The 60,948-nt window shown below is 40.4% G+C and overlaps 1 protein-coding gene across 1 annotated transcript; it reads left to right on the top strand.

Moving 5' to 3' along the window:
* The first annotated feature begins 329 nt into the window (after positions 1-329).
* On the top strand, positions 330-58,990 carry LOC117528748 (E3 ubiquitin-protein ligase RBBP6-like). The gene is made up of 17 exons (XM_034191380.1): positions 330-593; positions 12,162-12,261; positions 18,629-18,680; positions 28,308-28,381; positions 29,293-29,386; positions 30,510-30,649; positions 32,095-32,270; positions 33,686-33,786; positions 33,998-34,159; positions 34,906-35,006; positions 35,102-35,186; positions 37,272-37,329; positions 37,635-37,686; positions 39,829-39,984; positions 46,424-46,537; positions 48,055-49,498; positions 58,863-58,990. The coding sequence occupies exons 1-17, from the start codon at positions 434-436 to the stop codon at positions 58,923-58,925; spliced, it is 3,132 nt and encodes a 1,043-aa protein (XP_034047271.1). The 5' UTR covers positions 330-433; the 3' UTR covers positions 58,926-58,990.
* Positions 58,991-60,948: the final 1,958 nt, after the last annotated feature.

The following is a 60,948-nucleotide window of genomic DNA, read 5'->3' as shown; positions in this document are numbered from 1 at the left end:
GAAGCTAATTACAATTTTTTTTATTGTTTTTATTGCAACTAAACTTTTACAAAGCATACCTGAAATTGGTGAAAAGTTTTTTTTAAGAAGACGACATGAAGTTATTTTATTTTGGCTTGAATATTTGCTTAATATCTTGTTTTATTTATATATTTTAACCTTTTTTTAAGTTGTGATGTCGCCGGTTTTATGGATTTCTTTGTCAAAGCAGCAGCTGCCACCTGTTGCGCTTTGGAGCAGAGTGTGTTTTTTTTTTTTTTGGAGCGGCCGTGAACGCATCGCGTGATGCTGACGAGCTGTTCTGGTTTAAAGCAAACAGCTGGTTAGACACTCGGTACCGATAAACCTCTCAAATCAGACTGCCAGCTGACGGAACGCTACATTTTTACAACTGAATAACTGTCTTTTAAAAAGGGTGAAGAGATTTTTCGGTATGATTCACGTTCATTACAAGTTCTCGTTTAAACGGGACCATGACACGGTGGTTCTGGACCAGCCGAACATCACTCTGAAGGAGCTGAAGAAGCAGATCATGTGTAAGGAGAAGCTGAAGACCGGAGACCTCCAGATCACAGATGCTCAGAACAATCAAGGTAAACTGCACACCCATCATATGACGCTTTATTTAAACTTTGATAGAAAACACGTGGTTGCGTTTGACAGCTGGGGCGTAGGAAAGTCCTGGGGGGGGGATAAATGTCTGGAAATTAAGTGACAGGACATAAGGAGAGATTACACAACTTAAAATATCACGTAAATGCCCCCCCCCCCCCAAAAAAAAACAACCCTATAAAGTCAAGAGAATGACAACCTGCAGGTGTCAAAGGAACGTCTCTCTCCTGAGCAGTGGCGGCTCCAGAGGGGGGTTTGTGGGGTGGGGGGGGACATGACCGTAGCAAATCTCCAAATATGCATTTAAAAGTTCATTTCAGTTGCTTAGCACTGTTGGGCACTGCCTTTATAGAGGGTTTTCAATCATGTGACCAATTTGCTGCAGGACAGGTGCCGTCTCCATTCTGGATTACAAGGAGGCTGGCACGTGATAGAAAACTGGAGAGAATATACAGTTATTATGATGCTTTAAATCCTCAAGATAAATCTAATTATCATGATAGATGTGTAGCAGATGGTTCAGTGGATCCATATTAGGGTTATGACTACAAAACCTTTTTCAAAACTTTAATTTTCCCGATGTTGCATTTGATGAACTTTTACCCATAGATCACTTTTTTTGAAGTTTATTTCGTTGGATCATGAAAAAACCTCCCGCACCTAGCACCGCATCACTTTTAAGAATACATGAGTTTACACAATACTATTTAAAAATAACGTAACAAGAAAAGAATTAGCAAGTATCAAGAAATAACAAGAAAATATATGCAAATAAATATTGCTAAAATATATTAATAAATAATTAAAAGAAATAAAAAAATAAAGGTAAAATAGATAAAATTGATAACAGATCAAATATAACAGTATTCAGATGATCATCTCTGACACAACAACAGTCAATACTGGTCGCAAAAATGGTGTTGTAGCCAGGCTTCAGAGAACATTTTGAGACAAGGGATTCGATGAACCTCAATACATCGGCTGCCAACACCACATTCTTGATCTTGTTCTGCGACATGTGTTGGACTTCTTTTTTCCTATACGGTCACAGTCACCTAATGTTAACTATGAGTTTATTGATGAGATTTTGGAACAGTATGATGATTTGCAAAATGCACACATGGACACGGAAGTGATACCAGAGTATGAGAACCTTGGCTGGAGATATGATTTTAAATTCCCTTTTGAGCTTTGTAAATCATACAAGTTTTACAAAACAGAGGAAAAATGGCCTCGCATCAAATGGCACAAGCTGCCAACACTCACAGTGCCAGGTTGAACTCATGAGGAATTTTTGCACTTACTGCATTTTTCCTTCTTCCAAATTGGCGAGAACAGCTGAGGGTAACTTGTGATTTTCATTGCAACTACATGGTCGCGGGCCTGGTTTTCTAACCAACACTATTCAGAGACGGATTATGAAGACCTGCTGTTAGCAATATCCAAACTTAAGTGTCCCAAAGATGTGAAATGCTTCTCTACTCACTGGAAAAAGGAACTATCAGTGCTTGATGTGCCTCGCTTCAACATAGTAGCTGAGATGGCTATAAAGTTGATGGAGGAGGTTCGTTCTACTTGTAAAACAGATAAATATCTTAACAGCAAATTTATTAACACTAATACACAAATCTGAAACACTATTAAAAATACTACAAATGCTATATGTACTCATTTTCATGTATTCCTCGTGTATTGTATGTAAAAGTGACATGTTTGAGCCGCTAGGTGTTTTAATGTGAAATATGAAACTGTCTTAGGTGCGGGAGGTTTTTTCAAGGTCTGGCAAAACCAAAGTCATTTTTGTGAGTTTTAGTTAAAAGTTCATCATTTATAACCCCAGGCTAATAAATTTGAGATTTGTCATAACCCTAATCCGTATCTTATACCAGATAGTGAATTAAGTGGCGATGTAACAAACTGGCCGACAGTGTCACACTGCGATTTTGTGAACTAGGAAGCTGCCGACCAGGTCAGCCTCACCGGCCTCCTGCAGAGCATCACAGCGGAGCTCTGAAAGCGGAGGTTGTCTTGAAGCCCTGAGCGATTTCTCTCACCAGGCGCTAGAAGGGCAGCTTGTGGATCAGCAGCTCGGTGCTCGAGGACCAGAATGTAAATAAGCATCCGTATTGGAAGCGTTCTTGTGTTATCCTCAGCGGTATTTTTATGTATTCTTACATAATTTTATTGGCAAATAAAATAAAATTCTGGGAGCAGTGGATTTCTGTTAGCGGCGGATCTCTCTCAGCGCTACGGTGCCGTGAGGCTTCTTCACACCGACGTTGAAGCTTCTGCAATTGTTCGCCAAATGCACGTAGCGTATCACAGCGGCCACTGTAATCCAGAATGGGCGCGGGACACAAAATGACGTGACCGATACGTCACATGAAAACCCTCTATTACAGATTTGAAGTGATATTTTATTTTTAATTTTTAAGGCATGTAGCTGTATTCATAAGGTCAGTCATCCGGGCATTTAACCTCTAGAGGTGGTTTTGTCAGTGAAAACATCGCCGAACTCTACAAATACATATAATGTGGTCAGACTCGTCAATAAAGATAATTGAATGTACAGTGGTTCATTTCAGATCAGTTTGGTGTCTAAATCTCACTGTTCCAGGCAGTGAGAGCTATCAGCTGGCTGATAGAAGCAAGTTAGAGACAATAAAAAAAAAAACAGCTGATTTCAACAGAACAGCACACAGACCGAGTATGTTTTCACAAAGCGGCCAGTCGCGGAAGTATGGATTCTTGCCTTCGGATTGGCCACTTTGCCAAAGTGATGGAGCGTCGACCTCGAGAATTCTGTTCGTATGTAGAGTGTTTCTCATTGGTCAATATATGTTACATGATTATGAGGCTACATACTTGTATAGGGTGTCCCAAAAAATATACAACATTTAAAACACTCGGTTTGACCCTTAAATGCTACAAACTTAATCACTTATGTTTCTTTTTTACTTGCAGAGACCCTGAAGTTTATGTTGATGCCAAGCAAGACTCAGGAAAATGCCAAGATTACCCATACTACAGCGACCAAAAAGTATTGAGTTTTGGCACCAGACCAAGAGTGTCAAACAGGTGCAGCGACTTTATGCTAGACTGACAAAATGCAGGGCCAGTATTGACATTGGTATGAAAAACTTCAACCTTTCAGCTTTCTATCCAGCCATACATTTATTTCCTAGACATATGCTTTGACCATTTTCTTTGCTGATAAAATGTTGCATATTTTTTGGGACACCCGATATATGTATGTGATGTTGATATGTAGATCAAGCACCTTGGGGCAACTGTTTGTTCATTGTTTAGGAATGGCTCAGAGACTGCTGCTTTGTTTGATCAAAATTTTTTCAAAACTGTAAGGCACAACTGAGTGGACACCATTCCATAAATTCAGCTGGTTTTCAGTAAAAATTTTAATGGCTGAGAGATTTTGGTCTGGTAGTGTCGCCGTAAGGACGGCCCACGGCGCCTGGCGGCGATCTGCGCTTCGAGGCGGCAGCGTCTCGCCGTTTCAAGTTGAAAACTTCCACATTTCAGGCTCTGTTGACCCAGTAAGTCGTCAGAACAGAGAACTTTCAGAAGAAGTTGGCATGAGGAGTTTATTCGGACATTCCATTGTTAACGGACATTTTGTAATGAAAGAACGTGCGGGCAGAGTCGCATGTCGGGCCGGACCCGACCGCGGGGGGTCGCGACAGGAAAAACACCTCCGTTGGAAACCTTAACGGACAAGTTGGAACATGCCCAAGCTGTTAAACAGTTTCTCAGTTACTCACTTGTTGAAAGCCATCAAAAGCCGCCTGAATTTTACAAATGGTTTTAAACACGGAGGTGTTTTTCCTGTCGCGGCGCACACAGATTCGTCGAGTCGTCACGGAAACGACTCGGCAAATTTGCGCGCATGTCTTTCATTACAAAATGTCCTTAAACAGTGGAATGTCCGCATAAAGTCCTCATGCCGGCCTCTTCTGAATCTTCTCTGTTCTCTCACGACGTCCTGGGTGAATTAAGCCTTAAATTAGGATGTTTTCAGGTCGAAACAGGCCGACGACGGCGCCTGGCGTCCCGGTCTGTGGGAAGTCCTTACACCGACAGAAACACCCTATAATCTCTCATCAGCCGTTAAACTTTTCACCAAAAACCAGCTTAATTTCTCGAATAGTGTCCACTCGGATATTCCTCACAGGTCCAGAAAAAATTTTGGTAAAGCAACGCGCGCCGTCTCGAGCAGCGTGTGAAACAAAGGAATTTAGCCGAGAGGGCTGAACCACATCTCACTCAAGGCCTGTCCACAGGGAAATGATGTCACCAACACGCGTGAAAAAACTCACACATGCGCACAAGGGTTCAAGCATGATTGGTGTAATCGCACGTCATTCAAATCCATATAGTTAAAAAAAAATAAAATAAAAGGGTCGGTTTATTACCTAATAGACCTCGTATATTCAATTTGGTATTTCAAATTGTGCAATATGGAGGGTAGTGGAAATCCGCCAAATAAGCTGAACGCTGAGAGGTGCCACTGTGTGGATGCTTCAGAGTTACAGATGGCGGAAGACGGCACTCATACGCAATGACACAGGTATCTTGCATTATTTCACTTTGAGTTGTTGTAGTTGTTACCCTAACTCTAGTCCCAACACTACTCATTTTGATTATCTGCACTGAGAAAATTAGGAAATACACCCTTGACACTGGACAACAACATTGCGAGTATATTGTAGTATATTGGCCAACTGACTACTGCTAGTTTTACTTAGCTCAGCCCAATCACCGGCCGTATCACTACTTTCCAGTCCTGGGAACCGACTGGTTGTTTGCCTGGGTGGTTTCTAGCCAACACCCAGGGTGGTTCGATTGTGTCGTGACACTTGGTATTGGTGCATCTTTCCAAACCAAATGGCCCCAACACTTACTGCACACGTTATTAATTCACACATACAACACTTAGAACTAACAGCTGCATCTGATTGAGTGAGTGAGTGATTTTTTTCATATAAAATGTCAGCTTGCATAAAATAATGCAAAAATGTATTAACTAAACCCATAAAAACATAAAATACAGGGTAACACCAAAAAAAAGTAAAAAAAAAAAAAAAAAAAAAAAAAAAAAAAAAAATGCTTGTTTCCATTGTGGCCCAACAAATTAATCACAGACAAACATAAAACCCATAACAACTAACATAGTAGAATAAATAATAATTATTAATTTTATATATTTCAATAATAAAACTCATTTGCATCCATTTGACACAACATGTATGCAAATTTGGTAAAAATTTGCAAGCAGAACAAGTATTGAAGCAAAGAACATAATATTTACAGAGGAATCTTTCAAATGGTGAAACAAGCACCAAATTTGGCACAGATACTCCTTAGACATTACTTGTTATAAAAGCACATTAGCCACGGTAGGGGTCAATTGAGGAATTACACAAAGGTCAAAATTTAAAAATGCTCCAGTCATATTGAAAACTATATCATATTATTTGTCTGATCCAAAAGATTCCAAAATGGTATAGTTTGGACTGTCTGTGACTGAATATTATGAAGTTATGGGATAAAACAGCAAGAATGGTGACAAAGTTCAATTTCAGTTTGTACAGGGGTCAAAAGTTAAAGTTGCTCCAGTGTTGGTTAAAAAAAAAAAAGTGGTGCAAATTATTGGTTGTGCTAATGGGATTTAATAAATGGAATGGTTTTGACTGTGTTGATTCTTTGGTTTCCAAAGTAACGGTCAAGCAAGATCAACATCCATTGGATTCTATGACATGTGACATATGTTACCTTGTAACATGATAACTAACCATGACACATAGTGCACTATTCCTTTTTAAAACCCTATTAACTCAACCAATAATTTGCATCACTTTTTACCAAAATTATAGCACCTTTAACTTTTGACTCCTGTACAAACTGCAACCATTCTTGCTGTTTTTACCCCATAACTCCATAACGTTCATTCACAGATAGTCCAAACTACACCTTTTTGGAATGTTCATAATCAGACAAATAATGTGGTATAGTTTTCAATATGATTGGAACACTTTTAAATTTTGACCCCTGTATAATTCTTCATTTGACCCCTACATGGCTGCCTATTCAAAATTCAAGTGGCTAGCGTGCTTTGACAAAAGAGTGATGTCTAAGAAGTATTTGTGCCAAATTGTGCTTGTTTCCACAAATGAACAGTTGTTACAGTAATCTGCTCCACTAAAGAGAAAAACTGCACATCTAACGACTAGATGTTAATAGTTGTTTGCTACCAAACAACTTAATAAAAATTTGGGTTGGGGGGATTTGTTTTATTTGAAGGGTTGTCCATTGCTCAGTGGTGCTTAAGCCCCTGTCACATTGGCGTGTTCGTAGAGCTGCATATTGCAGCGTTGTTTCATTTAAATACGCCCGAAATGCGTGCGTACTCAGCCTTTTTCAGTGTTTGTTCATAGTTGCAGTTGCGTGTGTTTGCTTTTTAATGTGTGAACACAGTTGCGTGTACCATGCCGCTATTTAAGCAGTTCAGTGCTATTTTCTGCCTCTGTGGAAGTGTGATCTGTTCTCTGCTGCAGGTGTGGTGCGGCTCAAAAACAGTGTCATTTAACATTATTATTATTATTATATTTTTTTGTTTGTTTGGTTTTTTTTTGTCTTGGTGGATCACTTTCATTGTGTCCAGATGCTGCTGAGTCTGGCTGTGGTAAAGGCTGCCCTGAATGAAATGCTGTGTGACTTGTTAAACGTTTAAAGCTCTGTTTGCTTCGATCAGGTCTGCTGATTTGATCAGACTGATCGATCAGGTCGTCTGGTGAGCGCACTAACATGCAGCAAGTGCGCATTTATTTTAAAGAGTCACAGCTCTTTTCAGCTTTGATCATACTGATCGACCAGGGCGTTTGATGATCGCACCGACATGCAGTGAGTGTCGATCAGAGAGAGAGAGAGAGCGACCTGCTGTTTCTGTTGTGTTTCTGGATTTCTGAGTTGAGGTTCGATTCCCTGTTCTGAACACACAGGTGCTGTGGGCTGTGTGCTCATGTTCTCCACCTGATGCATTCAGTTTTTGGTTGTGTACAGGAGCGCAGTGTTGCACAGACTTGCATGCAGTAATGCTGTGCTGCGCAGACCTGCTTCAAACTGTGTCCAGCGCTCTACGCCAAAGAAAATTAAACATGTTTAATTTCTTCCTTCCTACCCGCGTAGCCCTCAACATACTGCTGCATATTGAGAAAAAACTCCACATGAAGTGGGCGGAGAGCTGCTCATTGCAGCGTAGACGATACGCTGCAATGAGAAGCTCTACGAATATGCCAATGTGAAAGGGGCTTTAGGTCCAAATTTGAAGTAGCTATTTGAGATGGGCTCCTGGAACATCATTTCTCTCAGCAAGATCTTTCATCTTCCACTGTTGTTGAAGGATCTTAGAAAGCTCTGCGATGAGGCCTGAGTCAACTACGACGACGCTGCATGCTGACACACTCATGACTGCATGCACAGGTGGTTTCATGTTTGCACTCGTGTTTGCTCACTTTTTGACTTCAGCATAGCCACCGTAGGCTACACTACAACTGTATAATATCCTAAATCGTCTCAGCTCTACCAGGGAGATAATCTATATTAGAAGAAACAAGTATGCCTTTTTCATAGTACTGTATACAAATAATGAATGTCTTTCCATTCTTTCAATGGTACGAATATTTCATGAGGTGAAAGATGGAACATATATTCGTTCCGTTGAAAGAATGGAAAAACATTCATCATTTGTTTTATATAATGGTGAAAATAGATCCCTGTCATTTGATATTTTATTTTTATTAACTTATAAACAACAGAAAAGGGACTTACATTTTGGTCCTCACAGTCCAACACGAACTTTAAATCAGAGTCCAAAATTGTTCCCAGTAATCCCTGGTGCCGTCCACTGACTTTGTGTACAGACTGCCATCTGCTTTCCTCACTCCAATGAAAAATCGCGTCATAAATTTGTCCAGCTTTTCATCCTAATTTCATCCTAACAGCTCTTCATGCCTCCAGACAGCTTACAGCGTGGTGGATTTGTTTTTCATGTGTGTGTATGTTAGAAGAATTAGCAGTGTCAATTAGCTCCTTCAAATTGGCCGCCAGCAAAACAAATTCCGCTATGTTTAACTAAACACCGTCCCCAGTAGTGTGAGCATGCGCAGTGGTCGGGCGTGCAATAGCACATTTCATATAGCGCCACAATTGCACGCTAAAAAAGAACTATTGCACAGTCAATGAAACACAACAGCAGATGACATGAATAATGCATGTCACGTGACTTACAACCCGCCAATCAAATGACAAGGATCCACTCAGCCGTTTATATAATATCCAATAAGAAACCACAGTGATTATCACAACATAAACAGGAACATTATGGTACTGAAGCTACAGAAGACACAATTGATGACTTTGTGTGGTATTGTGTCAATAGCAACAGCCTAAAAAAACTTTTACCTTTGTTTCCTGTTTTGTGATATTGGTGTAACACTGAGTTGTTTTGTTTATTTATATAACTTTGCCTATGAAGGCCTTCATATTTAATGTGGGCAGCCAATGAAAGCTCTAAGCTTATTTCTGAAAGGGTCCACGGTACTCATCTCTCCACCTCCCAGCACCTCAGTTCAAAGTTCATACTGCTGGAGACAGTACAACATTCAGTTCTGGAAGTGCCCGTTGGCAACTTGGCTGCAATCAGGAAACAAACCCGGATCGCTGGTGTCGCAGTTGTGTAAACCTTTAGACCACCACCTTCTCTTTCATGTTTACCCATCTTTGTTTTTGCTTGTTTTTGGTTTTTCTCCATCAGCCAAAAGTGATGCTGTTGCGCAACATTTGTAATGAACTCCAGCCTTGAGAGTGGCAACTGTCTCTGAAGTCCCCAAGGCTGTAAGTGTCCGAGTATCCATGGGTGGATGCACCTACTTCTGGTCTACTCACTGCAGTGGTCTGTGTACCAAGACACTCCTTGTGATGTCAACAAGTGTATTATGAGGCTCAGATTTTGGCACTCTTTGGGTGGTTTGGCCACTGTCTTCCAACTTTGTGTCAAAGGTTTACTTAGGGGGACAAGTCAGTCGCAGATCTGGGGACATTTGGTTTGAGGGGGTTTGTTGAAGACCTAGCAACTGGAAGAAGCCCTTCATGTCACATGGTTGTGGCAAATAGATGGCTAATTTCCAGATAGAGGGATGGACTGCCTGGATGGCTGTTAATCAGGATCCGTGGAAGATGCAGTGGTATGTAGTGCAGGTGCGTGCCTCCCAGACCTGATTTATGTGAGTCAGTTGATCCCAGTGCAGTGCATAAGCATTGATTCAGGTGTTGTGCCAACATGAGGCTCGGTTGCAGCAGATTAGTGTACAGTGATGGCAAGAAACTGAGACTGGAAACAAGGATTTTGAATAGCAAATGTCACTAATTTTGCAGCAATACTGAAATTCTTGTGGTTGGGTTTGGGGGGGGGGGGGGGGGGGGGTACTTCTGACTGCAAATGATCACATGATGTGATGAAGTGTGAAGAGGCCAAATCATTTCTTGTGGGAATTAGTTTGTGAAGAGCCTTGAAAGAGTGAACCAAATGTTGTTTTTATGAACGCTGTAATCTCAGTGGTCCAACTTTCTTCTCATCTGAAGGTTGTATTTGTACAAAACTATGTTGAGATGTGTATTCTGCCTCTGTACTGGATTTGGAATAATAATAAAAAAAACTAGCCCTATGCAATAACTGGGTTTGACTGTCCAGCACACTTTACCAAATACACTCAACAAAAATATAAAGGCAACACTTTTGGTTTTGCTCCCATTTTGTATGAGATGAACTCAAAGATCTAAAACTTTTTCCACATACACAATATCACCATTTCCCTCAAATACTGTTCACAAACTAGTCTAAATCTGTGATAGTGAGCACTTCTCCTTTGCTGAGATAATCCATCCCACCTCACAGGTGTGCCATATCAAGATGCTGATTAGACACCATGATTAGTGCACAGGTGTGCCTTAGACTGCCCACAATAAAAGGCCACTCTGAAAGGTTCAGTTTTATCACACAGCACAATGCCACAGATATCGCAAGATTTGAGGGAGCGTGCAATTGGCATGCTGACAGCAGGAATGTCAACCAGAGCTGTTGCTCGTGTATTGAATGTTAATTTCTCTACCATAAGCCGTCTCCAAAGGCATTTTAGAGAATTTGGCAGTACATCCAACCAGCCTCACAACCGCAGACCACGTGTAACCACACCAGCCCAGGACCTCCACATCCAGCATGTTCACCTCCAAGATCAAGATCGTCTGAGACCAGCCACTCAGACAGCTGCTGAAACAATCGGTTTTCATAACCAAAGAATTTCTGCACAAACTGTCAGAAACCATCTCAGGGAAGCTCATCTGCATGCTCGTCGTCCTCATCGGGGTCTCGACCTGACTCCAGTTTGACGTCGTAACCGACTTGAGTGGGCAAATGCTCACATTCGCTGGCGTTTGGCACGTTGGAGAGGTGTTCTCTTCATGGATGAATCCCGGTTCACACTGTTCAGGGCAGATGGCAGACAGCGTGTGTGGCGTCGTGTGGGTGAGCGGTTTTCTGATGTCAATGTTGTGGATCAAGTGGCCCATGGTGGCGGTGGGTTTATGGTATGGGCAGGCGTCTGTTATGGACGAAGAACACAGGTGCATTTTATTGATGGCATTTTGAATGCACAGAGATACCGTGACGAGATCCTGAGGCCCATTGTTGTGCCACATCCAAGAACATCACCTCATGTTGCAGCAGGATAATGCACGGCCCCATGTTGCAAGGATCTGTACACAATTCTTGGAAGCTGAAAATGTCCCAGTTCTTGCATGGCCGGCATACTCACCGGACATGTCACCCATTGAGCATGTTTGGGATGCTCTGGACCGGCGTATATGACAGCGTGTACCAGTTCCTGCCAATATCCAGCAACTTCGCACAGCCATTGAAGAGGAGTGGACCAACATTCCACAGGCTACAACTGACAACCTGATCAACTCTATGCGAAGGAGATGTGTTGCCCTGCATGAGGCAAATGGTGGTCACACCAGATACTGACTGGTATCCCCCCCCCAATAAAACAAAACTGCACCTTTCAGAGTGGCCTTTTATTGTGGACAGTCTAAGGCACACCTGTGCACTAATCATGGTGTCTAATCAGCATCTTGATATGGCACACCTGTGAGGTGGGATGGATTATCTCAGCAAAGGAGAAGTGCTCACTATCACAGATTTAGACTAGTTTGTGAACAGTATTTGAGGGAATGGTGATATTGTGTATGTGGAAAAAGTTTTAGATCTTTGAGTTCATCTCATACAAAATGGGAGCAAAACCAAAAGTGTTGCGTTTATATTTTTGTTGAGTGTATATGGGGGGGGAGCTTTCGGGCATCACTTCACAAATGGTGGAATATAACTGGAATGAACACCATGCAAAATGCTCTACCTGAAGGATGTTTGTGGGCATGTACTGACTCTAAACATTTCTCTATTATCGTCTTTTTTTCAGAGTACACAAATGATGAAGGCCTCATCCCCAAAGGTTCTACTGTTAATGTGAGGAGAATTCCCAGTAGAGTCAAATCATTAGTCAGCAAAAGCAAAACCATGTAAGTATAATTTTAGGCTTACTATAAACATGTTGTTTTTGTTGTGTTTTGGCCCATATCTGTTTGCCATTTTTGTTTTTATCCATTAAATTTGGCTTGTTTCATTTATTTATATAGCGCCAAATCACAACAAAGTTGCCTCAAGGCACTTCACACAAATGTCTAACCTTACCAACCCCTAGAGCAAGCACACAGGTGACAGTGGTAAGAAAAGGTTTAATGATATGATTCCTTCTTTATGTTCTCCAATGCCATATACCAACACAGTACAGAGTAGCTACCTAAACTCTGTGAGTGAGATAGATTATCTCCTCAATAGTTTTACATCCTCATTGAGCACAACTTTGGATGCTGTAGCTCCTCTGAAAAGAGCCTTCAATCAGAAGTGCCTGACTCCTTGCAACTCGCAGCTTAAAGCAGATAACCTGTAAGTTGGAGAGGAAATGGCGTCTCACTAATTTAGAAGATCTTCACTTAGCCTGGAAAAAGAGTCTTTTGCTCTATAAAAAAGCCCTCTGTAAAGCTAGGGCATCTTACTACTCATCACTAATTGAAGAAAATAAGAACAACCCCAGGTTTCTTTTCAGCACTGTAGCCAGGCTGACAAAGAGTCAGAGCTCTATTGAGCTGAGTATTCCTTTAACTTTATCTAGTAATGACTTCATGAGTTTCTTTGCTAATAAAATTTTAACTATTAGAGAAAAAATTACTCATAACCATCCCAAAGACATATCGTTATCTTTGGCTGCTTTCAGTAATGCTGGTATTTGGTTAGACTCTTTCTCTCCGATTGTTCTGAGTTATTTTCATTAGTCAATTCCTCCAAACCATCAACATGTCTATTAGACCCCATTCCTACCAGGCTTCTCAAGGAAGCCCTACCATTAATTAATGCTTCGATCTTAAATATGATCAATCTATCTTTATTAGTTGGCTATGTACCACTGGCTTTTAAGGTGGCAGTAATTAAACCATTACTTAAAAAGCCATCACTTGACCCAGCTATCTTAGCTAATTATAGGCCAATCTCCAACCTTCCTTTTCTCTCAAAAATTCTTGAAAGGGTAGTTGTAAAACAGCTAACTGATCATCTGCAGAGGAATGGTCTATTTGAAGAGTTCAGTCAGGGTTTAGAATTCATCATAGTACAGAAACAGCATTAGTGAAGGTTACAAATGATCTTCTTATGGCCTCAGACAGTGGACTCATCTCTGTGCTTGTTCTGTTAGACCTCAGTGCTGCTTTTGATACTGTTGACCATAAAATTTTATTACAGAGATTAGAGCATGCCATAGGTATTAAAGGCACTGCGCTGCGGTGGTTTGAATCATATTTATCTAATAGATACAATTTGTTCATGTAAATGGGGAGTCTTCTTCACAGACTAAGGTTAATTATGGAGTTCCACAAGGTTCTGTGCTAGGACCAATTTTATTCACTTTATACATGCTTCCCTTAGGCAGTATTATTAGAAAGCATTGCTTAAATTTTCATTGTTACGCAGATGATACCCAGCTTTATCTATCCATGAAGCCAGAGGACACACACCAATTAGTTAAACTGCAGGAATGTCTTACAGACATAAAGACATGGATGACCTCTAATTTCCTGCTTTTAAATTCAGATAAAACTGAAGTTATTGTACTTGGCCCCACAAATCTTAGAAACATGGTGTCTAACCAGATCCTTACTCTGGATGGCATTACCCTGACCTCTAGTAATACTGTGAGAAATCTTGGAGTCATTTTTGATCAGGATATGTCCTTCAATGCGCATATTAAGCAAATATGTAGGACTGCTCTTTTACATTTGCACAATATCTCTAAAATTAGAAAGGTCTTGTCTGAGTGATGCTGAAAAACTAATTCATGCATTTATTTCGTCTAGGCTGAACTATTGTAATTCATTATTATCAGGTTGTCCTAAAAGTTCCCTGAAAAGCCTTCAGTTAATTCAAAATGCTGCAGCTAGAGTACTGACGGGGACTAGAAGGAGAGAGCATATTTCACCCATATTGGCTTCTCTTCATTGGCTTCCTGTTAATTCTAGAATAGAATTTAAAATTCTTCTTCTTACTTATAAGGTTTTGAATAATCAGGTCCCATCTTATCTTAGGGACCTCTTAGTACCATATCACCCCAATAGAGCACTTCGCTCTCAGACTCCAGGCTTACTTGTAGTTCCTAGGGTTTGTAAGAGTAGAATGGGAGGCAGAGCTTTCAGCTTTCAGGCTCCTCTCCTGTGGAACCAGCTCCCAATTCGGATCAGGGAGACAGACACCCTCTCTACTTTTAAGATTAGGCTTAAAACTTTCCTTTTTGCTAAAGCTTATAGTTAGGGCTGGATCAGGTGACCCTGAACCATCCCTTAGTTATGCTGCTATAGACTTAGACTGCTGGGGGGTTCCCATGATGCAGTGTTTCTTTCTCTTTTTGCTCTGTATGCACCACTCTGCATTTAATCATTAGTGATTGATCTCTGCTGTCTTCCACAGCATGTCTTTTTCCTGATTCTCTCCCCTCAGCCCCAACCAGTCCCAGCAGAAGACTGCCCTCCCTGAGCCTGGTTCTGCTGGAGGTTTCTTCCTGTTAAAAGGGAGTTTTTCGTTCCCACTGTCACCAAGTGCTTGCTCATAGGAGGTCGTTTTGACCGTTGGGGTTTTTCTGTAATTATTGTATGGCTTTTGCCTTACAATATAAAGCACCTTGGGGCAACTGTTGTTGTGATTTGGCGCTATATAAATAAAATTGATTTGATTTGAAGAAAAAAAACTCACTCTGATTTGAGGAAGAAACCTCAAGCAGACCAGACTCAAAGGGGTGGCCCTCTGTTTGGGCCATGCTACGACACAATTGACAAAAACGAATGTACAGGAAATTTTGGGTGTCCGTGCTGGTGCACAGGCCAGGAGACTTGCAGAAAAAGACATCAGGCATCAGAAACACAACAAATACAGTATAATTTGTCAGCATTAAGCAACAAAAAAACAGAAGAAATTCTAAGGTGATCGCCGGCCACTAGCCCTAGTGAAGCCCTAAGCTTCACTAAAAGACCCAGACTTTAGATATAGTTGAGGCCGCTGCCCGCTCTGTTTACTAATAAATGAATTTAAAAGGGTAAAAAGCATAGTATCATACTATGTCAGTATGCTAGCTACATGAAAGAGAAAATAAGTGCGTCTTACGTCTGGACTTGAAAATCTCTACAGAATCTGACTGTATTGATGCAGGGAGATCATTCCACAAAGCAGGTGCACGATAAGAGAAAACTCTGTGACTCGCAAACTTTTTATTCACCCTAGGGACACAAAGTAGTCCTGCACCCAGAGAATGCAGAGCCCGGGCCGATACACAGGGTTTAAGCAGGTCATCTCGGTAGGAAGATGCCAGTCCGTGAATAATTTTATAGGTTAATAACAGAACCTTAAAAGAACACATTTGTTTGCACTGGTTTTTGCATCATATTTGCTTTGTGGTCAAAGGCCGCAGCAGCACTGACGTGCACGGGGATTACCCACACATCAATTGGGCTTACACAGGACAGCCAGCAGTGTTGTGGCACAAACACAGTGGTCATGGGATGCCCTGTCAGCATCGTGCAGTGAAGTGCAGAAGAATGATGTCTAAAGAGTGCTGGAAGCTGGCCCACACCGTCGAGTGGAACACAATGAACTCGCCACCTGTACGAGTTCACATCACTCACTCTGTTTCAAACCAGGGAGGGAGGGTGGGGGGTGGGGGGGCAGACTGACAGTTTCCTTCTCTGGGAATAAAAAAGTAGACACATTAAATTTTAAATCTACCTTTTGGTCACATTTAAATCAGCTCTTGATATCTTAGTGTGCTGAAACAGTTGATAGTTGTGCCACAAAATGTGGTCTCTGAATAGTCCATGTTGGTAGGCCCGTCTGACCATCATGTGGCAGCCTTCACAAACACCCTAGATCATACAGTTCCAAAAACAACCTGATCCTTTCTGTACAACTACTGTGCTTGTTGCAGAGTAGCTAGTTGCTACCAGTCTGTTAAAACTATGCAGGTAAGAATATTTCATGAAGTCAAAGATTGAATGAAATTCATTATTTGTTTTATAGAACACCTAAAATAGTTCCTTGTCATTTGATATTAATTTAGAAACAAGAGAAAAGTGACTTACATTTTGGTGTGTGTCACTGGTCCTTTGAGGTCAAGAGGTTCCAAACAGTCCAACATTAACTTTAAATAGCAGTCCAATCCAAAACTGTTCTCAGTCAACTTGCAAGAGCAGTCATTCGTTGTGTCGCAGTTGTGAATCTCGCACTCACGGTCCGTGACTCACCAAGAGGTCAGTTTTAGCCGAGTTCCGGTGTCAGGAGCTCAGCACTCGCAGTGTAAACACACCTCATGAAGTATGGGCGATAAGATGGCATCGGGGCACAGCAGAGGTCCATCACAGGTGCTACATCTCCTCTAGATAACCCTCTCAACTTGGGAGAAAGTGTCATCATCATAAATCACCCGTGAACTCACTGAATCAACGCAGTCCACATCCTCGCTTTGCCATTGTTTACATGCGCTGTGAGACGGCAGAACTCTGCTGGTGCCACGGTGCATTCTAGGAAGTGCAGAGGAGCGCCAGGGGGATTATCGGAAATGTTGGAGTACCGAATAGTTTCAAAACAATCCAATCCGAAATTGTTCATGTACAGACTGCCGTCTGCTTTCTTCAGTCTAGCAAAAAACTTGGGACAGAAATTTGTCACGCGCATCATCCGACAGCGCTTCTACTTCGGCTAGAGACATCCCAACGACTACTGCAAATTCCTCCAGATGGCTTATGGCGTACTGGGTTTGTTTTTTGTGTTACAAGAATGAGCACCATCAATAAGCTTGTTTTAAATTGTCATCTGTCACCAAAACAAACCCCGCCATGTTTGTTTTTAAACTAAGCACATTAACAGTGTTTATACATTACGGTGGTCCTGGCATGCAATGGTACAAAATGTATGGAACCAAAATTGCACGGTAAATGGAGCAAAGTGACAAAGGATCAGTATCATGTGACATACAAACCACCAATCAAATGACAAGGATCTATTTAGGTGTCATTTAATAATAGTTAATGAAGGGAAAAAATTTGTAAAAGCGCTTTTTGTGTATTGACTATTTACATTTGGCTTATACGTACAGTAGTGTTCAGAATAGTAGTAGTGCTATGTGACTAAAAAGATTAATCCAGGTTTTGAGTATATTTCTTATTGTTACATGGGAAACAAGGTACCAGTAGATTCTCACAAATCCAACAACACCAAGCATTCATGATATGCACACTCTTAAGGCTATGAAATTGGGCTATTGATAAAAAAAAAAAAAGTAGAAAAGGGGGTGAGACGACCCCCAAACTCTGAATTCAAGCCACAGTTCACAGTGAAGCATGGTGGTGCAAGCATCATGATATGGGCATGTTTCTCCTACTGTGGTGTTGGGCCTATATATGGCATACCAGGTATCATGGATCAGTTTGGATATGTCAAAATACTTGAAGAGGTCATGTTGCCTTATGCTGAAGAGGACATGCCCTTGAAATGGGTGTTTCAACAAGACAATGACCCCAAGCACACTAGTAAATGAGCAAAATCTTGTTTCCAAACCAACAAAATTAATGCCTCGCAGATGTGAAGAAACCATGAAAAACTGTGGTTACGCAACTAAATACTAGTTTAGTGATTCACAGGATTGCTAAAAAAGCGGTTTGAACATAATAGTTTTGAGTTTGTAGCATCAACTGCAGATGCTACTATTATTGTGAACACCTCCTTTTCTACTTTTTTACTAATAGCCCAATTTCATAGCCTTAAGAGTGTGCATATCATGAATGCTTGGTCTTGTTGGATTTGTGAGAATCTACTGAATCTACTGGTACCTTGTTTCCCATGTAACAATAAGAAATATACTCAAAACCAGGATTAATCTTTTTAGTCACATAGCACTACTACTTGTATTATTCTGAACACTACCGTAGGTCCCCTGCTTAAAAGTGTGTGTGTGTGTGTGTGTGTGTGTGTGTGTGTGTGTGTGTGTGTGTGTGTGTGTGTGTGTGTGTGTGTGTGTGTGTGTGCATAGACACCAAGTGATTTGGGCAAAGATTAAATTAGCAGATCTTCAAGAGGTCAGCTGATTTTCATATGATGACCATCTTAACGTTACTTTACTGAGTAGAGTTCTTCAGAGTTGTGTAATTGTCTTGATTATAATCATAATTTGTACTTTGGGTCATCTTTTTTTTTTCAATGTTGACTGTTTACAAATGGTAAATATTGTGTGTTGTTACAATGTTGAGTAACTCTGGCCCGCCACTGCTCGAAGGTCATTTTGTTTTTGTGTTTCAGTGAACACAGGGATACTCGAACCCACCAGCCTGCCCTTGAAGCCATCAAAGCAGTAAGACACTGAACCAATTAACTATCTAAACCAACCACCTAAACTCTTTACCTGCAGTGCTGCTTATTTCCAAGAATTAGATCTTGAAGTTTTGTTAAATGTGTGGTTGGAAATAGATACAAAAGAACACAGTACATATTGTAGTTATTATACAATGCCTAAATGAATGCTTGTCATTTGATTGGTGGTTTGTATGTCACGTGCTATGGATCATTCCATATCGCCATTTGACATTGTGTTCCATTTATCATGCAATTTTGGTGCTATACATTTTATTCTATTGCATGCTGTGACCACCGCGTGCGCTCACACTGGCGCTGAAGGCGCTTAATTTCAAAACAAACGTGGTGGCGTTTGTTTTCTTGATGGTGCTCATTCTTGTAACACAATAAATCAAATCCAGTACACTGTAAGCAGTCTGGAGGCATTTGCAGTATTCTCTGGGACGTCTTGACCTGAAGTATAAGTGCTGTCAGATTAAGAGCTCTACAAATATCTGTTATGATTTTTCGCTAGACTGAGGAAAACAGACAGCAGTCTGTACACAAAGAAGACATCGTCAGGATTGTTAGGTGTTATACAAAACAAATGTTTTTTTCATTCATACAATGTTAAGAATATTTCTTGAGGTGCAAGATGGAATGTTCGCTCATGGAACATTTAGTCTTTCACATCTGTAAACCCCAAAAATGTGAATCAGCTGCAAATTGTGATTTATCCACAAAACCTAAGTCAGAAAACGTGAATTTCTTCACGAATTGGTGTATGTACTTGGCCAAGGAGCCAGTGGTGCAAACATTTGTGGGATTATGAGTGTGCGCCTCTCACTTTCATTGCATCGTGGGGTTTTCACGCCACCCCTCCACTCGCATCATTACCTTGACATTTGCAAAAGTTTGATCCTCACACTGGCACACATTCTGCCATGCCAATGAGTAAACTGTGTGCCAGTGCACAAAGAAAATTTTGAAATGTTCAAAACGTCTGGCACGCAGGAATTTCGTGTACTAGTTGTGAACATTGCCCAGTTTGAAACTATGTCAATGCGAGCAAGACATCTGAACTTGAAATTGAGATTATAACAAGATGTTACAGCTATAATAAACGTAACTTTACAGATACATTATCTAACTCCTAAGAAGGTCGCCCGCATTGATCCCCACACTGCCATGCAATTTGTTGTGCCAGTGCGTTCCGTTTTATGCCATGCTATATAAAATAATCATTTTGTACCCAATGGTACATTTGCGCTCAGAACTTGGCTGATGAACCATCTCATCGCTCCTAGAAACGCAGAGAAATTGTCTACAGCTGCAGGTTGTCTCGTGCACGTTGTGCGATGGAGAATGCATTTGGAATCTTGTCTCAAAGGTAATTATTTATTAGGGCCCAAATAGGACAAAGTCCTCCAAGGACCCTATTGTAATTGTGTTGTTTATTATTATTATTGTTGCCACTTTTCAAGTGCCAATTTTGGCCCTTTCCCATGCTCAAAAACTCGTTTGGCTGGATCCGAAATTCGATATTTTGGGGGTCGCGCACATGGTCGCAGGGAAATGGCTCCCCTACAAATTTTCAAAAAACTCTCCACGTTTTTGTTTTTTGTCATGGCCTCATGAAATTCGGTACACATGTTTACCATTCTGGGACGCACAAAAAAGTATGTTAATGGCATGGTGAGATGTCGACATGTTGAGGTAATTTTTGCCATTTTTGGCCATTTCCACTACTTACATTTGAACAAACTCATCTTAGGGATTTCATCCAATCATCTTCAAATTTGGTACACATCATAATGACCCCATGCTGATTAAAAGTTATCAAAAGAATTTCTGTAGATCAAAAGGCGTGGCTGCTAGGGTTCATCGATCTTTGGCGAGCGTTTCGGAGCACGCCATATCGAATGGCTGTCACACTCACATACGTCATCGTAGATCCGTCAAACTTGCTGGACATGAGGGCTCCGCCCTGAACATCTGCGTATTAACTTCCCGACCGATGCATGGCGCCCCCCAGTGGTAACAGGAAATGGCCTATTTTTACTTTAACAGGTACTGAAGTCACATAGTTAACCCCGTCGACTTTATTCCACTTCTAAAACATGCAGAGCAAGTTGGTGGGCGTGGGCGATGGTCGCCGTTAAGGTACGAGTGATGGCGTCCGTGTGGCGGCGTGCTGAGTGTCGCCCCTTCACCGTGAAATTATGTTCTTCCTTTTGACAGCTTTCATTTTGTCATATCATCATGAAAATTGATACACAGGTCAAGCACGACAACCTCTTACAATTCATAGGGGTGTCGCCCATGGGCGGGGCAAAATGACTCAATAGCGCCCCTTTGCAACTTTCAAAAACCCCTCCCCATAGAGGTTTTTTTGGAGCAGGGAGATGAAAATTGGTGCACGTGTGACTTGCATAGACGTACAAAAAAGTCTCTTGCACTGTTGGTCTACTCCAAAAAAGAAGTCAACCACTTTGAATTTTCATATTATTTTGGCGTGATTTCCACACATTGTATTTGAACGAACTCCTCCTAGGGATTTTGTCCAATGCACTTCAAATTTGTTTCAGATCATCCAGATACTACACTGATCAAAAGTTATTGAAAGCTTTTCTCTATGTCAAAGGGTGTGGCTGCTATGGCACTGCCATTTTTACACTTCGGCACGGAACATCAAGTCACGATAACTCCTTCATGCTTTGCCTGATTGACTTGAAACTTCACGTGTGATAACAGTTGGCCCCTGAACACACCTGGCCCGTCTCTTTGTGCTGTGAGCACCCCCTAGTGGATGAACCATCAACTTGTCATAACTCCATGCATTAACTGATTGACTTGAAACGTCATATGTGTAATGAGGGTCAGCCCCTTAACAGACCTGGCACCTCTGTTTGTGCACTGAGCGCCCCCTAGTGGATGAACCATCAACTTCTCATAAAGCTTTCATGCATTGACTGATTTGCTTGAAACTTGAACTGTGTGATGATTGTCTGTCCTGTTAGCACCTGGCCCCTCTATTTGTGCTCTGAGCGCCCCCTTGTGGATGACCCATCAACATGTCATTACTCCTTCATGCATTGTCTGATTTGCTTGAAACTTGAACTGTGTGATGAGTGGTTGCCCCTGTATGCACCTGCCCACATCTGGTCACAAGGAGACGTGGTAGCCTGGGGAGGCGGTGGTGCGGACACGAGTGCCCGTATATGACTGCTTGCATTCCTAGTAATATATTGTAATGGATTGGTAAACCAGTTGCATTTTCATTCCTTCTCATGAGTTAGATGATCTATCTGTAAAATTATGTTTTATTATCGATGTAACATCTCGTCCTAATCATTCAGATGTCCTGCGCGCGGTGACACAGTGTTTTCGAATAGGTAGTGTAATGTTCACAAAATGAATGCCAGGAGTTTTCAACATTTCAAAATTTTCTTTGTGCACTGGCACGCATTCACGCACAGTTCACGACGAATTTACTCACTGGCATGCCAGATTGCGTGCCAGTGCGGCGGTCAAGTTCGTGCAAGTGTCAAGGTGCCTTTAGGCTTTCACCAATTCCAAATTTAGGGCCAGGCTTCAAATAAAAGGAAAAAATGGAGGGGGTGGGGGGCTGAACTTGTCATGCAGTAAACTTTCAAAAATCATGTCCTGAAACTTATCCACTCATTAATAGACCTTTTTTATTTTGTTTTGTGCTTCTACTTTTCTCATTCGGTAAGCGTTTCTTGTCATTTATTTTAATTTATGGGTGGACATTTAACCAACTTTCTTCTAAAAAGGGGGGTGGGCTGATCCTCACCTTATGATGAGCGACTACAGTATTTTCTTATGAATACACCTGTGATCCAGGCTGATGTCTTTGTATTTATTATTAGGTTGTACATTGTAGTGTCTGTGTCAGAGTGGACCCTCTGAGTTGTTGTGTGTCCAGTTCTGTGTTTGGGCGGGGCAAACGTTAGCCCACAGGGCGTTAACTCAATCCTGATAATCCCAACTGTTGTCTTCCTGTTGTAATCTTCCATCAGCTGTTTCAACATGTGCTCATTTATCATTTGACCTCTCAGATCACAAAACTATTTATGTGCAGTTAAGATGATGTCAGGTTGTTGAATCACACACTGCTGTTTGACCTTCTTTTTGCAAGGTCAAGGAAAACAAACTAGTTTTGATCATTTATGGAAATTGTTTCAAGCCATTTACATGAACTCAAATAAATTTTGATTTATTCCAGTTTTAAGATTAGCTGCTTTTTTGTAACTGTTTTACACCAACAAAGCTCTGGTTTAAACACATTTGTCAACTATTTCATTCTTCACAGGCTTTAAATAGTTCAAAACAAATGGTAAAATGTTTTAAACTGTGAAATTTCTGTCCTACACCAACAACAAGCTTGTGTAAAGTTACTATTTAACAAAGGTTTGACTCCTGCCGTTTGTCCAGTAATGTGCCTCAACTGTTCCAGTCTTTGAAAAATAGCAATGAGAAAAAAAATAAAATAAATGGGAATGCATGTAAATTTCTTTTTTTTTTTTTTTTTTTTAAAGGGGGATCAACTATCAAGTGATTGATTCATTTAAAGCTGATTTGAAAAGTCATGAAAATTACAGTAGTGTTCAGAATAATAGTAGTGCTATGTGACTAAAAAGATTAATCCAGGTTTTGGGTATATTTCTTATTGTTACATGAGAAACAAGGTACCAGTAGATTCAGTAGATTCTCACAAATCCAACAAGACCAAGCATTCATGATATGCACACTCTTAAGGCTATGAAATTGGGCTATTAGTAAAAAAAAAAGTAGAAAAGGGGGTGTTAACAATAATAGTAGCATCTGCTGTTGACGCTACAAACTCAAAATTATTATGTTCAAACTGCTTTTTTAAGCAATCCTGTGAATCACTAAACTAGTATTTAGTTGCATAACCACAGTTTTTCATGATTTCTTCACATCTGCGAGGCATTAATTTTGTTGGTTTGGAACCAAGATTTTGCTCGTTTATTAGTGTGCTTGGGGTCATTGTCTTCAGCATAAGGCAACATGACCTCTTCAAGTATTTTGACATATCCAAACTGATCCATGATACCTGGTATGCGATATATAGACCCAACACCATAGTAGGAGAAACATGCCCATATCATGATGCTTCACTGTCTTCACTGTGAACTGTGGCTTGAATTCAGAGTTTGGGGGTCGTCTCACAAACTGTCTGCGGCCCTTGGACCCAAAAAGAACAATTTTACTCTAATCAGTGCACAAAATATTCCTCCATTTCTCTTTAGGCCAGTTGATGTGTTCTTTGGCAAATTGTAACCTCTTCTGCACGTCTTTTATTTAACAGAGGGACTTTGTGGGGGATTCTTGTAAATAAATTAGCTTCACACATGCGTCTTCTGTCACAGCACTTATAGGTAACTCCAGACTGTCTTTGATCATCCTGGAGCTGATCAATGGGTGAGCCTTTGCCATTCTGGTTATTCTTCTATCCATTTTGATGGTTGTTTTCCATTTCCTTCCACACGTCTCTGGGTTTTTTTTTTTTGTTTTTTTTTTTGGTCTATTTTAAAGCACTGGAGATCATTGTAGATGAACAGCCTATAATTTTTTGCACCTGCGTATAAGTTTCCCCCTCTCCAATCAACTTTTTAATCAAACTACACTGTTCTTCTGAACAATGTCTTGAACGTCCCATTTTCCTCAGGCTTTCAAAGAGAAAAGCATGTTCAACAGGTGCTGGCTTCATCCTTAAATAGGGGACACCTGATTACACAATATTGACAAACTCACTGACTGAATGCCTACTATTATTGTGAACACCCCCTTTTCTAATTTTTTTTTTTTTTTTTTTTACTAATAGCCCAATTTCATAGCCTTAAGAGTGTGCATATCATGAATGCTTGGTCTTGTTGGATTTGTGAGAATCTACTGAATCTACTGGTACCTTGTTTCCCATGTAACAATAAGAAATATACTCAAAACCTGGATTAATCTTTTTAGTCACATAGCACTACTATTATTCTGAACACTACTGTATACTTTAAAAAAAGATGCCATTTTCCCCATCTTACATTAATCCTTCACAACTCCAAATGGCTTTTCATCATTTCAGGAAAAGATCTTTAAGAGTAGATGTAACAAAAATGAAATATTTACTGATGAAAATGAATGTGAAATTAAAAATGAATCTAACTACTACATAGCTTTCATCATTCACAGTACCCAACTGACATTTGTCATTTACACCGAGTTATTTTTTATTACTTAGGCCCTATCAGGAAAAAACAAACACTCGACATTTTAATGTCTACGTCACACTCCATCCTCGGGGTCGAACAAATGACCTACAGTGGCAACTTTCATGCCAGTTGGAGTGCAGTGCTGCATCTGCAAAATAGGCTTTTGATGAATGATTTCCTTCACTTTGTCACCGCCACAATAAGATAAATGGCTTTTTCACAGGAAGGTTGCAAAATTGTATTTCCTGAACATTGACTGGGGCAGCAGATAAAAAGGCATTTTTACAACTCAAGTGTGCACCGTGTTATCAGAAGATTGTTACAAACTCTCTGAAGGCTCATCACCCAGCACAGTACTCAGGAGAAATGGACCAATACTGGTACTATTATTTTCAGTTAAAATCTGTCCTTTCCTGAACAAGCACATGCAGTGAATGTGAAAACCCTGCATGCACACACACTGACTTTTGATTTGACTTCCACTTGGATGCTTTCTGATCCAGTATGTTTAAACAAATGTCCATTCCTGTATATTTTTAATAACTCAAGTGAGGATTTTTTTTTTTGCCCTCAAGTTCTCAACCAGGCTGCATCTACAAATTATGTTGCATTGCTTTGAACTCAGTGGGGGGGTGGGGGGTTGGACTGCAGGCAGGCCTTCTAGTACCCGCACTCTTTTACTACAAAACCACGCTGTTGTAACATGTGCAGAATGTGGCTTGGCATTGCTTTCCTGAAATAAGCAGGGACATCCCTGAAAAAGACGTTGCTTTGATGGCAGCATGCGTTGCTCCAAAACCGGGATGTACCTTTCTGCAGTGATGGTGCCATCACAGATGTGTAAGCTGCCCATGCCATGGGCACTAACACACCCCCATACCATCACAGATGCTGGCTTTTGAACTTTGCCCTGGTAACAATCGGGATGGTCATTTTCCTGTCCATGATCCATGTCCATGATTTCCAAAAACAATTCGAAATGTAGTCTGAAAGGTCACATACATTCAATGTTTGTTTTCGGCCTTGCCACTTATGTGTAGAAAGTTCTCCAGATTCTCTGAATCTTCTGATAATAATATGGACTGTAGATGATGGAATCCCTAAATTCCTTGGAATTGAATGTTGAGAAACACTATTCTTAAACTGCTGGACTATTTTTTTTTCAGGCAGTTGTTAACAAAGTGGTGATCCTCGCCCCATCTTTGCTTGTGAATGGCTGAGCCTTTTGGGGATGTTCCTTTTATACCCAGTCATGACACTCACCTGTTCCCAATTAGGTGTTCTTTGAGCATTCATCAACTTTTCCAGTCTTTTTTGCCTTGTCCCAACTTTTTTTAAACGTGTTGCAGGCATCCATTTCAAAATGAGCAAATATTTGCACAAAACAAAGTTTATCAGTTTAAACATTAAATATCTTGTCTTTGTGGTGTATTCAATTGAATAGAGGTTGAAGAGGATTTGCAAATCATTGTATTCTGTTTTTATTTACATTTTACACAATGTCCCAACTTCATTGGAATTGGGGTTGTGTGTATATATAGTGTTTGATGGATTTTATGCACTCAGTTTATCTGTTGGACGCCGACTTGAGTTGTGTGTCTTGGTGTTGCTGCCACTACAGCAGTGGGTAACAAGCTCCCAAGATGGTGGATTTAAAAACACTGCTGAAAGGAGTTAAATGTCCCCAGCCATGAGTTGGTGAGGATCATTTGTTTTCCCAAGCAGATGCACTCAAACACTTTTAGATCGGAAGTTTGAAACCAGCTCGGAATTATCAACTTCAAATGTCTAATAGAAGATAGTGTGATGGTACCTTGACACTTGCACGAATTTCATCCGTGCACTGGTACGCAGTTTGCTGTGCCAGAGTGTTAACTCATTGTAAACCATTGTAAACTGTGCACAGCTGCATGGAAGTACGCAAAGAAACTAGACGTTTGTGAACTAGACGTGAACATTGCGCAAACAATTCAGAAGCACTGTCACTTGCGTGAGCACAATGCACCACAGCGCAGCTAATCTGAGCGATTATGACGAGGTGTTAAATCTATCATAAAAATAATTTTAGATACTCATAAGAAGGAATGAAAATGCAACTGATTTACCAAGCTATTACAATATAAATATTACAAATAATTACCTTTTGAGATGATTCCAAATGTGTTCTCCACATCATTGAAGCGCATAAGAACAGCTGCAACTGTAGAAAATTCCTCTGTGGTTCAGGAGCGATTTAGAGGTGGTTTCATCATCCAAATTCTGAGAGCAAATGATTAATCCACTACAAAGTAATTATTTTATATAACGCAGCGTCCAGCGGCACAAAGCGCAGTGTCCAACAGAACATAGTGGTTTGCATTGGCACGATGAATTGTGTTATAGTTAAGGGGTTAAATGTGTGCAAGTGTCAAGGTGCCTTAAGTTGACAGGTGTGTTTTATAATTTGACATTTTGGAAAGGGAGGGCAAAAAAAGCTTGCTGTAAACAATAAATGTCAGTTGGCTGTGAATTCTGAAAGCAGTGTAATTTATTATTTCACAAGCAGTTTCATCACCTCCATTTTGATCACCCCGTATGAAATTACGTAGCAATCAGCACGTCCGTTCATCCATTAGCGCAATATCTAAAAACCAGTTGATCGATTTAATTCATATTTAGCATGAGGGTGTACTTGGGTGATCCCTGACACCAGTCTATTACGGTGATCTTGGGATCAATTTCAAGGTCATAGTGAGGTATTCAAGATATTATCATTGCCACCCTTGTTGGCCAATTTCATATCTAGTAGAAGTGTGTACAGGTGTAACCCGTTAACTCATGTATGTGTAACTCATGATTCGGCTTTACTCACGGTTGATTTGTGAACTTCAAAAATTTAGACTGCTGCATAAAGATTACTGTATGTTTTTTGGACAACCTCATTATCACGAGATTTCAGATAACTCGCAGTTCGATTTTGTGGACCCCAACTTGTGAGAGTTATCAAGGTTCACCTGTACTTGGGTGATCCTCCGACACTTTGTATTGCTGATTTGTGGGGTCTGGGGGGGATATGTCATCTCCTGATGACTCTTGTTAGAGTAGTTGCTCTCCTTATATCTGCCAACCAGCTCCTGGTGGATCATTTGATATTATTTTTATGTAGTATGTTGGCACTTAATGATTGTGTATCTCCTTTTCATTTTGGGACAAACACATGAAGGTCTTGTCATCTCAAGTTGCTCTATTTGAAATGATTTTTAGAGTTGTAGTGGTGATTGCTTCACTGCATAGCCTTTAGTAAACTGTTTTCCTTCACTTTTGCCCAGTTTCAGTTGGCTTCAACATTAAAATGTGTGTGTGTGTGTGTGTGTGTGTGTGTGTGTGTGTGTGTGTGTGTGTGTGTGTTCTTCCAGACGCTTACTGATGACATGTCTGAAGTGGAAAAAATCAAAGCTGTGATTTTTCAGTCCTCTTATGATTCTTCACTGTGAGTTACTTCTGACACATTTCCTCCATGTACAACATCTGCTGTAACACACCTTATGTTCGGTCCCTTAAAAATGTGGTGACTACACACACACACACACCTCCTGATTCCTGTATTAAAAAGATTTTGATACACTGTATCTTCCAGACTTTGAGTTGTACCAGGATTATTAGTTGCATCTGTCGAACATCATGTCACATCATGAAAAGAATGTATAATGAAATAAAATTTATCTTGACAAGCACAACTTACAGTTGTGTTTTTTTCATGTTGTTTCATAGTGTAAATCGCAGTACTTCCCAAACTAGTCACAAAAAATAAAGCAAAAAAATAAATAAATAAATAAAAAAATCCAGCGACTTATAATTCAGAAAATACAGTAATTGTCCTCCAATTAAAGCAGACACTTTGCACTGTGGCTCAGCAGCTTAAGCTTTCAAAACTCTGTCAGGAGTGATGATTCTTCACCTTCTTCATCACACACCTTTCTTTGGGGCCCCTTCACACATAACACGAAGTCTGGTGAAAGAAGCAGAAACCAGCCGATAATCCGTAAACAAAAAACGAAATGGGGAACTGCGAAACATTCCATCTGCTGTCAGGAGGGACACACGGTTGGAGAGTTGTGCACGATACTGCAGCGATGGTTTAGTGCACGCTCGTGTTTGCGAGCGTGAGCAAGTGGAAAGTCACTCACACAGCAGCGGAGCAATTAGATGCTGGACATATGTACATAAACCAACAAAAATGTGCAACACAAATTAATTAGAGCACAGTTTCAGAACATTATAGGAACAATGAATGCTGCTCTGTGTGCCGTTGAGCCTCTTGCCTGGCAGCATGCTGTGTGTGTGGAGAAAGCTACTTGTTTTCTCTTCTTGTCATTACACCTGTTATTTGTCTGTCTCTAGTTATAGGAAGTCCAGTCCTCCTCTTCCAGAACACTACACCTGTTACCGCTGTGGACGTGGTGGTCACCACATTAGGAACTGTCCCACTAATATGGTGAGAACAAAACCAGTACTATAACATGTAGTCATTCAGTTGCGGAAACTAATCAAGTGATTATTTGTGCAAGCCATTTATTAATTCACTTAGTTATCCCGCTGTATTACACAGGAATTCCATTAGTGTAATAATTCTGCAGGAACAAATTTCAACTGTACTCTCTGTTGGTTCACCTTTTATCTGCAGTAACACACAGCAAAATAATTTACTGTTCATAATATTATTTTTAATAACAATAAATGTATTAATGTAGCCCTTTAAGCAAAGAAATTTACAATGTATTTTTAGCGTATTTACAATTATATTATGTACTTACATTGAACTTACTAAATAAAATCACACACTGTTTTAATATGTAGATGATTTACCGCCCCTGCTGGAATGGCATGTGAGTCCAGAATGTAATTATCAACATCAGTTGTTCAGTGTTGTTAGCTAATATCTGTAGTTTCTGCAAAAAATATTAGTCCTGTATCCTATCAACATTCAGTTTTGGCAGCATCCATCCTTTACCAAAAATATATAAGCATACTAAACAGCAAATGTCAGCTGTCCCCAGTTCGTCTGTGATTGAAGTTATACACACGCACGCAGAGCTTTTTGTCTTTTCTGCATTGTGCTGCAAGCAGTTGCTTTTATTTTTACACACCTACAAACAGACTGTGGCAGAAGACATCAAATGCAGTACAATTTTTAGTCATGGTAACTGCAACATCACACTTAACTAAACTTTCTAAACCGTAACTACAAAAAACACAATAAATCCAGAACTAACAGCACTATTTAAACTAACATGAACCACAATAACATTTAAAACCTCAAACTCCCATGGTGCATTGCAGCACAATGTCCATTGTTCACTGTTGTTGGCTAATATCGCTAATTTCTCCAAAAATATTAGTCCTATCAACTTTCCATTTTCGTTGACCCAAAATACATACCATACCAAATGACAAATATCAGCTCTCCCCAGTTTCTCCATGATCAAAGTCATACACATGCACACAGAGGCTACTTGCCTATTATAATATAGATGATAGAGACATAAGTGTTTAAATGTCTTTTGTGTCTTTATACTGAGCATTAAATAAATGTCCCCATGGTCTGTTGTTGGGTGCAGGATAAAAATTACAACTCCCCTCTGCCACTTAAAAGGAGCTCGGGCATCCCTCAGTCCTTTATGATAGAAGTGGATGATCCGACTAGAAAAGGAGCCATGCTGACGAACAGGGGACGTTTTGCCATACCCGCCATTGATGCGTGAGTATTTGTGCATTTCTGAGGCTTAAGCAGTTCATCCATCAACATAATAATAATTGTCCTTCAATTCTTATTTATCAAGTGGGGGGAGAATCACAATTTGAATTTGTTGTTCTTTGTGTAAGACTTAGTTTAACTCTTCTTGGTGTTAAACTGGTTTCAAAGCTACAGTATGTTGGATTTAGTCTCATTTAGTGGTGAATTTGGAGATTGCATTGTGACACTGCCAATTATTCCTTTTGTGTTTTTGCTTCTTTGGTAATGTGGATTCATACTTTCCTGTCTTCCCTTTGACTATCAATATGCATGATCCTCTATTTCACAAAAATTATTGTTTTTAAACGTATCCCGCTTTATCCTCTTCTTTTGTCTTTCAGCCCCACTGCAAAATGCATTTTGTTTTGATCATTTAGGGTAAAAAAGCCAGTGTCCCCATTTTGTGGAATTGAATTGGGACAATTGTGAAATATTGTGACAAGTTTATAACATTAATTTTTCCACAAAGTTATGGTTAGTCTAGATTTCTATGTATTATATATTTATGTACCAGTGCCTCAGGCATATTTTCCTCAGTGACAGCACTTGCAGCCTTGTTGAGTGCATTCAGTTTTTTCTTTGTTGGTTATTTTTGGAAAAGTAACTACGGCTCAGTCAAAGAAATTCTCTACTTGGGGACCCGTTCATGTTCAGTCACATGTAGGATGCATGATGGTCCCCCTTCTGAGAGGAATATTTTTAACTCATCTGAAATTGAAATAAGGAATAATGGCTATAACATTGTTGGTGATGATTAGACCAATTATACTGACTGAACTAATGTTATGATTCTGAGTTCACCAACCTTAACATTAAAGGAGACTTCCAGAGCACTTGTTAAAAAATGTATTATTATTATTGCTACTATAGTTAAGGGACATTCTCATTATTTATGTAATTGTGTCTGAAATGCTTGATAATTGTGGGTTTAAAAAGAACATACAAAAAACTACACAACTTGGATAGTCTAAAATATTAAAGATTATCCAAAGACAACAATCACTCACTTTCAGCATCTCTGACCTCCACAGCACAAACTGTATAGGTGCAAACAGTATTTTTCATAGAAGTAAATGTAATGTGCATATTTATTTATTGTCAGAATCCCTCCCAGTCATCACTAACAAATCTCAGCGTGGACATCCACACACTTTATTCGTCAAAGTTTAAGTCCAAATATCCTGATCAAGCATGTGCACACAACAGGAGGTTGAGCCTGATGTGGTCTGCGGGGCACCAGTGTAGCACCCCCGCAGACCAAACATCATGTTTCACTGGTCCATTTGGCCATCAGAAAAATCGAGTGTCAGTAATTATCTCAAATGTCATGTAATTTGCTCATCATAAGTGACTCGTCAAGATTTTAGCAAAACCATTGCCTGGTTCAGATTTCAAATATCTGTCTGTAGGGAGGCGTACCACGTGGGGAAGAAGGAGAAGCCTTTGTTCCTTCAAATGCAGCAACAGCAGCTCAAGCCAGAAAGCGAGGAGCCCCTTCCAAACGAGCTGCTTTGTCCCATCTGTGAAGAGCTACTGAGTGACACAGTCATCATTCCCTGCTGCGGAAGCAACTACTGTGACGACTGTATGCGTTTGAGCACGCCACACCGATCCTCAGACACGCATACCAGTAGTTATAGGAGCAAACATTATTGTTAGACCGTAAAGCTGTTAGTGGAAAATATATGCCACTTGATGAAATTCTGTTGTACCTGCATTAATGATAAATATCCACCAGGTGGAGATATTGCTCCATTTCAAGAACATCGAGTACAGGCTGGTGTAGGACACAGTGATAAACCTGTTGCTTGTAGTAGTAGATTGTAAAAAGCACAGGATACATTAAATTTTAGTGACAATCCAGAAAATGATTGCTTAATATTACAAAATAACAATTTTATTTTTTCCATGTGCAGCCAGTAAACTAGAAGGCACTGTGTGTGGTCGTTCAGTCAGTCATGCAACATTTCATTTGTGAGCAACATTACTTCAATTGTACGGATCCCATTGTGACCAAACCTACTATAAGCTGTATGCATAGTGACCCCAGGGAACCTTTTGTTTGTGGAGTCAAAGATCAAGGTCACTGGTACATACTGTTTAAAGTCTTGTGAGTGCAGTAACCTCTTTAATTGTGCGACTGTCACCAACTGTGGTATGTCTGTTAGGTATATTGCCCTAAAGAAGCCTACTGTCTTTGGAGTCTAAGTCACGTAACTGTACTTAAAAGCCTTCTGCAGAAAAGTGTGACTTGTCAACGGTAAACTTATCAACATTTTCCCTGGGCTCCATGGGATACTGCAGACTATGCATTTGTCTTTTAAAACTGTATATATAAACACAGAGGGTGTTAATCAGCATTTAAATTTACGTACTTCTAAATGCTGGAACAATGATTCCCAAAATGTGGGCTGTGGACCCCTGGTGGGCCTTGAAGGTACTGTAGGTGGGTCCTGAGCGGTTATTTAAAAATCAATCAATGAAAATGTTGGCTTTTAAAATTTAATTTTGTTTAAACTTTTCCAAACAATAAAGGTGTGTGTGTGTTGGGGGGCAGAGGGGTCACAACTATGAACTGAACAAAAGTATAAACGCAACACTTTTATTTTTGCTCCTATTTTTCATGAGTTGAACTCAAAACATTTTCTATATACATGAAAGACCTATTTCTCTCAAATACTGTTCACAAATCTGCCTACATCTGTGTGAGCACTTCACCTTTGCTGAGATAATCCATCCCACCTCACAGGTGTGGCAAATCAAGATGCTGATTGGTTATTGCACAGGTGTGCCTTAGGCTGGCCACAATAAAAGGCCACTCTGAAAGGTGCAGTTTTATCACACAGCACAATGACACAGATGTTGCAGATTTTGAGGGAGCGTGCAATTGTCATGTTGACTGCAGGAATGTCCAACAGAGCTGTTGCCTGTGAATTGAATGTTGCGTTTGTATTTTTCTTCAGAGCAATATGCTGAAACATTACTTTATCTCCTACTCAGGTATTCGAAATGCCTTGCTGGAGTCAGAAGACCACATCTGTCCTAAATGTGGCAAGTCGGTCTCTCCAGACACCCTGACGGCAAACAATTATCTCAGACAGGTGAGAGATGAACGTGCTCAAAGGATTGATGGCTGAAGTTACACTAAACTTGCATCTGGATTTCCAAAACCAGATTTTCTTTGTCAGCATGGTTAAGGTCCAGCAGATCTGCTCAGTCGCCTCTTATTGAAGCAAATGGAACATCTGCTTTATCTTCTGCTGCACAAACCAACTTATGAATGCAGTTTTTTTTGTCTTTTTCTCCACACAGGTTGTGAATAACTTTATGAATGAGAGGGGCTCCATTAAAAGTAAGAGAGCACAAAGCACCTCCCCATCCCAAAATCTAACCTCAACACCAGAGCCTGTCCCAAAACTGCCCCCTATCAGTGGAGAGAAGCAGACGCTCTGTAAACCCGCCCACAGCCAGCAGGTTCACTTCTCTCCAAAATGCTGAATGTTGTATTTTTTAAAAAGTGCATGTTACTTAACAAAAGACAGAAACTCAATATAACACATGTGCACACAACAGCATGTACTGTTGCTGAACATAAGTACTTTTAAATTCCAAAAATAAGCATGATGGACAAATAAATGTGCGCTCAGCAACATATTGGATGTTATTTGATGCAGATAAACAGAGTTTGCTGACCCACAGCACTGGAAACACAACAGTAAAACTATTATATTTTTTATATCAGCTCTTTAATTTTGGATTTTTGTGGTATTGTACTTCTATTATTGGAGTTTGTTTTGTTTCGTCTTCTGATACCTGTGAAATTAATATTATTCCAAACCCTACCCCTGTCTATTTCTTCACGTAATGTGGAGTTGCGTCAGGAAGGTCATCCGGTGTAAAACCTGTGCCAAATCAACATGCAGATCCACCTCCGATTTGCTGTGGCAACCCTGAGCAAAGACAAGGCAGCAGCCAAATGGACTTACTACTACTACTACTGCTATTATTATTATTATTATTATTAAACACATGTTTTTCAGTATACAAATCACAGAACTCCAAAACTAGTAAAACAAACTCCAACTTATACTCTGTAAAATATGGTAATTTGTCTTTAGTTACTGGTTTCCTGATTTTTGTGGGGGTTACCAGACTGAATCGTGATATTCTGTGTTCTTTTATGTGTTGAATATTTAATTACTCTGACATACTGCCCACAGCCTGCTGACCAAGCAGTCGAGGCTCCTCCCACACTAACAGGCCCCAACTCTGATTCCAGCACAACGTGCACAGACCTGGTGTGCCTACAGTTGCCTGACGAGTAAGACCGCAAACACACGGAGATGTGTGTAAAGTCAGAAAGTGTTTGTGGGAAGGTGTTGGTACTCATGTTGTTGTATTGTTTTATTCACTCAGAGATGTTGTAGTGAAGACGGACAACTCAACATCTGATGTTCCAACAAATGCCACAACTGCTTCAGCAGCTTCTTTGAAACCAGCAGTGAGGACATGCACACTCGCACAACAATACACATTATAGTAACATTACGTCCATCCAGGGTTGTTACTCATGCTAACATTTGATTTACTAGCAGAAATGCCATTAGTTAGAATCCATAATGCTAAAGATGACAATAAATAAGCTCTTATCATATTATACTATTGTCAGAGAATGCAGTTAGAAAAGGACTCTGTAAATACTGGACATGGATGCTGTCTTTTTTATGTGGGAGGGGACAGCGGTGATTGTAAACATCATTGAGTGTACTGTTGCTCGATACTCTGCTCAAGTAAGCTGACGACTCTGCGGCGTTTACACATAACGACAAGTCACGAATGGCATAAATTATACATTCTTGGCCACTGATCACGAATGTGATGATTTGAGGCAGAGGCATCAAGCCTCCTCAGGAACTGCTGCAACCTGTTACCACGCGTTACGATTAATGGCACGTGTTGCTGGCGAATTATCAGGAACCATTCCGCATGGTCAAGAATAATGTTCCACGCTATTGCACGTAATAGTGCATCATTATGTTCTGTCACATTGTGAATGAGGCATATTGTCTCCACACACCCCCATATTCATCTATCAGCTGCTGAACAATTCAGATTGCTCCAGTTTGCTCCTCAAAATCCACAGCAGAAGAACTTTGTGACTGCATGCTTAGTTGGGCTCTGTGCCATTGGCTGGTGCAGAGAGGAGGAGGAGATGGAGAGAGCCAGATGTGTGGCTCCACGCGGCTCTCATCTTGCACGTTTTTCCAAGCATCAGGCACATGCAGCAGGTGGAACACCTGCAGGAGCATGCTGATGAGCACTGGAACAAAACTTATAGCCGACTTGGCATCACTGTCCTTCTTCAGCATACTGCAGCAATGAAACTGAATGCAGTGCAGCAGGGTTTAATTGTGCACACATCAGAGAAGAACGCTGTCACACTCTATTAAGGATCACCACTAATCAAGATGGATTAACACACTTGGTTGCGACCTCCACGACATGAGGCGAAATGAGGGTGGTGTGTGACATTCATGGAAGATTTTTTTGACAGCCAAAAACATGCTCCACGAAAATCACGAATCACCACCAACACGCACTATTAAGAAATCTATTCAGATGCGTTAAGTCACATTAAGAATGTCAGGAATGTGCCAAGAATGACACAAATATGTAACACATGACATGTTACACATGACATTCCTGCCTATGTGTAAACGCACCATAAGGGTTACCTGTAGAGTCCCAGTCTGTTACATTTAAAACCCATGTTTCTAAACTGCTAAAGCACCACTCTTGAGAGCCTTAAACCCATGGGGGGATTGAATTTAATTGCACAATAAAGTAACGGTCATCAATTATTCGCTTTGTTTGTTTTGCGCTCGAGTCCTAATATAGCCGCCAAAAACTGCACTCCGGGCTTTAGCATGAGCCCATCCAAAAAAAAAAAGAACAAATAAATAAAATCTGTCATTGGTCCAATATGAGATCCCTGCTGATATTTTTACAGTTGTTAGATATCATTTGATCTCACTTTTAACTGCAAATAAGAGGAGGTCAGTATAAAAAATAAAAGAAAAATTGCAGCAAACATATTGTTAGACATTTTGGGTTTCTTTTAGCATTATAATGCAATTCCAGTTTTGCCCAGAAAGACACATTTGGTAATTTCTAGAAGCTTTCATGCCGTTTGCTTCAGCTTCTTTGTCTATGTAAAATCCAGAGGGCTTGATTTCTTTTTATAGGGTGTGTGTGTGTGTGTGTGTGTGTGTGTGTGTGTGTGTGTGTGTGTGTGTGTGTGTGTGTGTGTGTGTGTGTGTGTGTGTGTGTGTGTGTGTGTGTGTGTGTGTGTGTGTGTGTGTGTGTGTGTGTGTGTGTGTGTGTGAGAGGATGCTGCTAAATCTCAAGGGGAAAGATGTTGCCTCAGATGTGAAGGCAAACACAACTTCACGGAGGAAGCTTCCACACAGCAGAGTTCAGAAAATATTTAATCCTTATGGGCACAGAAACATAAAGAAACACTGATGTGGACTCGCTGGTTAAAGATTTTTTTTTTTTAATTATTTATTTATCCATTTTAAACCAGGTTTCTGTGGCAGATCAGCTCCCTTCGGTCAGTGGGAACCTGCAGTCATCCTCTACAGGTGGGTCCTTTGTCCAGAAACGGTCTACATGATGGGGGGGTTCTTCCTCCCAAAACACATGAGCGCCCCCCTGCTGCTCACTTACTAGCTCTCGACCCAGCCAACCACAGCTCCACTCGTTGCTCTAAATACATTTTGGTGATTGTGGAGCTGGAATGATGAAGCTTCACTCACACTGATCCTGATCGTGGGTAACAAAAGTTGTTGTTTTGAAGTAAATGTTGAATTTAAACAATGAATTGACTGAGTTTCAGATCTGTTCTCATCATTAATACAAGCTAAAGCTGTGTTCTCTGAATCTGAAGGTCTACCCCTGAAACCGTCAGAACCTTCGGTTTTGTCCACCAGCATGAACAGGTCAGTAAACTACAGCGTATCTGAGTATTTCTGTCTGTACAGTCACCGAGGTGGGTACGTTTGTTAGCAGGATGTGCATTTAATTGATTTTTAGCAGAAAAATGTTGTAACTGAAAGAATCTACTGAGTTTGGATAATGATCTGGATCCAGATCATTGATTTACTGTTGAAGGTGGAAAAAGTGTAATTATTTGTCTTCTGTCACATGGTCACAGATTTTATTGTCTATGAGCTGAGATGGTACATGTGACTGTACATGAGCATTAGACTGCATTTGGGGTTCAAATTTGATTTTTTTTTTTTTTTAAGCAAATTTGAACCCTATATATATATATATATATATATATATATATATATATATATATATATATATATATATATATATATATATATATATATATATATATATATATATATATATAATGAGGTCTATTAGGAAAGTATCCGACCTTATTATTTTTTTCAAAAACCATATGGATTTGAATTACATCAGACATGCTTGAACCCTCGTGGGCATGCAAGAGTTTTTTCACGCCTGTCATTCGCCTGTGGGCAGTCTTTGAGTGAGGAGTCGTCCACCCGCTCGTCGATTTTTTTCATTGTTTAGGAATGGCTCAGAGACTGTTGCTTTGTTTGATAAAAATTTTTTCAAAACTGTAAGGCACAACTGAGTGGACACCATTCAATAAATTCAGCTGGTTTTCGGTAAAAATTTTAATGGCTGATGAGAGATTTTGGTCTGGTAGTGTCGCTTTAAGGACGGTCCACGGCGCCTGACGGCGATCTGCGCTTTGAGGCGGCAGCATCTCGCCGTTTCAAGTTGAAAACTTCCACATTTCAGGCTCTGTTGACGCAGTAAGTCGTCAGAGAACAGAGAACTTTCAGAAGAAGTCGGCATGAGGAGTTTATTCGGACATTCCATTGTTAACGGTCATTTTGTAATGAAAGAACGTGCGGGCAGAGTCGCATGTCGGGCTGGACCCGACCGCGGGGGGTCGCGGCAGGAAAAACACCTCAGTTGGAAATCTTAACGGGCAAGTTGGAACATGCCCAAGCTGTTAAACAATTTCTCAGTTACTCACTTGTTGAAAGCCATTAAAAGCCGCCTGAATTCTACAAATGGTTTTCAACACGGAGGTGTTTTTCCTGTCGCGGCGCACACAGATTTGCCGAGTCGTCACGGAAACGACTCGGCGAATTTGCGCGTACGTCTTTCATTAAAAAAAAATGTCCTTAAACAGTGGAATGTCCGCATAAATTCCTCATGCCGGCCTCTTCTGAATCTTCTCTGTTCTCTCACGATGTCCTGGGTGAATTAAGCCTTAAATTAGGATGTTTTCAGCTCGAAACAGGCCGACGACAGCGCCTGGAAGCGCTGCAGGATGTCCCGCTCCGTGGGAAGTCCTTACACCGACAGAAACACCCCATAATCTCTCATCAGCCGTTAAACTTTTCACAGAAAACCAGCTTAATTTCTCGAATAGTGTCCACTCGGATATTCCTCACAGGTCCAGAAAAAATTTTGATAAAGCAACGCGCGCCGTCTCGAGCAGCGTGTGAAACAAAGGAATTCAGCCGAGAGGGCGGGACCACATCTCACTCAAGGCCTGCCCACAGGGAAATGACGTCACCGACACGCGTGAAAAAACTCACGCATGCGCACGAGGGTTCAAGCATGATTGGTGTAATCGCATGTCATTCAAATCCATATAGTTAAAAAAAAATAATAAAAGGGTCGGTTTATTATCTAAGAGACCTCGCATATATATACACATACATACAAAATAATAGTGTTTTAAAAAAAAAGTGAGTAAAGCTCAGAAGCTTTGGAATAGCTTTTTATTTCGACACACACAAATTCATTGGGAACACGACGGATTCCAAATCAAAACATCAGGAAAAAGTTGTCATATTTATGACTTTACAGAAAGTGAGTAAAAAGGAATATTGGACTGTTTAAAAAAATGGCTGTCTGAGTATTTGCGTGTATGGAATTAAAAGCTGTTATAAGGGTTTTGAGCTTTACTCACCTTTTTCAACACATTGCGATTAGTATGTGTGTGTGCGTGTGTCCAGAAATCTGAGATTATATCATTCTTTGTGTTTTTACTGGTGCTCTTAATCATCTCTGGGTTGCATCAGCGTTCCCTGGTACAGTGCGACTCCGCAGGGTGCGAGCATCTACCCCCCCACAAGCCTCCAGGGGGGTCCCGCCCCTTCCCTCTGCTCTTCAACCACCTCCATCCCAGCCCTCATCCCCAAGGACTGGAACATACTCGGCAGAAACAACAGGAAATGGTACATTCAGACAAGTGTGCATTTACCCCAACCGAGAGTCAGACACTCAAGCATTTCAATTTAAACATTTAAGAGTGAATATCTCCAAATAAACAAAATAAATCTCCAAATCAGAAACCTGTTTGTTTTTTTTGGTTTGACATAATTTCATTATCAATGTGTTCATCCTCGTGATGAAATTAGCTGTCTGATATTAAACCAGTGATTCCCAACGTGTGGCCGGTGAAGGTACTGCAGGTGGGCCGTGGTCTCCTTGTGAGCTGCATTAGTACTGTAGGTGGGCCATGAGAGGTCATTTAAAAATAGTCATTTTCAATTTTGTAACAAAATTAAATAATTTTGAATTTATATCAGTTAATTGGGCAGCACAGTCTTGTTTGAGGGCGGGCGCTAAAGGGCTAAAGTATGATGTAATTTCTCTACTTCCAGGGACAGAAACACGGCACTTTCTGATTTTCTGGGCAAATTACACGCAAACAAAGTGAAAATACAAAGAAAAAATGACGATGGAGTGGAAAGTGGACGTGTTGCGGTTTGTTTATTGCTGGAGCTCAAACATGTTGAGGCGGTTTTGCAGGCGAGAGAACATACCTACTCTGCTTCGGTGATTGCAGCTGAAAACAAAACGGTACACCATTTTCCTGTTAGAATTGACGCTGTTTGTTGGAAGAGCATATCTTTCGACCATATCCCCAAAGATATGCTGTACGGCGAGCTAGCCACTGGCTCCAGACCCACAGGACGGCAACATCAACCCAATAGACCTAGAAACATCAGCAGCAGACCGTGACAGCTGGCGGCTTACCACCAAGAGTGGCATCCAGCTGGCTGAAGCGAGGAGGGAGGAGCATTGGGAAGAAAGGAGACTCCAATGACGAGAGCGAGCAGAGTCAGCACCCACAGAAACAGGAAGTTATACCTGCAACAGAGTCTGCCGATCCAGGATCGGACTCTTCAGTCATAGCAGGCGCTGCAACTCAACTACCGACTGACCCACGGCGCAGCTCCATTGTCTCCCGAGACAGACGGATGCCAGAAATTGTCGGAAGAGACTTATCCTCAGGTGGAGTGTGGGAGTGTCGGCACAAACCATTCGGAGGATGGAGGTTTCAGCGGAAACCATTTTAAACCAGCACACCTGCTAGGTGACGGCAAGTACGAGGGCTGTCAATAAAGTTAAGGTCCTTTTTTATTTTTTTCAAAAACTATATGGATTTCATTCATATGTTTTTACGTCAGACATGCTTGAACCCTCGTGCGCATGCGTGAGTTTTTCCACGCCTGTCGGTGACGTCATTCGCCTGTGAGCACTCCTTGTGGGAGGAGTCGTCCAGCCCCTCGTCGGAATTCCTTTGTCTGAGAAGTTGCTGAGAGACTGACGCTTTGTTTGATCAAAATTTTTTCTAAACCTGTGAGACACATCGAAATGGACACGGTTCGAAAAATTAAGCTGGTTTTCAGTGAACATTTTAACGGCTGATGAGAGATTTTGAGGTGATTCTGTCGCTTTAAGGACTTCCCACGGTGCGAGACGTCGCTCAGCGCTCTCAGCCGCCGTCATAAGCCTGTTCAAGCTGAAAACCTCCACATTTCAGGCTCTATTGATCCAGGACGTCGTGAGAGAACAGAGAAGTTTCAGAAGAAGTCGGTTTCAGCATTTTATCCGGATATTCCACTGTTAAAGGAGATTTTTTTAATGAAAGACGTGCGGACGGGTCCGCGCGTCGGCTCGCAGCCGCCGCAATGCTCCGCCACAGGAAAAACACCTCTGTTGGAAGCCTTGAGGACAAGTTGGAACATGTCCTGCTGTTAAACAATTTCTCATATACTCACTCCACTGAAAGCCATCAAAAGCCGCCTGGATTTTACAAATGGTTATCAACACGAAGGTGTTTTTCCTGTGCCGCCGCACCGCGTCGGTTGCGTCCCGACGCGCGGACCCGTCCGCACGTCTTTCATTAAAAAAATCTCCTTTAACAGTGGAATATCCGGATAAAATGCTGAAACCGACTTCTTCTGAAACTTCTCTGTTCTCTCACGACGTCCTGGATCAATAGAGCCTGAAATGTGGAGGTTTTCAACTTGAACAGGCTGACGACGGCGGCTGAGAGCGCTGAGCGACGTCTCGCACTGTGGGAAGTCCTTAAAGCGACAGAATCACCTCAAAATCTCTCATCAGCCATTAAAATTTTCACTGAAAACCAGCTTAATTTTTCAAACCGTGTCCACTTCGATGTGTCTCACAGGTTTAGAAAAAATTTTGATCAAACAACGCGCCAGTCTCTCAGCAACTTCTCAGACAAAGGAATTCCGACGAGGGGCTGGACGACTCCTCCCACAAGGAGTGCTCACAGGCGAATGACGTCACCGACAGGCGTGGAAAAACTCACGCATGCGCACGAGGGTTCAAGCATGTCTGACGTAAAAACATATGAATGAAATCCATATAGTTTTTTAAAAAAATAAAAAGGACCGTTACTTTATTGACAGCCCTCGTATGCTTTTAAGTTTACTGAGCCGGGCTGAATGGTTTGTGCTGAAACTCCCAGACTCCACCCGGGGATTCTCTGCTGTGTTTGTGCCGGCTGTCCTCAGATGTGGTAGAGAAGCTTGAATCTTCAACTGGACTGGGACTGTGCATCAAGCAACCCAGTCCAGTCGAAGATTCAAGCTTCTCTACTATGGAAACCACCTGGACAACTGAGAGCCTTCACAGAAACGTCCTCAGATGTGGTCAAATCCCACGATAACGCATATGTGTTCAAACGAGACTGCACTGCCCCATTGTTTCGCCACTATTATGTTGGGGGGAACATTATGTTTTCACCCGCTCAATGTGTGCACCCATCTGTAAACTTTGCATTTTCACACGACTAACACCTTGTCTGACTGAAGCCCTTTCTTAGTGGTGTACTGGGAGAGACTACAACCCCTGGCATATATTATGGAATCACCGGCCTCGGAGGATGTTCATTCAGTTGTTTAATTTTGTAGAAAAAAAAGCAGATCACAGACATGACACAAAATTAAAGTCATTTCAAATGGCAACTTTCTGGCTTTAAGAAACACTATAAGAAATCAGGAAAAAAAAAATTGTGGCAGTCAGTAACGGTTACTTTTTTAGACCAAGCAGAGGGAAAAAAAAATATGGAATCACTCAATTCTGAGGAAAAAATTATGGAATCATGAAAAACAAAGGAACGCTCCAACACATCACTAGTATTTTGTTGCACCACCTCTGGCTTATATAACAGCTTGCAGTCTCTGAGGCATGGACTTAATGAGTGACAAACAGTACTCTTCATCAATCTGGCTCCAACTTTCTCTGATTGCTGTTGCCAGATCAGCTTTGCAGGTTGGAGCCTTGTCATGGACCATTTTCTTCAACTTCCACCAAAGATTTTCAATTGGATTAAGATCCGGACTATTTGCAGGCCATGACATTGACCTTATGTGTCTTTTTGCAAGGAATGTTTTCACAGTTTTTGCTCTATGGCAAGATGCATTATCATCTTGAAAAATGATTTCATCATCCCCAAACATCCTTTCAATTGATGGGATAAGAAAAGTGTCCAAAATATCAACGTAAATTTGTGCATTTATTGATGATGTAATGACAGCCATCTCCCCAGTGCCTTTACCTGACATGCAGCCCCATATCATCAATGACTGTGGAAATTTACATGTTCTCTTCAGGCAGTCATCTTTATAAATCTCACTGGAACGGCACCAAACAAAAGTTCCAGCATCATCACCTTGCCCAATGCAGATTTGAGATTCATCACTGAATATGACTTTCATCCAGTCATCCACAGTCCACGATTACTTTTCCTTAGCCCATTGTACCCTTGTTTTTTTCTGTTTAGGTGTTAATGATGGCTTTCGTTTAGCTTTTCTGTATGTAAATCCCATTTCCTTTAGGCGGTTTCTTACAGTTCGGTCACAGACGTTGACTCCAGTTTCCTCCCATTCGTTCCTCATTTGTTTTGTTGTGCATTTTCGATTTTTGAGACATATTGCTTTAAGTGTTCTGTCTTGATGCTTTGATGCCTTCCTTGGTCTACCAGTATGCTTGCCTTTAACAGCCTTCCCATGTTGTTTGTATTTGGTCCAGAGTTTAGACACAGCTGACTGTGAACAACCAACATCTTTTGCAACATGGCGTGATGATTTACCATCTTTTAAGAGTTTGATAATCCTCTCCTTTGTTTCAATTGACATCTCTCGTGTTGGAGCCATGATTCATGTCAGTCCACCTGGTGCAACAGCTCTCCAAGGTGTGATCACTCCTTTTTAGATGCAGACTAACGAGCAGATCTGATTTGATGCAGGTGTTAGTTTTGGGGATGAAAATTTACAGGGTGATTCCATAATTTTTTCCTCAGAATTGAGTGAGTCCATATTTTTTTCCCTCTGCTTGGTCTAAAAAAGTAACCGTTACTGACTGCCACAATTTTTTTTTTTCCTGATTTCTTATAGTGTTTCTTAAAGCCAGAAAGTTGCCATTTGAAATGACTTTAGTTTTGTGTCATGTCTGTGATCTGCTTTTTTTTCTACAAATTTAAACAACTGAATGAACATCCTCCGAGGCCAGTGATTCCATAATTATTGCCAGGGGTTGTAGATGAAAATTTCTTTTGAAAATGGGGCTTGTACGTCCTCCGACACAGCTTCCAAGGGCTTCATATTGATTTTTGATTCTGTGCAATAACTACAGAACACCCTGTCTGATTGGGGGAAGCCAGAGGAAGGTTCCTTTTGAATTGGGCATCATCTGTTATCCAATATGGCCACTGCTGATGGCAACTTGACTCTTGTTTCCATGTAGTAAGTACAGAACATCCTGTCTGATTGAAACCCTTTTTGGTGGCTCATTGGGGGAGGTTTGAGGAATGTTCCTTTCAAAATGGAGGTCATCTGTCATTCAGTATGCCACAATCTTGTTTTTCAGTTTGTACATCATATACAATTCTAATTTGCACAACAAAAATATACCATCTTTAAAACACCAGATTTGCACTATAGAAATAATTTCAAGTCTTAATTGTTACCGCTCTAAAACCATACACAAACGTAACATGCAAGCTTTGACGCCGACCTTCTTGGTGATCTGGAGTCATGTTACATTACTTTTGTTTATCACAATGTACACATGGAAATACTTCATTTTAGTCTCTTGTTGATCAAAATGGTTTCAAGGTTTGGATTAGCCCCAAGATTTTCATATTTCAGAGTGGGCCCTGGCATTCTTAAGTTTAGGAATTGTTGGTTTAGACAGTTGGTGGCTTGCAGGTATGAATTTTTATATCCGCCAAGGACGTAATAAAATAAGTGGTGTTTATTTGTCTGTCTGTTAGCAGGATTACGTCAAAACTACTGCACAGATTTTGATGAAATTTTCACCACTGTTAGATATTAGGGCATGGAAGACTGCATTAAATTTTGGAGGTGATCCAGATCCTAGATCAAAATTTCACTTTATATAGGCGTTGAAGGATTACGTCGGGAAAAAACTACTTCATGGTTTTTCACCAATTTTTCACCCCACATTGGTGTTTGGCCTTGGAAGACTCAATTAAATTTTTGAGGTGATCTGGATCAGGACTTCATTCTGTAGATGTTTAAGGATTATGTCAAAACTACTTCACAGAGGTTTTATATCATGATGTAAAACCAAGATCAGGAAGACACTATTTTGTTTCAGTTTGCGAATTAAGTATCAGATTGCAACATCTCGATCAGTTGGACCATTCTGGATCAGTATGCAATTATTGCATTGTGTTGTGGAATCCAGATCCAGGTCAATTCCAGGTCACAATGTGAATCACATCTTTTATTTTGAGTTCTCGTCAACCCTTGGTGGACGTCAGAAATCTCGGATTGCTCTTGTATTTCAATTTAATTTTTCTCTTAATTTTAGTTTTATTCACAATACCCTAGATTGCAGACATCAGTGTCACTTAACAGTTAACACACTTGCGCCACAGCAAGAAGGTCATGAGATTGCCTCCACCGGGTCCTTTCTATGTGGAGTTTGCATGTTTTCCTGCGTTTGCGTGGGTTCCCTCTAGGTTCTCCGGCTTCCTCCTACTTCCAGAGACATGCAAGTTAGAAGAACTGTAAACTAATTTGACCAAACATTAGTGTGAATGTGTGGCCCTGCAATAGGCTGGTATCCAGCCCAGGGTGCACCCCACGTCTTACCCTTTGACTGCTGAGATGGGCTCCAGTAAGCAGTTATAGAAAATGAATGAATGAATGCCCCAGGTTGCACAGTGTTTCATTAAGATTTAAATTGTGACACCTTCTCCATAGTTTAAGGAGAACACTTGTGGATAATCGAGGCGTGTATGTGCCTGCGGGGCCGGGTTTTCATTATGGGGACGTTACATTGATTAGATTTGTGCTTGATCTCATTTGCTTTTCGCTTGTTCTTCAGGTCACCACAAAGAGACCCACTCCAGAGGAGCTCCCCTATACGGTCTTTCTCCAAGTCTTATTCTCAGTCCAGTATCTTGAGAAGATCCCGATCCCGGTCCAGATCCAGTTCAAGGTATTTCTCAAATGGAAGTTGAGTCAGAGACGTGTAATCATAATTGACGTGAACAAGAAATTGTTGTCCAGAACATTTTGAAGAAGTGGTTCTGTAATATGAGGGACCTGCTCTAAAACCTGGATTCTTCCTCAAGTCAGCAATACCAAAAGCTTGGCCTCACGTTGTCTCATTTGCCAAAGTTGTGTGTCTTTAAAGTATAAATTTAACCCTTCCTCCCCAGAAAGTTGGCAATACTAATGACAGTGCTGCGAATTACTTTATTATTACTATTATTTTTCTGATAACTATTTGCTGCTGTGACAATGCAAATTACTTTGTTGTGGGACTAAAAAACAATTATATTGTAAAATATTAAATTCTTTTGGCTTCTCCCTTTTTTTGCTCTGGTTCGCCACAGCAGCTCCGACATGGATCTGCATGTTGATTTGGCACAAGTTTTACACCGGATGCCCTGATGCAACTCCACATTACATGGAGAATTGGCACAGGTGGTCTTGAACCGGGATCCTTATAAAATATCATTGATAACTTAATAGATTTACTTCGACATTCATGTTATACTGTATAGTCCAGGTTTTCTATAACACTAAAGAGGACTAAACAACACTTGCAGTCCAGCCTCAGTATACCATGGCCCACACAACAATATGTAGTGGCCAACCCAGGGTGGTAGCTATAGTCAGGTAGAGTTAATGAAGGATTGCACAAGGTTCCAAAAAAACCCAACAGTCCTCCAATCATATTGAAAAGTATACCACATTATTTGTCTGATCATAAAAATTCCCAAAAGGTATAGTTTGGACTATTGATGGCTGAATGTTAGTTATAAAAATGGCAAAAATGGTGAAAAAGGTCTGTTTTAGTTTGCTCTAGTTGCTCTAGTTTTGGTTTAAAAAAAAAAAAAAAAAAAAAAAAAAGTGATGCAAATTACTGGTTGAGCTAACAAGTTTAGTAAATGGAATAGTTTTTACGGTGTCAAAAGCTTAGTCTGTATAGTAATGGTCAAACAAGGTCAGTGTCCATTGGATTTCTATGATGTATTACCCTGTAATAATATCTATAATGAATAAGCATAACAAATGGTGCAAACTGTTCCTTTTTAAAGCCGTATTAGCTCAAGCAATAATTTGCATCACGTTTTACCACAATTTGAACAACTTTTAACCCCTGTACAAACTGAAATTGATCTTTATCACCATTTTTGCAGTTTTTAACTCCAGACTTAGATTGTCCAAGCTGTACATTTCTGGAATCTTTATGCACAGACAAATAATGTGGTATACTTTCCAAAATGACTGGAGCATTTTAAAATGTTGCCTGTTTAATCTTTCATTGACCTCTACCTGGCTATAGCTGCCACTCTGGGATGGCAGTATACTGAGGTTGGAATTTAAGTGCTGTTTCATCCCTTGAAGTGGTACCGATTAGGTCAAAACTTGCTTTGTGTTCTTGGGGGAGTGAGTATGTTGTTAATTGTACATGGTTGTGATTGAAATAATTTCTTTCTTTTTTAGGTCCCATTCATCTTATCATAATCACAGACGAGACCTGTCCACCCAGTCACAAAGCTACAACTCTTATAGCTACGGTTACAGACGGACTTGGTCCCCTACACCTTCATCATTGACTTCATCCCAAATTGGTCAAGGTTCCAGGTCCAGGTCACCACTGGATTGCCATAAAAGCTATTGCCACAGCAGCAAAAGGCCATGTCGGACTAGCAACAAAAACTCACGAAGACAGCGGTCACCTTCACCGCATCGTTCCAGATCACCAAGAAGGTCGGCGTCAAAGTTGGACAGTTGTCAATATGATCAGGGTCAAAGTCTGAAGCAAGAACAGTACCAGCAATGGGAAAGGGAATACAGAGAGTGGTACAATGTATACGTTCACAGTTACACTGGGAACTTACAAAACCAAGTTCCTCTCCTCCCCACCCCTCCTACAACTAACAGGCAGGAAGGAGGCACATGTGGAAATCCTTCAGCTTCCTGCTCAGGAGCCACGTGGACCAAAAAGCATTCCACTCCATCACAGTCTTCATCCCAGTCCTCAAGCGACGGCTCTTCAACTCCACCCGGACGCAAAGCTCGGCCAGTCGTGTATCAGCAGAAGGAAGAGGCGTCATCGACTCGTAGTGTTGCGAACTTCACAAATGACAGCAGAAAGCACAAGAATAGACAGGGCACAGAAGAAAAAACCTGCAGTAGAAGTAAAGCCAAAGACGAAAAGGAATTAGGAACCAGAAGGAGCAAAGATCGTGACTCCAGACCTGAAATGAAAAGACACCATGACGAGGCAGTGAGGTCGAGCGACAACAGAGACAGAAGCCCCGGAATGTCTAGATCGGAGCGAAAGAAGAGTCTCAGTCATAAGACTCAATGCAGTGAGAACCTGAAGACTAAACGCACAGATCAACAAGAAAAACTCAGAACCAAATCCCCCAAAGAGTCTGATGGAGATAAGCAACATCACAAGAAGAAAGTTCAGACTCAAGAGACAATCAGCCTGGAGGAGAAAAAGTTGGAGCATCAAAAACAAGAGCTGCACTCTGAGACAACTGGGAAGTCTGAGAAGACGATTCAGGCTGACATGAATGTAGAAGATAAAATTAATGAAAGGACAAAAACAAAGAGAGAAAAAAGTGTGAAAGTAAAACCAGAAGAATGCACCAGTCGTGACCAGAGGGAGGCTTCGGTGGCCGCTGGAGGAGAGCGGAAAAGAGATGGAGAAAAACAAAAGTTGAACTTGGGACTGAGTGCTTGTAGAGGAGGGCAGGATGAGGAAAAGATTAAAAATCAGTGGAAGGAAGGAGAAAAAGCAGAAGAAGTGACGAGTGGTGAGAGGAGAGAGGAGGAAGAGGAGGTGGTGGTTAGGAAGTTATTCCCAGCTTCCCTGATGAAGAAGAGAGATGCTGAAAGAATATGGATGGAAAAAAGACATTCTTATTTCATGCAGGTATGTAAATTTTTCTGAGCACTCAGTGTACAGTTGGGACCATAAGTATTTGGACAGTAATGCTGTCTGTACACCATCACAATTAAAACAATGGTCAACACTGCTTCCATGGAGACGTTGAGCTTTGAGGCTATCTAATTCTAATATGAATGGTGTCACTTTTGTTTTTACACAGACATTACTAAAACAGTTCGTTTTTTTTTTTTTTTTTTTTTTTTTTTTTGCATTTTGTAGCTGCGAGTAACACCTTTGTGTGTTTATTTTTCTTGGTGATTCTTATTTTTTTTTCCCCCTTTATCTATTAATAAGACTGTTCATTTGGGTTCACGTCAGGTGACTGTGGACAGTAGCATAATTCTAGAAAGTCATCCCCCTAAGAAATCCAGTTCAGGGGTGGAAAAAAGCCTCCAACCAAGAATGTCCTTGGACTACAATCAACAGAGGTTGAGCTGCTTAAATGCCCCAACTGGTGATAATTGTACTTACTCTTGAGGAGGAAGGTTCAGGGAGGAGTGTCTGAAAAGGAAATCAGTGTTTTGCTTTGAGATGCTGGTGCTAGTAGGACATCTAGTGGCAATAAATAATTTTATAGCACTTAACAAAAAATTCAAAAGGTGCCCTTGGTGGACATAATAAACTTCAGAAATCACATGAACATAAGTATTCGCACCCTTTGCTCAATACTTTGTTGATGTACCTTTAGCAGCAATTACAAGTCTCAAGTCTTCTTGAATATGATGCCACAAGGTTGGCGCACCTATCTTTTGGCAGTTTTGTCCATTCTTTGCAGCACCTCTCAAGCTCCATCAGGTTGGATGAGGAGCGTCGATGCACAGCCATTTTCAGATCTCTCCAGAGATGTTAAATCAGATTCAGGTCTGGTCTCTGGCTGGGCCCCTCAAGAACATTCACAGAGTTGTCCTGAAGCCACTCCAGTCTGAGGTCAAGAATGCTCTGGAGCAGGTTTTCATCCAGGATGTCTCTGTACATTGCTGCATTCATCTTTCCCTCAATCCTGACTAGTCTCCCAGTTTTTGCCACTGAAAAACATCCCCACAACATGATGCTGTCACCACCATGCTTCCCTGTAGGGATGGTGCCTGGTTTCCACTGGTGGGCACAAATCCAATAATCCGATAACCACTAATTATCGAAGATAATGTTTTCATTATCAGATTATCTTTTCAGATAACTTTGAAAACCATTATCGGACTAATTATCTTCCGATAAGTTTTTGTCTGATAATTTTTAGACCATTAACGTGGTAAACAAAGCTGAACAGTGATCAGGCTCCACGGACAACAGCATTAAACTCTACTGCCTAAAACTCTCGTGAATATATTCTCTGGGTTTATAGACGTTATTATTGTGTTTGCATTTATTAAATTCCACGCATCTTAAACGTAGCAGACACGGATTATCTGGAATTGTGTTTTGGCAAGTTTTCACGGTCTCTACTGCCATCTACTGGCCAGTAGTGTTCATGGCAGTATTCGCCCTGAAGCTGGGCAGACACTGTATATTTTCAATCACTGTACTCGGTTCCAGCTCAAACTGTACGACAGAACCACACGGTGTAAAAGTTCAGAGCACACGATTTACGTTTTCACACACGTACATTCAAAAACCACACGTCGGACTCGTGTTTTCAGAAGTAAAAACGTAAACAGAAGCTTTTTTTTTTTCAAACTTAATTTACATTTCTTATTTTTTACAAAAACTCTCGATGGGAGACATCAAAGTTAAAAAAAAAACAAAAAAAAAAGACTTTACATGAGTTGAAGAATAAGGGGGAAAAAGAAACAGAAGCTGCTGTCCCAAAGAGAATATCACTGTTTATGCTCTCTGTGGTGTTTGCACAGGCACAGTGTGAGGTTGGACGCTTGTAGTGCTTCAGCAGCGGGATACCCTCACGACAGCCAACCAGAATATCAAACAGGTTTGATTTTCAGCTGACCATACGATTGGCGATCAGGAGGTGGTCGTGAGATGTTAAACGCAGCTCGTTACTCCATGTATACTACACGATGCAGGATGCGCGATTAACCTGAAACTCTGCGCGATCCAAAAAATTCTCGCACGAATGAAAAATCAACTGAAAAAGGGCCAAAACTCACACAGTGTAAACCCAGCTTAAGTACTGAACGTCTGGCACCAGTAGATCATGGCAGTGTTCTATTTATTTTGACACCGGTTATATCAGACGGTTATCTAATTACAACTTGGCTTTTTTTTTTTTTTTTAACAAATAAAAAAAATGGCATATTTTACAAAAGCACATTTATCTGTAAACACCAATATACAACACACCTCACATTAACGTGTTGGTTTACATAGAATGAATGTCAACCAATCAGTGTTAGCGGAGGCATATTTTACCCAGAATCCTTTGCCATCTGTCTGTGTTTGTTGCAAAACTTCAGAATTAGTGCATTATTCAACATTAAAAGATATGTTATATTTTAACTTTGTACAAATGACAGAATTGACATTAATGGAGTTATTCTATCAGTATTTATTTTATTTATACACCAAACCATGAGTCAGCACTGCTTTATTTTCCAAGATGTCCACCTGACAGTAACCCTGTTATTGAGTAGAAAGTTGAGCTTCGCTGCTCCTCTTGACTGCTTCTGTGCTGGAAGCCATGTAGTAAACAAGAGTTTCCAGCAGGGGGTAGGGCGCACAAAGACAGAATTGCTGACTCATTGTTTGGGTCTGTCATTGCCTTTGATGCTTCCAGAAGCGATCATGGTGTTAAAACTCAAAATCAGTTTAATAGCTGCAAGTGTACTGGAGACAATACTGGAATTTATCGGTTATCTGTAGCTTCTGATACATTTTTGGGTGGTTTATCGGTTTAGCTTTATAAAAGACAACTTTTCAATTATCTGTTATCCAAGCTAATTTTTTGGTTATCTGTGCCCACCACTGCTGGTTTCCTCCAAACATGACGCCTGGCATTCATACCAAAGAGTTCAATCTTTATCTCATCAGACCAGAGAGTTTTGTTTCTCATGGTCTGAGAGTCCTTCAGGTGCCTTTTGACAAACTCCAGGCAGGCTGCCATGTGCCTTTTACTAGTGGCTTCCATCTGGCCACTCTACCATACAGGCCTGATTGGTGGGTTGCTGCAGAGATGGTTGTCCTTCAGGAAGGTTCACCTCTATCCACAGAGGAATGTTGGAGCTCTAACAGACTAACCATGGGATTCTTGGTCACCTCCCTGACTAAGGTCCTTCTGCCCTGATCGCTCAGTTTAGAAGGGCGGCCAGCTCTAGGAAGAGTCCTGGTGGATCCGAACTTCTTCGATGATGGAGGCCACTGCACTCATTGGGACCTTCAAAACAGCAGAAATGTTTCTATACTCTTCCCAGATTTGTGCCTCGAAACAATCCTGTCTCTGAGGTCTACAGACAATTCCTTTGACTTCATGCTTGGTTTGTGCTCTGACATGCACTGGCAACTGTGGGACCTTATATGTAGACAGGTGTGTGTCTTTCCAAATTATGTCCAATCAACTGAATTTACCCCAGGTGGATGCCATCTAAGCTATAGAAAGATCTCAAGGATGATCAGTGGAAACAGGATGAACCTGAGCTCAATTTTGAGTGTCATGGCAAAGGCTGTGAATACGAGGTCTGTGAGAAAAGTAACGGACCTTTTTATTTTTTTCAAAAACTATATGGATTTGAATCACGTGCGATTACATCAGACAAGCTTGAACCCTCGTGGGCATGCAAGAGTTTTTTCACGCCTGTCGGTTACGTCATTCGCCTGTGGGCTGGCTTTGAGTGAGGAGTGGTCCACCCCTCCCGTCGGAATGTCTTTGTCTGAGAACTTCCTGAGACACTGACGCTTTGCTTGATCAAAATTTTTTCAAAAACTGTGAGGCACATCGAAGTGGACACCATTCGAGAAATTCAGCTGGTTTTCTGTGAAAATTTTAACGGCTGATGAGAGATTATGGGCTGTCGCTTTAAGGACTTCCCACGGAGCGGGACGTCATGACGCGCCCTGAGCCGCCGCTGTCTGCCTGTTTCGAGCTGAAAGCTTCCAAATTTAAGCCTCTGTTGACCCAGGACGTCGTGACAGAACAGAGAACTTTCAGAAGAGGTCGGGATCAGCAGTTTATCCGGACATTCCACTGTTAAAGGAGATTTTGTAATGAAAGAGTGCGGACGGGTCCGCGCGTCGGGACGCAGCCGGCGCCGCGCGCCGCCACAGGAAAAACACTTCCGTTGGAAGCCTTAAGGACAAGTTGGAACATATCCAGCTGTTAAACAATTTCTCAGATACTCACTCAACTGAAAGCCATCAAAAGCCGCCTGGTTTTTACAAATGGTTATCAACACGGAGGTGTTTTTCCTGTGCCGCCGCACCGCCCTGGCTGCGTCCCGACGCGCGGACCCGTCCGCACATCTTTCATTAAGAAAATCTCCTTTAACAGTGGAATGTCGTGATAAACTGCTGATCCCGACCTATTCTGAAAGTTCTATGTTCTCTAACGAAGTCCTGGATCAACAGAGGCTTAAATTTGGAAGTTTTCAGCTCAAAACAGGCAGACAGCGGCGGCTCAGGGCGCGTCGCGACGTCCCGCTCTGTGGGAAGTCCTTAAAGTGACAGCAACAGTCCATAATCTCTCATCAGCCGTTAAAATTTTCACAGAAAACCAGATGAATTTCTCGAATGGTGTCCATCGATCTGCCTCACAGTTTTTGAAAAAATTTTGATCAAGCAAAGCGCCAGTCTCTCAGGAAGTTGTCAGACAAAGAGATTCCGACGGGAGGGGTAGACCACTCCTCACTCAAAGCCAGCCCACTGGCGAATGACGTAACCGACAGGCGTGAAAAAACTCACGCATGCGCATGAGGGTTCAAGGTTGTCAGATGTAATCGCACGTGATTCAAATCCATATAGTTTTTGAAAAAAAATAAAAAGGTACGTTAGTTTTATCACAGACCTCGTACTTATGTACATGTGACTGCTTAGTTTTTTATTTTTAATAAATTTTCAAATATAGCAGGGGTGGTGGCCAAGTGGTTAATGTGCTTGGTTTCAGTGCAGAAGGTTCCGGGTTCAAATCCCACCCCTGCCACATTTCTCCATGTAATGTGGAGTTGCATCAGGAAGGCCATCCGGCGTAAAACCTGTGCCAATTCAACATGCAGATCCACCTTGGATTTGCTGTGGCGACCCCGAGTGCAAACAAGGGAGCAGCCGAAGGGACTTACTATTAAATTTTCAAAAATCTCAAACTTGACACATTGTCATTATAGTGTATTGTGTGTTACAAACCATTATTGAAAATTTATGCAAATTGTGAATACCCACAAACTGTTAATAATTTTGCTGCAAACCGTGAATAAAATATCACACAAAACATGAACATGGTTTTCACAAAACGTAAGTCAATAAACATGAATATCATTTGTCACATATGTATGTTCTTTCAGTTTAAGTAGTTTATGGGTCAATTACGTCAGGAAATCTTGATCATAAAACTCTAGCGCCACAAAAGTTTTGTTTTTTGGTGGGGGATTCACTACCAAAAGATTTGTGTCAACACAGTCTTAATTTACATGATCTAGCACATTCTCAGTTTGGCCTATGTTCTATTAATTGCACATATCACCAATCATTAGCTGTACATTAATACTACCTGTACACCGCTGTTTTAAAGTTATTATTGTACATATGTTTTTTTAATGTTTTTGAAAAAAAAAAATTGTATCCATTTGCAAAATATAATTTTCTCTCAATCATACTATTTATATGGCGGTCACATCCATATTTCGCAACAGATTGACGGGCTTAAATTCACTACGTGATATATTATTCCAACCAATAGCTGCACAAAACAAAATGACTTCTATAAAACAGAATTTTTTTTTATGTTTAAATGTGCATTATATTTGTTTCATGTGAATCTTTTATTATTTAAAAACCAACGTTTTTGAAGCTACGGAAGCGTATTGCATTCACTTGATAAATTTATTTTTTGTCTGGTTTTTGGAATAATTATTTCTGTTTTTCTGTTTTTCGGAGTAATTTGTTTATGGTTGGTTTTTCAGGGTAATTTTTTTTTTTTTTTTTTTTTTTTCCTCTGAGATTAGAGAGCATTTGAGGACGCATTTATTCATAGAGAGCTCAATTTGGTAACAAACATGACATTGTTCAGTTTGATCAAGTTTTACTTTGATCTGGGTTTAAGACACTGGGAGATTGTCCTGTCTTTAAGTCATATAGATGGTATTATCATTAGTTTGTCGATTCTACACAGGCACCTGAGGACTGTTTCAGAAAAAATACTCAAAAAATGGGGGAATTGCCACAAAAAAAACCCTCTGAAAAACAGGAAAATAATTACTCAGAAAAACTGGAAAAAATAGTCAAAAACCAAACTAAGAAATAAATTACTCAGAAAAACAGAAATAATTATTCCGAAAAACAGACAAAAAAATAAATTACTCAGAAAAACACAAATAATTACTCAAAAAATACCAAAATATAAATGTATCAAGTGAATGCAATACGCTTCTATATGAAGCAACTAAAATGTAGAATGAATACTGATAGAGTTCAATCTAACACCATAAAAATCCAACTTGGGCTTTAAAGGAATTGACCATAAATACATTTTATCAGAAATGCACTATTGTGTATTAATTATATATTCTTTGGTAATAGGCTAAAATGTGCATCTTTGCTTTGCAGTCAGATTGCTTCAGCCCATTCCTTTCATTATCACTATCAATTTATATTCATATTCGATTTTGTACTATGATTTTGTGTGACTCTGAATAAATTTATTGAATTGAAAAATTTAATTGTCTACTGAAAGGTTGCCGCATGATATAACATTTCATAGTTTAAATTTTTCTGTGATATTACTTTGTAAACGATAGTTAGTCATTTTGGGGACAAACAGCTGACTCCTGACTTTTTTTGTCCCCAGAGTGATCGAATTTGCTACATCTTTACAACTGGCCATTTGATAAATTTCTGTTAAAATGTATCAAATTATAATATGTAAATATTTCTCCTGCTTTATCGTCACTTGTGATTCCACACATCGTGAATAGGCATTTATGCTGGTTCTCAAGACCAGGCACCTAAGTGGCTCTACTATACTCTTTTCTGCTCTTCTATTTTACTCTTCCTTTTTAGATATTTAGATATACCTTAGTATACTAGCATAGTTCCATCTTAGAATTGGAATATAATATATAAGATATACCTACTGAATTTTAATTTTCATGTATGTTTCTCTTACTCAGGTGACTTTAGGATGACGGAATAAATAGTAAAATCCACAAAGAAGTGCACGAGTTACTGACAAGTTGAATATATATTTTGGAAAATGTATGCATTTTATATCTTGTTCTTGTGGTTTGCTCCATTAATGATCAAAAATGAATTTATAGTGACACGAAATATCCATAAACATGAAGAAATTCACATTTTGCAAGATGTGTGTTCACATTTTGTGATATATTTTTTCAGTATTCACGTTTTGCAAGTCACGGTTTGCGGATAATTCACAATTTGCAGCAGATTCACGTTTTGGGGGTTAATGAGGGTGACTTACAGTAGTGTTCAGAATAATAGTAGTGCTATGTGACTAAAAAGATTAATCCAGGTTTTGAGTATATTTCTTATTGTTACATGGGAAACAAGGTACCAGTAGATTCAGTAGATTCTCACAAATCCAACAAGACCAAGCATTCATGATATGCACACTCTTAAGGCTATGAAATTGGGCTGTTAGTAAAAAAAAAAAAGTAGAAAAGGGGGTGCTCATAATAATAGTGTGGCATTCGGTCAGTGAGTTCATCAATTTTGTGGAACAAACAGGTGTGAATCAGGTGTCCCTTATTTAAGGATGAAGCCGGCACCTGTTGAACATGCTTTTCTCTTTGAAAGCCTGAGGAAAATGGGACGTTCAAGACATTGTTCAGAAGAACAGTGTAGTTTGATTAAAAAGTTGGAGAGGGGAAAACCTATACGCAGGTGCAAAAAATTATAGGCTGTTAATCTACAATGATCTCCAGTGCTTTACAATGGACAAAAAACCAGAGACGCATGGAAGAAAATGGAAAACAACCATCAAAATGGATAGAAGAATAACCAGAATGGCAAAGGCTCACCCATTGATCAGCTCCAGAATGATCAAAGACAGTCTGGAGTTACCTGTAAGTGCTGTGACAGTTAGACGCCTGTGTGAAGCTAATTTATTTGCAAGAATCCCCCTGCAAAGTCCCTCTGTTAAATAAAAGACGTGCAGAAGAGGTTACAATTTGCCAAAGAACACATCAACTGGCCTAAAGAGAAATGGAGGAATATTTTGTGGACTGATGAGAGTAAACCTGTTCTTTTTGGGTCCAAGGGCCACAGACAGTTTGTGAGACGACCCCAGACTCTGAATTCAAGCCACAGTTCACAGTGAAGACAGTGAAGCGTGGTGGTGCAAGCATCATGATATGGGCATGTTTCTCCTACTATGGTGTTGGGTCTATATATCGCATACCAGGTATCATGGATCAGTTTGGATATGTCAAAATACTTGAAGAGGTCATGTTGCCTTATGCTGAAGAGGACATGCCCTTGAAATGGGTGTTTCAACAAGACAGTGACCTTAAGAACACTAGTAAATGAGCAAAATCTTTGTTCCAAACCAACAAAATTAATGCCTCGCAGATGTGAAGAAATCATGAAAAACTGTAGTTATACAACTAAATACTAGTTTAGTGATTCACAGGATTGCTAAAAAAGCAGTTTGAACATAATAGTTTTGAGTTTGTAGCGTCAACAGCAGATGCTGTTATTGTGAACACCCCCTTTTCTACTTTTTTTTACTAATAGCCCAATTTCATAGCCTTAAGAGTGTGCATATCATGAATGCTTGGTCTTGTTGGATTTGTGAGAATCAACTGAATCTACTGGTACCTTGTTTCCCATGTAACAATAAGAAATATACTCAACCTGGATTCATCTTTTTAGTCACATAGCACTACTATTATTCTGAACACTACTGTATGAGGCAGATCAATATGTGCACAGTTCAAAATAGTGTTTATTTATAGACTATTTTACTTGCAGGTTGTGCACATGAAGACTTTTATGAAGCCTCTTTTTCCCCTCCTCTCGTACACCATTTTGACTTTTGTTCACATGTATACTTAAGCATGTGAGCCTCCAATGTGAGGGTCTTTGTGGCAGATTCCTACACATCTTTAGTGGACACAATGAAAACTTAAGCTTCAACATTAAACCACATGTGAATTTTACTTTTTCATATGATGTCTAACTTAAAGCACTTAAAATTGCCCATTGCCTGACATTTCTCTGTATCTTTGTGTAGGAATCATGGAGAAAGAGCCACGAACAAACAGGAAGTGAGCGATGTGCTGAGACAAGAAAGTGAAGCAAGCGGAAAAGATGATATTCACTGAGAACATTAAAAGGAGACTGTTTATCCTTTTTCTGACAAAAAAAAAAAAAATCCTGTGGTTATATTTATTTTGCAACTTATTTTTTGTCTCTTCTGTGAAAAACTGAAAGCATGGAGATAAATGTAAAGGAAAAAAGCACTTTATGATGTCACAGGCATAAAAGCTAGTTCTTACTTCATGCAGATGTTACGTGGCGACAGTGTTTGTCAAAACGGTCATCCAACGTCACTACACTTATGAGGCAGTGACAAACACTCTTACGTTGAAGTCAGTGTGTCAGCCATCAGTTAAAAAAGAAGAGGAGGAAAAAAAACCTGGCTCTAATAAATAATGACACATTTGCTCAGATTGCTGGAAACTGTTGCTGTTTCTGAGCAGACAGATTTAAATGAATACAAAAGATAACCGCCTGGTCCACAGAGGTGTATTCATTTGGAAAATGGATGGGCCATAACTTGAAATGTACATTTTGAATATTTCATTTAGAATTTTGTAAACTATTAATTTATAACTTCCATCTGTTAAAAATAACAAACATAACATTAACAGGGGAAACTTTCAGTTTTTTGTGTTTTGAACAAAAATAAGTAGAAAACAATTCTTTTGGGGGGGGGGGGGGGTGCACGAAATGCATTAATCAGGTAAATGTGTTACAGTGAAATCTTCTCATAAGAGTGATATTGATGTACTGCAGTAAATCAGGCTCCAAACATGCAGTAATGTTGTTCATCTCGATGCAAAATTCCAGAATTGTTTGCTTTTGGTTGAAGAATCTGTAGCCGGAGTTTTGACTGTTTGGGTTGGGGCATTAAGAATTTACCCAAAGTTGCACCTAATGTGCTCAAACTGTGAACTCAGCCTACATATAAATCAGTTATTATGCTCACAGTGTTCTTACCGTAGACAAAACTGGTTCTTACATTATTTGTAAATCAGAGGTTATTTAAAAAAGGGAAAAAAGTCTGCTCATGCAGAACTTTGATGTTTAAACAATCTAGAATGTAGATTGAAAATGTTTTTTCTTCATCAGTAGATAAAGATTTTGATTCTACCAAAAAATCTTAAATAAATGCATAAAATTAATAAACCGTGTTCCAATCATCACTAAAATGGTAAAAAAAAAAAACTTTAATACATATTTTATGAATCAGAAGATGACCTAAAATAAATTTATGTAGTTTAATCACCTAAAACAAGCTGTTCTTTTTGTTTGTTTTTTTTGTGTGTTTTTTTAGTTCATGAAATACTGAGTTCATGACTAAAAGGATGAGATAATGTAGGTGGCCAATAGAGGGAGACAAAGGTCCATATTTGCTGAGGTGGTGTTGCAATGTGAACTTTTCTGAGTAAAAGGGGGAGTGTGAGGTGTGTTGTAATGTAAGTGGTGTAACTGTAAGAGGAGAAATAAAGTGATGTAATCTATGATGGTAAATGGACTGCATTTATATCACGCTTTTCCATCTACATCAGAAGCTCAAAGTGCTTTACAGTAAGGCTTCACATTCACTCATTCACACACACGGATGTCAGGATGCTGCCACACCGGGAGCACCTTGGGAATTAAGGACCTTGTCCAAGGGCCCTTAGTGATTTTTCAGCCAGACGGGGGTTTGAACCAAATATCGTCTGGTCTCAAGCCCACTGTTTAATCTGCTCCAGGGGTGGGCAACTCGTTCCAGAAAGGGCCAATAGGGTGCAGGTTTTCTTTGGAAGCATGAGACTGCATGAAGGAATGAGGTCCAGCACTTGCCTGCATGGTTAAAGACACTGGCACTCGACACCCAATCAACAGTGAAGCAGTGGAGTGTGTACTAAGCTTCAAGTTCCTTGGGGTCCACATCAGGTAAACTCTCAAAAAGGTGCATCGGCACCTAAACTGCTATGGACTCTCAAGAAAGCGTGTCTGTGTCCAAGGATCCTGATGACCTCTAATGCTGTACCATTGATAGTATCCTCACTAACTCAGTTTCCCTGAGGGAGTCTTCTCAAGGGATT

This window comes from Thalassophryne amazonica, chromosome 16, assembly GCF_902500255.1.
Source record: "Thalassophryne amazonica chromosome 16, fThaAma1.1, whole genome shotgun sequence".
Classification (NCBI taxonomy): Eukaryota; Metazoa; Chordata; class Actinopteri; order Batrachoidiformes; family Batrachoididae; genus Thalassophryne; species Thalassophryne amazonica.
Note: the sequence above shows the minus strand (reverse complement) of the source record. Positions and strands in the feature narration are given on the sequence as shown.

What these genes read in the sequence shown, in the direction of transcription:
- LOC117528748 (XM_034191380.1), top strand. Translation starts at nt 434, where the DNA reads ATGATTCACGTTCATTACAAGTTCTCGTTTAAACGGGACCATGACACG. An exon ending in GTCAGCAAAAGCAAAACCAT is followed by an intron (nt 12,262 to 18,628) that starts GTAAGTATAATT and finishes TTTGTGTTTCAG; the next exon opens with TGAACACAGGGATACTCGAA. An exon ending in TGCCTACAGTTGCCTGACGA is followed by an intron (nt 35,007 to 35,101) that starts GTAAGACCGCAA and finishes TTATTCACTCAG; the next exon opens with AGATGTTGTAGTGAAGACGG.